We start from the raw sequence: 63127 nt of genomic DNA on the forward strand, positions 1-63127 counted from the left end.
TTAGTGGAGTGGTTACACTACGGGCAAGCCTATGGTACGTCGTACTTTGCGTGTGATATTCTTTGTGAGAGTGAGCGTAATTATTAATTTTATGTCCATTGATTTAAACATATGATTCTTGATAGATATGGACTACTTTCTTTTGGTGAGGGCACATAATTAGCAATAGAGTGGTGAAGTGTTGATTTCTTGATCATAAGGTTGCTTACATGCTTTAAAGTGGTGTCGTTGGGTCAATTGATTTTAAAAGTGAAGTGTTTTTCAAGAAGGTGGTCATTGGTGCTAAAAATGAGGGTTTTAAATATTTGGCATGGCTTTCATAACTTGGCTCATTGTTTTGGTTTTGAAATCCTTCTTTTGGAGATAGCCATACTAGCCAATCCCGTTGCAGACCTGTTTGAATGAGTTGAGCTAGAAGTGTATTTTGGTGTTAGTTTGTGTTTGCTCGAGGGCGAGTAAAGTCTAAGTGGGGGTGGTGATATTTGGCAAAAATATCATGTTTCGTGTCATTTTACATCCTATTCTTATGACTTTTATCGCTTAATCTATGATGAAATCGTCGTATTTGGGCTTATGTTGTTATATTTCATGTGTACAGGCACGATGAAGACAAACGATGAAAAACCGGGCTAAAAGTGGTTGATTTTGGAGTATATGATGATTACACGAGGTGACGAGTCGAAGACCACAAGTGATAAACTGAAAGAGAAAAAATTGAACTGAAGGAAGCATATGTGCCAGACCCGTAGCATGGGGCCAGCACGTGAAGTTCAAGTTGCGGGAAATTGAAGTCCCGCGCTGCACGCGCGTGGTGAACTTGGCACATTCATAATCTAGAAATCACTAAAGGGTCCGTGCTGAGCTCGCGACATGCGACCAGCACAGGATGGGCTCAACCTGTCTGAATTTAATTAGGATTTTGTCTATTCTTGAGTCATTAAATTCCTAGACTATAAATACTTATTTGGAGGGTTGAGAACGGAGTCTTTGAGATACTTTGAGACACTTGAAATCCGTCATTAACCCTTTTCTTCTCCGTATTTACTTTTATCTTCATGAACTCTAGGCTAATCATGAATTCTTTTGTCTATGATCGAATTATGAGTAGCTAATCTCTTAATTCTGGGGTTGTGGCGAAAGACATGATAGTTGGTTTGACGACAATTTCTATCAATTAAATTTCCGTATTTTGGGTTGCTTATTTATTCTTGATCTTAATTGTTTGATTATCTGGCCAATAGTTGAACACTATCTGCGGCGTGTGAATTGAACTAGGGATAGGGAATTTGCATGCGTAATAAGAATAAATAGGGCTTGTTCAATATAATCGTTTCGCTAATGAGGATAGGAATATACCCTTTAGCCTTGCTTAGTTGAATACGGAGAAGTAAATGCGTTCTTATTACCTCTGGCGACCATAGGGATATAGGCGTTATAGTAGCATCTACAGGCTTGTGAGCAACTTGGAAGATACTCATAAAGTTATAATTAACCCGTCAACTAGTAACCCAGGAAATAAGATAGGTAGAATTGTCAGAAGATCAACTGGATTGTCGAAAGCCACGACCCTGGAACTCTCCATCATCTGATAAACCTTACGATCTTTGTCGGAATATTCTCAGTCACAAAAATACCCATCACAAATTGTTTACTTTTTAGTTTTAGTTTAGTTATAACAAACACCTTGATTTTCACTTTCTTGAATAGTTTTATTCGAATTTGAATTAGTTTAACAGTAGAATCTAAGTCTCTGTGGGATCGATATCTGGACTTAAATATCCTATAGTACTTGTACGACCGCGTATACTTGCGTGTGCGTTTGGGAGCAAGAAAGAGCTAAGATTACGGCGTCGTTCACTTTGCTGCCTAAAGACATTCATCCTTACTTTCACACTCTTTCGCAATTTCTTTGTTTTTATGCAGTAAAATTATGCTTTTAAGCCCTGAAACTGGATAATCAACTGTGCTAGTGCTCATGAACATGTCTCCGATACCTCAAATAGTATCATTTAGTGTTAATTTTCTATAATGTATCTGTTATACTAATCTATAAACTGGATGAACCATTTTAGGATTTGAGGTTAATAAACCCATAATTTATTTGTTTCATCTATTCTATAACACTAATTAAAAAAAAAAAAAAAAAAAAAAAAAAAGGAGGCAATCTTAGATCTTTTTTTCTTCTTCTTTTTGAAGCAGGCTATATTGGTTCTTTGAGACAAATAGAAGTGTATTTTCTTTGAACAAAATTATTTTGTTAAGAACTAAAATAATGTTACTTACAGTTTTGGATAAGCAAAATACTTTCTTTTGTTCTTTTATGTAGATTTATGATGGAATACAGAGAAGAAACACACAGTTGTTGCAGTGGGGGAGGTTGGAGAATTGGAAGGACATTTTTTTCCAGAGCTTCAACTACACGATAGTAATGGAGGTGGACGGAAAAAGAGATTTTAGTAGTGGAAAAACAAATAGAGGCGAGGTGTAAAATGGGAGGGGTGGTGAGATAGACATGCCACATGGCATCCACCTCATCAAATGTTAGTGCCATGTAGGATTGGATGTCCACCTTAGACAACTTTAACGGAGGAGGGGTATATTCAAACCAATAGTACAACGAGAGGGTATATTTGGATCAAAAGTATAACGAGGGGGTATATCTAGACCAAAAGTATAACGAGGGGTATATTTGGCCTTTTTCCGTTTTTAATTCAATGAAACAATTTTCTTCTCTCTAGTTTATGCTTCTATTTCCTTTTCTTCAGTTCTCATAGAAATCTGTCAATGGTGATTACTTCTCCATGTTGCTAGCTAGATTTTGTCAGGTTTAGACGAGTCTGGTAACTTTTGCTTAGACACTATGTTTGTATTGGGAATTTCATCAAATATCTATAAATATATAGTTGCGAACCCAGCAACTAAGACAAGTTATGAACACGGTGGCAATTTAGAACCTATAAAGTTTAAATCCTGGCTGAGTCTCTGATTGAAATTATGTTCAAATTGAATCGCATTGTGGAAAGTCAACTATGGAGGGTTTTAGCGGACTAAGCACATTTTCACTTGACATTATGTGTACAAAGTCGAACAAGGCCAATTAGTTCTAGCAATTTGGTGTAAAACTTCCTTGCGCTGATAATAACCATTATTATGGACTTGCACTAATACTAACCATTCATTTGATTACTGGGAAACTAGAAATTGGCTAACACAGCTCACAAATTAATGTTTGTATTTGGAAAATTGAGTTTATAAACTCATTTTTTTGGGATGTCAATCATTTTTTCCTCAAACTTATGAATATTCCTCCTTTATTGGCGGACCCACATAAATTGAAGGGTTGGTTAGTTGAACACCCTTCGTCGAAAATTATATTATGTAGACAATAAATTATATTGTTATTGGACAAAAGTTACTTTTTAAACGCATACAATGAAGGGTGGCCAGTTAAGCACCCTTATTAGAAAATATATTGTGTATCATAGAAACTTATATTGCGTGTATCGGTCAAAATTACTTTTTATACATAATCTTGAACACGCTTATTAGTGAAATTCCGAATCCTTATACTAATGGAATCCAAATAATCTCTAAATTAAATATTTGATGATATATTTTGAATTCAAAAAAAAAATCCTGAAGCGCCACCAATGCTACTGCTTGTCTTCCAGATGTGCACTCTAGTGTGTTAGCTTAGTTATCCTCATCAACCCACTTCATGTCTAGCTTCCCAACTATTCCTCGCTTTGCTACTGTCGTTACTCATTCCCCCTCCTATCGTACACAATATGTATTTTTTTCTCGACATTTTTAATCTCCTCTTCTATGTAGTATTATTTTTTGTATTACGTCTGGTATAACATTCTGGCGTCGTGCAGTAGACTGGGTTTCTGGGATTCCTACTATTCTATACATGTTAAAGTGTCATAATACCAATCCTCCGAGTTGTAATATACCATTGCCTCAGCCGCTATCAACCCCCCACCTTCCCTTCAGACTTCCAAGGTCTGAAGTTTTGAACTGTCAAAGCTAACTTTTACCCGAAGATCTAAAATGTGAATTACATTCAAACATTACCGAGACGGCTCAATTTTGTGAATACTTGATAAATTTTGGCTATGCTTTAAATAGCGGTCCAAAAAGCGGCTATTTATTAACTTTGTCAGTTAATGCATACGCACAATTTTTCAGATTGCAGCTCATGAAAGATGTATACATTATTGTTTGCAGATTGGAGCGTCGTTGCTTGCAAGATAATGAGATATATACATTATGCTCGCTTAGGTGCGGATTATGAACCTCTAATTTGGAGTCCCAGCTGATATTTGATTAGTTCATTGGACATTTCCAGTTGCTAGGAGGTAGATTTGTCTCTTATTACTAGTAATGTTATTAGAACTGAGATAATCTTATAATCAAAGAGACTTAATTTACCCATAAAATTGATACAAAGCTTTGTATTATTCTCAAAGTCTGGTGAAAAATAGCAATCCCGGTGCAGAAAGATCTTAATTCAATAAACTTAAATACATTTTCTGATAGTTGTTCAATTTCAATTTTTCCCAGAACAGAACATAAATGAATCTATGGACGGCGTAATGACAAAGGAATCAGTACCGCACGGTATAGAGAGGATGCTATTAGCGTCTCTACAGTAAAATTAAAAAGCAACTCAGTCAAGATTTCGTTGCCCCCTGGCATCACTTTCCAGGCAGCATAATTTTATTACCAATATCCGACTGAGTCCTTAACTATCACAATCTTTTTAACAATTTAATAACTAATTCTCACTTTATACCTTAGGAAGAAATTAAAGAGAGTCAAAATTATGATGATATGGTCAATAAGGTGGTCAAGAGATTAAGTGGATGGCATGGTAAAGTATTGTCACTAGGGGCCAGACAGTGTTGATCAAAAGTGTGATTCAGGCTCTTCCAACATATTCACTGTCAACAATGTCCTCCGAAGACTACACTACTACTTTTTGAGAAGTATTTTGCAAGATTTGTCTGGAGAGCAACAAGTGACAAAAATAAATATCACTAGAGTGCAAGGCTCAATCTGTGTTATCCAAAAGAAGAAGGGGGCTTAGGCATCAGAAGGATGAAAGATATTTCCAATTCACCGGCAATCAAAAAACGATGGAGGTTCAGGACAAGACCATCACTACTAGCAGATTTTCTTATTCACAAGTATTGTGCTAGAAGTCATCCAGTTGCAAAAATTGGCCAACAAAGACTCTCAATTGCAGAAGCAGATGATCAGTGCAAGAGAAAATGTGGAATGCAGGCTACTGTGAAAAATCAATGAACGACGGAGTAATTTCTGATGAGACAATTGGACAGGTTTGGGAGCTCTAGCCAAAATTATACCAAATGTTGGTAGAAATGCCAAAGAAACAGTGAGCAGCTACATAACTAATGTGGGCTGGAACGTGCCTAAAATTAGTGCAGCTGTCACTGTCCAATTATTCCAATCCATTTGTCAAGTGGGTATTGGTGATCAACAATGTAGGGATGATGCCATCTGGATTGACACTCCAGATGGTAGTTATTCCAAAAGCTCAGCTTGGCAGAAAATCATACAAAATAAGGAGTAGCAACATCATGATCTAAGTAGAATTTGGCACTAAATATTCCAGTCAAATTCTCTCTCTCTCTCTTTTGGGGTCTGCAGATTGTACCTGGGAGAAGTGCCTTTTAATGAAGCAATTTTCAAATTTTGGCATACAAATCACGTCCAAATGCTTGTGCTATCAAATTCCTGTAGATGACTCCCTCAACCATTCTTTCATTGAAGGTGAGGTGACTGATCATTTGTGAAATTTATTTGGGACTCCTCTTGGTATTACTCACAATCATTGAAACATCAGACTAATAACCACTGATGAAATGTGATGCCCAAAAACAGGATGCACCAAATGATCCTTCAAGTCAAGCATATTATTACTCCCTCTGTCCCAAAAAGATTGTTCTCTTTTGACTTGGCACAAAATTAAGAAATAAATGAAGACTTTTGAAATGTGAGGTTCAAAACAAGCCTGAGATATTTGTGTGGCTGTAAACCATTTCATAAAGTTAAATTGTTTCTAAATATAGAAAAGGACAATCTTTTTGGAATAGACTAAAAAGGAAAGGAGGACAATCTTTTTGGGACAGAGGGAGTATTATTTTTTTGGGAGATATGGAGATCTTGGACTTCATACAAATTTGGGATGTAAGAAAATGAATAGGTACAAAATGGAGCACCAGATATTCTGGAATATCAAAGCTTTTATTATTGCTACTTTTCCAAGGATCAACGTAGAGGGTGGCTGGAATAAGATATGTAGCACTAGTGAAAAGTTGAAACCAATTGTAAATTGGAGGCAGGTGGTGTGGTACAAAACTTACTGAACCATTGGTTAAAATAAACTTTGATGGTTAGTTATGACAGCACTACTGGAAAAGCTGAAATTGGGGGAGTAATTAGAAACTAACATGGGGATCTGATTATGTCCTTCTCAGTGACAATAAACTGCGGCAGTAATAATTAAGCTGAGACAGTGACTGCTAATTATGGCCTGAAATGGTGCTTACATTATGGTCTTGACAAGCTTCTGTTGGAGTTGGAATCACTTAAAATCGTGGATATGCTGAAGAACAAAGACACAAGCAATCTCAAACTCAGAAGAATTATCCAAGATACTACACAGGCGATAGAGTGAAAAGATATCACCAAATTACATTGCTTCAGAGAAGCTAATGGTATGGTTGACTTTTTTACTAAACTTGCATCCTCAAGTGGAAATAACACATTCTGCTACTCTAACCAGCAACTACCAAGAGAAGTGACGGGGCTATTTCAACTAAACAAATCTCAACTTTCTAGCATAAAAAAAGATATGACAAGAATAACTATTTTGTTAGTTGATTACTTTTGTATATAGTATATATGGAAGTTGTATAGGTTACCTTCAATATCTTTTGCATATTGTAGATTACAATCCTTATGTACTAGATGTCAGGTCTCTACCCCCACCCACTTGAACACCTTGGATCTTCAGACTAATGCTTGACTCGTTCTAAGAGAGTATAACGAAATTTAGAAGGTTGCATGTTTTCGCAAAAGTGGCCAAGGGGCATATTTCAAGCAACCATAACCCCTTGATTAGTTGAGAATTTGGAAAAGCTTCCTCAATGAAAGTTGTAGTGCGTTGAAATACCTTTCCATCCATATCGCAAACCAGATCTAACAGAGATCGTCACGAGAAGTTATGAGCATTACGAAAACACTGTGCAGACGCAGTGACCCGCGATGGCCACGCGTCGCGCAGCCATCGAGCAAAAAGGGCCTTTCTGACCAAAACTCTGCAGAGCACCACGCGATGGGCGTGCGACGTGGGCCCATCACGGATGGGCCGGGTTTCGGGTCAAATTTTTGAATTTCGTATTTTTAAGCCTATACTAAGATTGAGATTATTTCCCTAACTCCCTAAAGCTCGAAAATCACGCTGGAGACATAGAGAACAAGTCCCAAGCCTCAAGAACCCTCCAAGGTAAGTTTTATGATGATTACATGCTGAATTCAAGTCCCTAATACCTTACTACATGATTAAACCTTTCTAATCCATAGAATTTCGATCGGGGCAATATTGATTGGCGAAGAAAACCCTAGCTTTTGAATTCAAGGAGATAGAACGTCGAAAAGATAGTTCTTTCACCCTTTTATCAATCATAGTTGTGAATTGGTGATTAAACTCTAGGTTCTTGAGAGATAAGTTAATGGGTTTGATAATAAAAAGCGTATGAACTATTGTATGGTTGGGATTCTTTGACTTAGGGTTGTTGTAATCATATGGGTGATAAAGAATGATGTTAATCATGGCTAATCAGATTGTAGAATAACCTAGAGGCAAGAGAATGGGGATTGAGTGAAGAAATACCATTAATAAGGGTTATGGAGCTTTATGCCCACAAGGTGTCTGATAAAATGCCTAAGTGACCAAAATATGAGTAATATTACTAATAATAATTCCCTTTGACTTATATCGCTACAGATTAAAGTTAAAAGGGGTAAAGGATGTTGTATTACGCTTAAAGGCTGGAGTTAAGGTATGTAAGGCTAACTCTCTACGTGTGGAATCCCCATACCACATTCTTTTATGACTATTATGAATTGCTTCAGAAATAGAGTTAAGTCTTAGTTTCATGGAAAGCTTCATAAGTTCTATCCTCTAAACGATATAGTTTCATAATTCGTTCATGATTGTCATTCTGAATGTCTTGAACTCAGTACGTAATCAGTATGGACTCGTGTTTGATATGCCATGAGTCTCAGTCGTGAAAACTCAGTATGTTTATGAACAGTTAATGCTTTAAACTCCATAATCAGTTTATGAATACATGTCTCAGCATAGTAATTTTCAGTATTCTAATGATATGCATTTCAGTATGATTCTCAGTTCCTTAATATAAAGTGTTGAATATTGAATATATGTATCTTTGCCTGAGGGCACAGTCTTATGTATACGTATACTTGGTCGAGGCCATAGACTGACGCACTTACTCGGCCGAGGCCATAGACTGACGCACTTACTTGGCTAAGGTCACTGATTTGTGAACTTATATTGGGTCGAGGCCACATATTATTAACTCAATTAAACATGTGATTTCATATTCAGAACAGGGAGTACCTATTACTTTACTTTTCTTGATCTATTCAGCTCTCTATATGTTCAGTTTCAGTATATTATCTTTTATTGACTTGGGCTGCCCTTTCCCGAGCACCCACAACTATTTATTCTTTCAATTGGTTTTACATACCAGTACAATTCAAATGTACTTACATCCTTTTTGCCCGGAGCTAGCATTTCACGATGCAAATACTGATTTACAGGATAATAGATCTTCTCTCTAGGATTCTCGTATCAGCTACTTGGTGAGCCCCAGTTCCTTCGGGCTTTATCATATTTCCAGTCTTTACAGTATTTCAGTCAGTGAGGTATGCCGGGGGCCTTGTCGGGTAAACAGTCAGTATTTCAGTACTCCTTAAAAGCTTCATAGACTATAGTTGCAGTCAGTCAGAGGCTTTTGTGTTAGCCATATCAGATACTTATTTATACTTACAGACTTATCTCAGTATTTCCGCATTTATGGTTATTTAGTCAGTCTTTTAGTTGAACGGCATTCTTGTGTATTTTATTCCGCATTCAGTACATATACTACACGTTGATTCAGCTAGCCAGTTGGTTCGCTCTGTCACATGCAACCAGGCACCGAGTGTCCAATTACACTCTGGTCATGGTTCAGGACGTGACACCCCCGCCCCCAAATCTTTCAAACTATTTTTTGCATCGAATGAATGGGCAAGACAAGGGTCAAGCCAGGTCCTTAACATCAAACATGAATTAAAATAACTAAAGTGACAAACCAAACTCATAATAGCAAACAAACGTAACCAAGTATTTTATTTATATATTGTATACTAGTTTTTATTACATCAAACAAACCATTGATAATCTCTGTATTTTACTAGTTGCATTACAATTTTTGTATTAGTGATCCCTTAAGAATTTGTTCATCTTTCTTTATCATTATACGCGGCTACCAAGAACCTCATGAACATATGCTTTGAGGTTCACATTAGATGAACCGTCTTCCTTCATAGAATCTTTTGCCAAGTCCCTCCATTTCTTAGCATTATTTCTCAATTCCTTCCCTTCCTTTCCATCCCCCATCACAATGTCTATGCACCTCTTGAACTCGGCCCCGTCAATAATGCCTTCTTCATTCGCATTCACTCTCACGCCAGTCTTCCAAACATCTTGAACAAGCTTTGAATTGCAACCTTGGTCGGTCCAAAGCGGACATGCCACAACAGGAATCTGCAAAGCTAAGCTCTCCAGAGTCGAATTCCATCCACAGTGAGTCAAAAAACAACCCAAACAACGGTGTTGTAAAACCTCCACTTGACAACACCAAGACACTATTTTTCCTTCTTTGTTCAAGTTCTTCTTTGCAACTCAAATTCTCAAATGGTTTTTGCCCATCCCTAATTACCCACAAAAATGGCCTTTTACTCTTTACCAATCCTTTAGCAATCTCTTCAATCATTTGGTTTGGTAATTCAGAGTAGCTACCAAATGCTATATAAACTACAGATACATTAGGCATGGAATCCAACCAGTCCATGTAATCTTTCGAATAATGTTGTAAATCACCTCCACAAGTATCTGAAGGGTCCTTTCCATCAAGAAAATATGAAGGAATTAAAGGACCAATCCCCACCATATTCACGTTCTTTATAGCCCTCAAAGAATCAAGTTCCAAAGTATCAAAAGTGTTCACAAGTACTCTTTCATTAGCTTCACTATTTATTGACTCAACGTGCTCTTTCATTGTCTGAATTAACCAGTCCATAAGGTTACCACTCGAAAGTAAAAATGATGGAATTTCATGAGTACCCACAAGAAAAGGAAGTCCAGGAAGCTCAATTGCTTGATCATCTAATAAACAATTCTTGATATCATTTGTATAGCCAGTGAAGTAATAGTAGTAGATAGCTAAAAGTGTGGCTGGCTGAATCCATAGAAGGGTGGCCGGGGCATTAAGCTTCTTTGCCACTATGCCAACCCAAGAGAGTACGCTCGTGTAGATGATACGCGAGAATGGGCGCCCCTCTTTCGCCCTACCCAAAAAAAAAAAAAAAAGGGACAAAAATTAGCGAGGGACAAATTTCGTCGCTAAGTAGAAAAGAATTTATTCCTAATCGTCTTGAGTGACAGATTAACGATGAAGTATCAAAAATTCTGTTTAGCGTATTGCCAAGGGTGATGCACATTGAATGAAGTTGTGTCATCGGCACCATTTCGCCATAAAATTATAATGTCAAATGTATATATAATATTATGCAAAAATCACATAGGTAATAAAAGAAAAGATGGTTGATTTACGCGAACTTTTCATTTTTAGGTCACCATTTAGATTTTGTCTCTATTTTTAAAAATACGGTGCAAATATAATTTTTGTTGTTGTTGTGCAAATATAACCCTTGAATAATTGCCCTTTTTGACAATGTTACGCTCGGGCCTAGTGTTTGCTCATATATTGTTGAGTCTTATAGACAAAATACTAGACTATCGTCTAATTAACGTTTGGAACAACTTACAAAATTTTAGATCGTAGTCTAACATTTTGTGATTAAATTGCAGCTAGCTCAAAAGTGATTTTCAAACCGTTGGGTAAAAGGTACATAAGTTTCAAAAGAAATAAAATTAAGATCATTTAGTAAAGTAAACAGTTGTCCCAAACAAGGACAACTGGTAGAAGCTTTCGGGTTCATTGGTGAAGCGCGCGCATCATTAGCTTATGGGGATTAAATGGAAAAGAGATTTGATAGAATTAAACTTTTGATCTCTTTTAGCACAAGATTTAACTAGACCAATAAGATTATACCCCTATGTGAATGAGTTAAGCATCATTAAAGTGACCTGCTCTTTAAACATTACCAAGCTTACGAAAAATCTTGTATCTGCCACTAGATACTGCAGTACCTGGCTAAAGAGCTTTTAGCCACAAATTCGGAGCCGAGAGTGATGAAGCCAAGAACTCTCGGTACTTATCGAAACAAATCTTTTAAAATTAAAATTGATAAAATCTAACCTAATATCATTAATATTTTAACAAAGATATATTTAACTGATTGAATATATCGTGAAGTGAAAAGAACGTTAGGATAAATTGATTAAAAATACTTAATAACTTGGAGTCTCAAAAAGTTGGAAAAATAACTTTACATAAAAGTGTGCATGAATTTTGTTAAAAAAGTTAAAGGTCTCTTGTTAAAATTTAGCTTTAGGCCACAAAATTTACTGAGCCGCTCTCAATTATTACGGTACCTGGTTGTAAAGATTTTGGCCACAAACTCGGACCCGCGAGAGATGAAGGAAGCATAGAACTCGCGATACTTATCGAGGGATTTGCTAACGTTGGGGTAACCAGTGTCATAGCCATCAGAAAATGGAGCGAAAGTTAAGCCTTCTGTTGAGGGACAATTAGACATGCAGCTTATTGCGGATAGACTTGTGGAGAAGGTGACATTGACTCCCAACTTGATTAGACGCTTAGCAAATTGAAGAGATGGATTAATTTGGCCTTGGGCTGGGAAAGTTAAAAGAAGAACATCGCAATTATCCTTCATGTTTGCCATTTAATATTGGTGTCTTTGGATATCTAAGCTAAAGAAGTGTATGAAGCACATATATTCCTGTATGTAGAAGAGCCCTAAAGCAGGTGGAGGTCATCATGCCTCTTGCCTACCAAGGTCATTTCCGTTTTTTCAGATGTAGTTAATTATTTTGCTATGAAGTAGGAAGTTATACTCATGCCTTCACAAACTGTACGTGATGCAGATAATAATGAGACTAGCAAACTATGCCCGTGCGATGCACGGGGCCCAGCATGATTAATTTGGTTACTCAATTTTGTTAGTCTTTATATGCAAAGGATACCGCGATTCTCTTTAGTGAGTCTATATATTTTCTTTTCTTTTCGTCTTATTTCCCCCCTTAATTTCTTGTTAAAATTTGTCTTATTTTAGTTATGTCTGCCTCTTTTTATATTTAGTAAGTTGACAATTCAAATATCCTACATGTTAAGTTTATAATCACAAGATTCAAAGGATATTATATTATACACATTTTTAATTTAGAGCCACAAGATAGTCTATCTTTATTTCGTAGAAACTCTGTGTCTAGTCAAACGTAGACACTTAAATTGAGATAGAGGGAGTATATGCCAAATGAAGGAAATGAAAGGACAATTGAGACACTGCGGACACGTGGGAACTTAAAAAGTAAACACACAAGAGGTAGTATTAATGTTAAACTTCTGAAATGTACACATGTTAGTCCTGGCTTAGAGTACAATTTCAGTTGCTTTTTGTACAACTTGTTGTTGCTGTGTTCGTCCACTTGGGCATTTGTTGTTAAAAAAAAAAAAATTGTCTTATTTTGGTTATGTCCGCCTCTTTTTATATTTAGAAAATTGACAATTCAAATATCTTACATGTCAAATTTATAATCACAAGATTCAAAGGATATTTTATTATATTATACACATTTTTAATTTAGAACCACAAGATTTGAAAGTCTATCTTTATTTCTTAAACTTCATGTCTAGTCAAACATAGACACTTAAATTGAGACAGAGGGAGTACATGCCAAATGAAGGAAATGAAAGGATAATTAAGACATTGCGGACCTGCGGGGACTTAAAAAGTAAACACACAAGAGGTAGAATTAATGTTCAACTTCTGAAATGTACACATGTTAGTCACTGCTTAGAGTACAATTTCAGTTTCTTTTTGTACAACTTATTGTTGCTGTGTTCGTCTACCTTGGGAGTTTATATATAAGAAGAAGAAGAAGAAGAAGAAGAAGAAGAAGAAGAAGAAGAATATAGAATAAAAAAATAAACATATATTTTTAGTAATGTGGCCAAGTAATATTGGACGAAGGGAGTACTTCATTTTTATTAATTCTTAAAGAACGTGAAAAAGCGAGTATAGTAATGTGGCCAAGTAATATGGGACGAAGAGAGTACTTCATTTGTTAATTCTTAAAGAACCTGAAAAGTCAAGTAATATAGCCAAGAACTATGGGATGGAGCGAGTACTTTATTTATTAATTCTTAAAGAACGTGAAAAGTCAAAAGTGAACAAGTAAAAGTGCACAAAAGAAATAAATATGTGTCGGATAATTAAAATTGAAGTGCATACATGTATACATGAGAAGAGAATAAATATTCAGCAAGAACGTGAAAAGTCAAAAGTGAACAAGTAAAAGTGCACGGAGGAAATAAATATGTGTGGGAAAATTAAAATTGAAGTGCACATGTGTATACATGAGAAGAAAATAAATATTCAGTACTATGACATGTATCAATGTGGGATTTATTAATTCTTAAAGAACGTGAAAAGTCAAAAGTGAACAAGTAAAAGTGCACGGAGGAAATAAATTTGTGTAGGAGAATTAAAATTGAACTGCATATGTCTATACATGAGAAGAGAATAAATATTCAGCAAGAATGTGAAAAGTCAAAAGTGAAGAAGTAAAGTGCACTGAGGAAATAAATGTGTCGGAGAATTAACATTGAAGTGCATCTGTCTACACATGAGAAGGGAATATAATGTGGCAAAAAAATATGGGACGGAGGGAGTACTTCATTTATTAATTCTTAAATAACGTGAAAAGTCAAAAGTGAACAAGTAAAAGTGCACGGCGAAAATAAATATGTGTCGGATAATTAAAATTGAAGTGCATACATGTATACATGAGAAGAGAATAAATATTCAGTAAGAATTTGAAAAGTCAAAAGTAAACAAGTAAAAGTGCACGGAGGAAATAAATATGTATCGGAGAATTAAAATTGAAGTGCACACGTGTATACATGAGAAGAGAATAAATATTCAGTAATATTACATATATCCACGTGGGATTTGTTAATTCTTAAAGAACGTGAAAAGTTTCTTAAAGAACGTGAAAAGTTAAAAGTGAACAAGTAAAAGTGCACAGAGAAAATAAATTTGTGTACGAGAATTAAAATTGAACTGCACACGTCTATACATGAAAAGAGAATAAGTATTCAATAAGAGCGTGAAAAGTAAAAAATGAACAAGTAAAAGTGCACGAACGAAATAAATGTGTCAGATAATTAAAATTGAAGTGCATACGTCTATATATGAGAAGGAAATAAATATTAAGTACTATGACATATGTCCACGCGGGCTAAAAAAATAATTGGATAAAGTATATAAATTATATAGCTTATGATATAAGCATTCATTGCGTATACAATTTGTAAAGTTGCTGGTACAAGTTAGAGCAGCTGTGTTCGTACCCCCTTAGCCGCTTATATATAATACTAGTGGGGAAGCGCCCATGCCTAGCACAGGCCCAACGACTCATTGCTAAAATGAATAAAATTTTGATAAACTCAAAATATTTTTATCTTAAGAAATATTTTTTCTATCTCAAAAGAAATATGCTCACTCTTTCATATGTAGAAATAATTTATCTTTAAAATTCTTATTTTATTCTTAATGAGATGATTTATAATTGTATAAATTTGTATGACATGTTTCGAATTTTATTTTCCAAATTCTACACAAATCGGTGCAAGTTTTCAAGCATAGCCTAAATTTAATTTTCTTAAAGAAATGAACACGCAAAAATAACAAATGACATTTGATGTGATATGCTATCCTTACAGTTAAGCATATTAGTTAGGTTAGCTTTTTACTAAACTATACACTTAGCTAATATGCAACGAAAAAGAGAAGCCCAGAATTATTCTTCTTTTTATTTCAATATATTTTCCATTACATGGTATATATATATATATATATATATATATATATATATATATATATATATATATATATATATATATATATTGGCTATTAACAAATATAAACCACATTATAAATATAGCAAAACGTGGCAAGCACATACATATGCACTCAAGTAGTGATGTATTGGTGTCCAAATAACTGGGCTGATGATTGAGCCGACAAAGGACAAAAGAGTCTTCACAGCCAAATATAACAAAGCAGGTATTATAATTGCACGTATCAAACCAATCAGAATAACTTGTAAAGTTGATGATAATTTGTTAAAATTTAAAAGATAAACACAAAATGAATTGAAAAGACAATAATACCCTGGGATAACAGGCAGGCATGTTGACCTGCTGCCTGCTTATCCGCCTTTATTAGATAGTGATAATTAGAAAATATTTATGTGCTTTGGCAAAGTCCACAACACCGTTTTGCCAAATGCTTTTCCTGATTTATTGTACAGGGATATTTTGGCAACTTGAGATGAATTTGCTTTTCCTCATTGGTCAGTAGTGCTTGTTACTGTAGTTGCTTGATAGGGGTTCTTATCAGTCGGTTCAGTTCGATTTTGTGTATTATCGGTTCGGTTTATTAATTTTTAATTTTTAAATATGCTAAACCGATAACCAAATCAATAAGATATTTGTTATTGGTTCTGGTTTATCGGTTTTTGGTCCTTAATGGTTCGGTTTTCGGTTTAACCGATAAGAAAATGCCCTTCTAATTTTTTTTCTTTCTATCTCTTGTTTTCATTTGTTCATATATACACTACCTTCATATATAAAAGATTAAAATTCAACACAAATCACAAACAGAAGCACATTCAAATACGTTATTCTTTTCTTTCACGTTTAAGTGGCAAACTTGGATGTTGTAGAAGCAAATTCAAATATGTTATTGTTATTTGCTAAAACAAACTTCTTTTCTTTCACATCAAGTAGCAAACTTGGATGTTGTAGAAGCAAATTCAAATACGTTATTGCTCAAACTTGTTTTAAATAATTAGAATTTAAAGTCACTATTATATAATTAGAGATAAAAAAATAATTTTAATATAAGCTTATTGGGTTATTGGTTTAGCCATTAACTAAATCCTTAAAATTGGAAACCGAACCGATAACCTGATAAAAGAATTACAAAACCATTTACAAACTATTAACCTAATAACCCGATAATGATAAACCAATAGCATTTTTATTAGTTCGATTTATCGGTTAAATCAGTTTTTACACACCCCTAGTTGCTTCTTTATTTTTGGATTGTGAAGATGCTAGCCTTTAAGTAGTGGGCCCAGGTGAATCCTGATCTCCATTGCAGATTTATACACTTGGTATTGTGTCTTTGACAGTCGGTTGCTAATGCTTATCCTACTGATCAGATAAATGTACATTGCTGCAATATTTTAATTACTGAAATTTTGTTTAGCTTAATGTTAATTTATTATATTTTTATAATTAACCGGAAAATAGTACAACCTAGAGTATGCTACAGTGAAAAATTCCCTAACTTTTATTGAATATAGGTTATAATGCAATTACATAACATATTTTATGTTAAGTTATAAAATCATAGTAATATAGTTCTGATAGTATCAGTTTGTTGGTAAATGGCAATTTGTTTTGATGAATTGACAATATTATGTCAACGTATCAGTAGAATAAATTTAATAGTAATATGTTTAAATTCAGCTAAATGGGTTCTTCCTAAGATTATTCTTAATCTGAATAAATATTCAATTAAAAAAAATATGTTTCCTAACCATAAGAATCTCCAATGTAAAATTGTTGAATAGCAGAAAGGAAAGATTCCTACGCAATATAAATAGGAACAGTAAAAGTAAAGAGGACAATCTCATGATAGTTGTTGGGTTGTCTCATACAACTTATGTAGTTTATACCCCTCTATCTCAATCCATGTGATGGTATTTAGATTTTTTTACTTACAATCTATAAAATATGTTATAGCATTTTATGATTATGAATCTTGTCAGTGAAGATAAAATAAAAAAAATTAAAGTTAAACTATTTAAAAATATTAGAAGGTGTTATTCTTTTGGGATAATTAATTAAAATGAAAAATGCATCACACAAAGTGAAACCAAGCGGATAATTGTTAAGTGAACGTTGATTGACCCATTATCAAATTTCCTTATAAAACTTGATAAATTAGATCATAAAACATCCTAAGTATAAACTTGACTTTCAAAATAAGTTATAATTGGAACTTATTGCATAAAATACATACTAAGCAGAGTTCGGAACCAAAATGACTCAATAAAAATCCAAGTGAACCAAAATACCATCAAAAAAAATTTTGGTATAAAAGTACCTTTAGCGCAGTAAAGCACTTAACCGTGACGGAGCCGTTAAGTGCTTTAGCGTAGTATTTTACTGCGCTAAACAATATTTTGTCTCCCCTATAGCGCAGTATTTTACTGCGTTATATCACCCAATTATTTTCCCAAAACACCCTCTTATTACATTTTTACACTTTTTTACGTACTTTAGCCGCATATCAATCATGCTTTGAGACTGCGGAATTTCAATATTTTATATAGAACCCTACTTATTTTTGTCCGATTAATAAGGTAGGCTCAATACATCAAGGATACGTAAAAGTTTAGATTATCGTTTTAGTGGTTGAAAAGTGCTCGAAGTCCATTTTTATTTGAAGACTTGTAGTCATTAGCTTTACGTTATTTATGTTTAGGGTTTCGTGTTATTTTTAAATTAATGCTTAACTTTATTTCGAATGTGTCACGTTTTTTTTTAATTATCAATTTGGGATGTGACACTACAAACAATAATAAAGACTAAGATAATATTCATAAATATAAATAGAAACGCTTTAAATATATAATATTTACTTAAACTGTACAAGATTATTGTATGTACTACTGGGTCCCACATGTAGTATGCCGGAGACTATCCTTAGGCCTAAGGCTCATACCATCCCCACCGCCCTCACCATCGTCTCCATCACTCTTTTTTCTCTTAATAACCGGGTGCTCCAAGTCATGATCATCTCCTCTCCCCCTAGCCTTTGCGCCCTTAACTAGAACGTGCTTCTTCTTGGGATCTAGTCCCGCTAGCACGCTCAGAATCTCAGGCTGAGTTGGGTCTGGAAACTTGACCTCTTCCTCGTCGGGAGTTGCCACCGCGGGCGCCGAAGGATGAACCTGAAAAATATAAAATAATTAGTACCATTTCTTATTTACATTGAATACATTAACGTTTGTTGAAAAATCAAATCTATGTATCAACGGGTGCCTGAGTAGGCTCCTGAGATGGGTCTGTAGGCTCCTGAGATGGGTCTGTAGGCTCCTGAGATGGGTCTAGTGCAGAATATGAGGTAGTCTCTTGGATGAGATGTTGTTCGAAGTCCAAATAAAGGTTATAAAAATTAAATAAATATTCACCTTCTATTGAATAAAATTGATTTTAAGTAAAAAGCTTACCTGTGGCTCAATAGTCTCATGAGAAGACACCTCTGGCTCGACAGACTCATGAGTAGGCTCCTGAATGGGTCGCTCTTGTGTACCCACTGGCGCCGAATCCTAAAATATGAAAAAAATGAAATAATAAGTAACATATATATTTAAAATAAGTACTTTAAATAATCAAATATGTATTTTAAATATTGACCTTAAATATTGACCTTATATTGAACAAAATTAATTTTAATAAAAAGCTTACCTGTGGCTCGACAGTCACATGGGAAGACACCAGCTCAAGTGAGCCTATGAGAAAAAACGCCCGAGTGGGTCGCTACGGTGCCCCGCTGGCGTTGAATCCTAAAATATAAAATATTACTAAATAATGAGTAACATATATATTTAAAATAAGTAATTTAAATGAACAAATAAGTATTTTAAATATTAACCGGGATTAATATCTAGATTAAAAAAAGAAATATCATATATAATATAAAAATGTATTACATAAATGGAGGATTAAAAAAATCAAGGGTGAAATAGTCATTGCATAGGATAAAGGGGAGAATATATATATATATATATATATATATATATATGATTTTAAATATATATATATATATATATATATATATATATATATATATATATATATATATATATAACTTGTAGAGGCCGATATTGTCCTGGATTTGGAAACGAATGGTGAAATATGCATGAAAACAACATATGACTCAACAAAGACCATAAGTTATGCTAATTGACTATGTAATGTACGAGAATAATCTTAGTATTCTATCTACCACTAAAAAAGATGGTATCCAGGGTCCCGTAGTGTCGATGTGTTTTTCATGGTCCAGGACTTAATTTCCATGTGAAAATTGCCCTAGCCGTGGTTACTCGGATGTTTTTAGCCTTTCAATAATATTGTTTCTTCCTTCCATTTATTGCATCTACGCCAACAGATTAAGTTGGAAGTTGGTAAATGTTTAATTGGAGATTTATAATATATGTGTTGGGTGTGCGAACAAAATACGATATTAGTAGTTGAAAAATAATTATGAAAGTTGATAAATTGTAGGAACGCCTGAGTGGGTAGCTCTGGTGGATCCGCTGGCGCCGAATCCTAAAATATAAAATATTACTAAATAATGAGTAACATATATATATTTAAAATAAGTAATTTAAATGAACAAATAAGTATTTTAAATATTAACCGGGATTAATACCTAGATTAAAAAAAGAAATATCATATATAATATAAAAATATATTACATAAATGGAGGATTGAAAAAAACAAGGGTGAAATAGTCATTGCATAGGATAAAGGGGGGGAATGTCTGTTGTTCAAAATTGAGGGAGGAGTTTGATTTTTAAAGCAAAGTTAGGGGTTGAAAATGATATATATATATATATATATATATTGAGCAAAAGATATCTAAACTTGTAGAGGCTGATATTATCCAGGATTTGGAAACGAATGGTGAAATATGCATGAAAACAACATATGACTCAACAAAGACCATAAGTTATGCTAATTGACTATGTAATGTACGAGAATAATCTTAGTATTCTATCTACCACTAAAAAAGATGGTATCCAGGGTCCCGTAGGGTCGATATGTTTTTCATGGTCCAAGACTTAATTTCCATGTGAAAATTTCCCTAGCCGCGGTTACTTGGATGTTTTTAGCCTTTCAATAATATTGTTTTTTCCTTCCATTTATTGCTTCTACGCCAACAGATTAAGTTGGAAGTTGGTAAATGTTTAATTGGAGATTTATAATATATCTGTTGGGTGTGCGAACAAAATACGATATTAGTAGTTGAAAAATAATTATGAAAGCTGATAAAGTGTATGTTTTGCCTAAAACGGACGATATTAGATCATGTCAAGAGTATCTTTAGGTTGTTTTAGACCAATCATATGAGTTTTACTAAACATTGTCGGTTCCATACGAAGATAAAAATGCAAAGTTGCAAACTTGTGATAGATTGACAACCAACATAATTCTCAAATCACACTGAATCCTCTAAATACTCTGAAAATATAGAATAGAACTGACACAAAGGATTAATAAGCAGTAGTATTCCAAAATGTTGATTGGCAAATTATTAGTCCAAATGTCATGTTTGCAATGTTGTCAATTACTCATGAAATAAATGGATGAATTTCCATTTACAAAGCAAGTTTTGGACATATAGATACACACTTATTCATGATTAAGCCATTCATTTTGCCTATAATAGAAGCTCTCCGTTGCTTTGAGATAATCAACACATGTCTGATAACGTCCAAATTCACTACTCAAGTGAGAAAGTGTACATGGTCATATGCAATATAATTTATCCAACTATGAGTTGGGGTCGATCCCACATGGAACCATATAATAGGCGATTTAAACAAGTAAGGAATTATCATTTTTTACGCTAAGCCAAACACTTGATAATATTTTAGTTTTGAAGAAAATTATAACTAATGCGAAAATACAAACTAATCTAGAAAGCATGTAAAATGATCAATGGCCACAAGCATGAATAGAAGGAACTCTCAAGTGACGATCCAACATATTTTACGACTTTACAACTAAGAGCGAGTCTATGTTAATAGATAATGATTTCTTAAATCTCATTGAAAGTCTTCCAACCAAATCAATGAATTTCAGTCTCAGATTTTTCAAGCCTTAGAGTGTGATATTAAGCACAACCAATTGAATCTTAAGTTAACTTTACTTTTTTCTAGCTCAAGTTATTAGATGAGGTTTAAAGCTCAAAATTCTTGTTAATTAATCTTTTTCAACCTCAATTTTCCTCTTCCGAGCTCAAATCGAAGTTAATGGGCGGGTCCTAGGATTAGCTAATTCCTTAAGAAACATTAATTCACAAGATTAATTAAAGAAACAAAGACCCACTTCATTAGAAACAAAAATCATTCAATACATAAGCAAAACAAGAGATTTAATTCAACACTTGATGATGAATATTCTCATAAAAAAGATTCAAGTGAAAGAATAAAATACCACACACTTAAATATTCAATACATAACAAGGAATTGAAGAAAGGATTAAGAGTTTGCTCATTAAAGTGCTCCAATCTTCTCTTTCAAAGTGTTGGTTGATGAACCCTAGCTCCTCAAGCTTGAAAATATGGCCAAAGATGAGAGTAATTGCTCCCAAGTCATGCTTTTGTAGCTCCCCAATTTCTCTCCATCAAAATATGACCAAAATAGCCCCAAATATTCAGTTTTGCAGATCTGACCCGTTTTTGCACTTTTAGCCTCTTTTTTCATTTTCCTCAATTTGATCTCTTTTGACTTGTTTTTTTCACTTGGTTTCTTCCCGATCACTTCTAAATCACCCAAAACCTATAAAATGAAAGTAAATGACATTAAATGCACTACTTTCTCAATCAAACATAGCAGAAATTTAAGATTAAAGAAGAGATAAGTTGGTGAAATATCAACTTATCAAACCCCCAAACTTAAACCTTTGCTTGTCCTCAAGTAAATCAAAACTTACAATTCTCTTCAAAGGAATCAAATCAATCGTGTACCAATAGTATACCAAGTCAAAAAGGTCCATGATATGCCCAAATTACACCTTTAATATTATGAGTAAGAGGTAGTTGTCAAATATACAACCCGGTCGAATTCCACAGAGAATACAATGAAGAAATATACTTGCTAAGTGTAATGCTCAATTATTAGTATATATTTCAAGGGAGAGGAGAATATAATAATGATTGATTTGAAGTTTTAGCATTAATTTCTAAGCGTTGTTGTTATAAAATGTAAATTGTTCGTAAAAGAGACTAAGGTTGTGGTTCCAATGGCAAGTAATGGGCTTGGTATCAAATCAACTTATTTATATGCATAGATGTAATAGACTATAGGTTACTAGATTCTTACTAAAAGTCTTCCAACCAAATTAGCAAATTTTATCACTAAGCTTTTCCAAGCCTTAGAATGTTGCACATGAGAACACCCATTTAGTCTCAATAGCTTTCTTATTCCTAGCTCAAGCTATTAGATGAGTGTAAAACCTCAAATTATTGCTATTAAATCTTTTCCTAACTTACACTCTCTTTTCCAAGCAAGTGTAAGTAAATAGGCATAAATAATGTTTGCAACCATTAAAAGATATTAAAGCTTGAAGAGTTAATAGAAAATATCTTTAACAAATAAAATATAGTATGAATATGAAACCTAATCATATAACTAACACATTTGGTCCTACAACCTTAGCTAAATGTTTTAGCTACTCATCTTCAATAAATACAAAACAAGAGTAAAGAGAATATTCATAAACCTTGCAATGATTAATGGAAGAGATGACAAAAAGTGAAAGAACCTTTCTTTTTAACCCCAACAACCAATATTCAATGGTTTCTATGCTAAAAAGACACAATAAAGTTTGTGTAAGAAATATTCTGTAATGACACCCTTGGTCGTTATAGTCTTTCAAGCACTTTTAGCCCTTCCCCGAGATTTTTTAGCTCATATTTGAGTCGAGGGGACCGTTGACACGCTTCTCGAGGTGTTTTGACTTGATCCGGGTGATTTTTTGTGAAATTTGGGCTATAAGCGAAAGAGTCGATTCAAATTTGACTTTTGGGTAAACGGACCTTTTTCATAAATCCGTTGATTCCGAGAGGTCCGGATGGTATTTTAGAACATGTGTGTATATCTGGTTTGGTTTCCAATGCACTCAGATGTATTTTGGGACTTGGGTTGGAATGTTGAAATTGAGGTATCGGGGGTTGACTCAGTTAACGAGACCTCCGTTGGGAATTTCGAGGCCATGAGTGCGTTCGTAGCGTATTTGTATGTGTGTCTGTGCATATGGTTTGTGAGCAGATAGCCTCGGGAGTTAGTCGAAAATTTGGGTTGAGTTGTGAAAATGGGAATAGTTTTCTAGTGTCTGGTGCCCGTTTTGGCCGCACCAGCACCGCGACAGCAGTACCGCTATAGCGGTCACCCTACCACTAAAGCGGTCTATGCCTTTTGGGCATGACTGCTATAGCGGTCATGGGACCACTGGGGTGGCGCCGTTGGAGCGACAATCTTGTCGCGGAAGCGGGTGACGGGCAGTTAGTTCATTAAATAAAGTTTATGCCTTAAGTCCCTTATTTATTACCATTTCGAAAATTGAGCTCTTAGGAGAAATTCTAGAGGATTCTTAGTGGTAAGTCCTTCTAAATCTCCTTGCTATTTCATTAATCCTAATCATCTTAGAATCCCTTCTCTTGTTAGTTAATCAAGTATTGGAAGATTAAAGTGGGTTTAATGAATATTCTATCTAGGCTTCTAAATTATGATTTGTTGGTTGGGTTGGCTTCTATAAGCATTGAATTGATGATTAGAACCCTTATTTCATAACTTCTTCCTAATTAGAGGCTAATTTGTGGATTTAAAAGTTAGAGTTTATACCCAAATTTTGGGAGTTTTGCCTAGAATCTGAATTAGAGTAAATTGTTGATTATCCTAGCTTGCTAATGATGGGAATTGATCATCTAGAGGTTTAATTTCATGTTGGGACCTTTAAATCCCTAATTTCACCCTTCTAGTTCATAAACCTATTCCATAGGTTGGGGATTTGGGTCTTGATAGAAGTAGGGTTGGTTTTGATGTTCTTCTTGGTTGTAATTCTATTATTCGAATATGCTTAGACTTTCTTGATATTGAGGATCAGCAGAAAGGGAAGGCGAAGGAGTGATTGTTGGTGTTATTGCTGTTCGGCCTGCCAGGTAGGTTACGGCTTACCCTATGTTGAGACTTCATTTAGCGAAGCATATATTTAGATAATATTGTCGGAGAAAGCATGTAAACCTTCGGGTATGAAGTTGGGTTGGACATTGTCTTAGGTTGGGCCTTGTTATGTTACGACCCATTTTACTAGGACGTGCCGGCACCCATCGTTCCTACCGCGATAGGCGAACCCTTATTCCAATATAACTAATTTAAGTAAAGGCAGAAGAATTAAATATAGAATAAGTCTCAAATCATCCATATAAGATAAAGTGCGAAAATACTAAATACAACCCCATAGATTTGGTCTGGTCATACAAGAGCACTAACTACATACTACGAGTCTGAAAGATGATAAATTCTCAAAATACAACTGTCTCGAAATAAGAGTAAGACAAGTAAGTAAATGAGAGAACATCCGGGCAGCAGCCGCCATCGTGCTCACCCTGGAATGATTCTACAGCAACCTCGTCAATCATTCCCGAGGGAAAAGAGTGGAACCTGTCTAATACTCTGCATCTATAAAAGAATGCAGCAAGTGCAGGTCAGTACAAACAATAGTACCGGTAGGCACCATCGGCCGACTAAGAATAGTTAACACAATTTAGAAAATAAAGCAGATAAGCAAATAAACTAACCAAGCATGAGACAATATAATCGCAACCGAGTATCTGCCATCAACTATGTAAGCATCTAAACCCAAACATGCCAATTCCGAGTATATCCAATCCAATCACCATAATAGAATCATCATAACATCTCAATCAAGTCATAATGCAATGCAGTGCAATAATGGTATGAATGTGATGCCATGCCATGCAAATGAGGTGTACACATGTACTCTGGACGAAAATATCGACGTCTCGGTAGCACAACCCAGCATGACTCACGAAGTCTAAGTGCCACCCCTCCCGGATCTTTGCCCAATAGCCGGACGGGACCCTGGCTAATTGCTCACAAGGGGAGTCTCACCGGCACCACCCTGTGGGACCCGTGGAGTCTATGCACTAACAACGATTTCGGGATAACATCGGAATCGGCCATGCAACAACGATGCCCGAAATAGCTCATCGGACATCGGCCACCTCACAGTCACTCAAGTAAAAGAGGCTGTCAAATATCAGTTTCACACAATCAACGATTCCGGAATTGAACCTCGAACATCGGCCTTCTCACAATCACTCAAGTAAAAGAATTCATCAAAATATCAGTTTCACGTAATCAACGATTCCGGAATGAATCTTCGGACATCGGCCTTTTCACAATCACTTAAGTAAAAGAGTTTATCAAAATATCAGTTTCGCTCAATCAACGATACCGGATCATCACCGGGTATCGGCCATGCATGATGAATATAAGAGAATGCGTGCAATGCATATGTAAATTGATCAAGTTCAATATCACAATTACCACAACGGGGTACGCCAACAACGCATCACATCACAACACCAACAGTGGGTATGCCAACATTTATCAAGTCAAGTACCAACAGTGGGTACGCCAACATATATCAAGTCAAGTACCAACAGTAGGTACGCCAACATATATCAATAACTCAAGTACCAATAGTGGGTACGCCAACATATATCGAGCACAAATACCAACAAGAGGTATGTCAATTCTATCCAAATCAAGACGACAAAACAGAATTCGATATCTACCAACTACACATGGCATCAAGCCAACACAATTGAATAATCAAGCACACATAACGGGGTGGCTAGTCCCAACTAGGGCTAGGCATTCGGTTGGTTCGGTTCGGTTTCACAAATTCGGTTCGATTTTTCAGTTTTCGATTTGTAAAAAATGAGAACCGAAATAACTTCGGTTCAATTCGATTTTTGCAATTTCGGTTCAGTTTATTCGGTTTGGTTTATTCGGTTTAGATATGGAAACTTTCCCACAGCCACAAGTAGCCGTTTGGACAATTTCAAGCAATTTTTAACAAACATAAGCTAAAATTAGAGCAATGTTTTCTAAGCTCAAAGGAAACAGGAAACAGTAACAGTATTAGTACATTAGTGTGTATATATATATATAACACAGTCACAACACGGACCATATACATTAGCTAAAAGGGCTACTAATTGGGTTGGATATTTTATTTTGGGATTGGGATTTAAGCCTCTTTAGTTTATTATTTATGGGCAGAAGCCCAACATATTATATATATATATATATATATATATATATATATATATATATATATATATATATATATGTATGTATGTATGTATGTATGTTTGTTTCAAGAAAAATGTGACTTGTTAAAATTCGATTTTTCGGTTTAACCGAATTAATTTGCATAAACCGAAAACCGAACGAAAAAATTGAAAAACGAAATTAACTTTGGTTCGGTTGTATGTTTCAAGAAAAAGTGACTTGTTAAAATTCGATTTTTCGGTTTAACCGAATTAATTTGCATAAACCGAAAACCGAACCGAATTGTTGAAATCTTATAAATTTAAACCGAACCGAACCGAAAAAATTGAAAAACAGAAATTGAAATTAACTTTGGTTCGGTTCGATTCGGTCGGTTTTTTCGGTTTGAACCGAAATATGCCCAGCCCTAGTCCCAACACACATCAGGGCCCAACATAAGGCAATATCCATCCCAACTTCATACTCGAAGGTTCACATGTTGATCTAAATATGTGATTCTCTATATGAATTCTCACCAAAGGTAAGCCATAACCTACTTGGATTGCCGAACCGCAACACCAACAACTCACTCCTTTGCCTTGCCCTTTCGCTGAACCTCAGAACCAAAATAGTCTAAGCATAATCAAATTCTATATTAGAAATCATGAAGAATGATACTAATATTGGTACTATTTCAATTCAGTCAATTCTAACTCTAGAAATTGGGAAAACGAGCCCACAAGGGCAAAATGGGAATTTCACGGGAAAAATACCAAATTAAGTACTAGGTGATCATAACTCAACCACTAATTGCTAACTTAACTCATAAATTTACCCAATTTTGAATTTGAAATAAAACCCCCAATTTGGGTATAAATCCTAACCCTTTGATTCAAGAATTTAACACTAATACTGGGAGATATATGATTAACAATCTTAGATACATCATAATATAGCATAAACCCAATCAATTTCATCATCAATAAGCCTAGATAGAAAATCCATCAAAACCCAATTTCATGAAAAACCTCAATTTCTTACTTTAGAAATCATGGATTAGAGCTTAAACTAAGGGAATGAATTAAAAGAAAATACTTAGATTATGGTTGGAACTTACCCCATGGAATAAACTTGAAGAACATCCTTGAATTATCTCATACCCAAGCTTTCAAGATGAGAGAAACCAAAACAACATTAAATAGCAAAAATGTACAGCTGTTCTGCCTCGTTTCTGATGGCAAATGATCTTAAAACTTGGTTTTGAGGCCTCCAATGGATTCCTTATGAAATTTCAGTCAAGTTAGGCTTTTGAATTACCTCATTTGGCCTTAAAATGAGTGAGATATGGTTGTTTCAAGTTTTGGAAGAACTCAAAAACTTAAAGGACGGTCTCAGTGGCAATTTCGTAATTTTCAGCAAAACACACCCGAAAAATCTGCACATCAAATTTTTAGTAAAATGCCCATATCTCCCTCATATGATGGCAAAACACGATAATTCTTGTTGCTACAGTTTTGAAATTACGATATGGATCTAACGGTTCAATCGAAACACAAATCAAAGCTCATTTGCTCATTATAATGGTACCTTTTTTGCTCAAAACGGCGTCCAAACCAAAAACGAACACCATACAATCCAAACACATCCGAAACTCATCGGAATCTAACCAACATTTGTGGACACGTCCAAAATCATCATACGAACCTGCTCGAACACTCAAAATATCCAAACGGGATTGTCTTGACCAGATGTTGACCGTGGTCAACTCCAAATCATACCAAAAGCTAGTTTCTCAACCAACCACCCAAATCACACCCGAACCTCTCGAGAATTGAACCAAAAACTCAACTAAGTGATAAATGACATTCTAGACCTGATGGAATTGTCGGAATTTGATTACGGGCACGTTTACCCAAAAGTCAACTTTTGGTCAAACTTCTCAGACTTAAGCCTTCAAAATTCCAAAACTTAGATTTTCTTCTTCGATCTTCATCCGATCACCTCGGGAATGGAGTCACCCATCCCTACAAGTCATAAACATCACAACAAAGCTAACAGAAACAAAAAATCTTGGATCTAGGTCTAATTTCTTCCCATGACCATCTTTCCACCATAAATAGGCATATTAAACATTAACCAACTTAACTGCCAAGAACCAACCAGACGAACTCTAAAATTAGCCCTGTCAATTTCCACAGATCATAACTAATATGTCTAATGTAACGGAATCTTCAGATTGACAATCAAAGCACGTTTTCCCAAAGTAAAGAATTTATCCAAATAATTGAATACTGAAATTTTCAAAGTGAAACCTTCTCTCGAAGTGAACCAAATGATATTCGTTTGGCTTCAAATTTGGCTAGCAAGTCAAAATAATTATAACAGAGCTTTTGGAATAGACGACACGCAAACTAGAGTACCGATTCTCAAAACGACTGACCGTATCGTTACACGTTGTGTGATTGAGGCTAGCCAACCCGTTGTGTTGTGACTTGATTTGTTCCATTGTTGTTGGCTTTATGCCACGTAATGATAGTAAACATTGGATATTATTGATATATCTTGTTCGTGATATTGTGGTATCTTACTTGTTGATGTTTGATACGAGGATAGTATTCTATATGGCTTATGTAGCCTTTTTCATGATATTGTTGGTGTACCTATGCTTGGTACTTGTGATATTGATCTGATTATTGATATTGAATGCATACATTGCACGCATTCTCATCCTTCATAATATAATGTTGATACATTGATGATACTTGAGGAAACACTGTGATGAGCTGGGCTCAGTTTGGATGAGAGTGACGTGAGGTCCGATATCCGATAGTTGTCTCGGAATCGTGGTTGAGTGGTGGCGGTTACCGAGGTTTATGCCAGAGCCATGAAGTACATGGACTCCGCTGGTCCCTCATGGGATATGCCGATGGAAATCCTCCGTGAGCAAAGATCAGGAGTCTTGTTCGTCTGTTGGGCAAAGATCCGGAACGAGTGGTACATTGGACTTCGCGAGTCCCCATAGGTTGTGCTACCGAGACGTTGATACTTCCATCCTGAGTACATGTGTAAACAGCATTGCATAGCATTTGCATTCATACATTATTGCATTATGGCTTATATTGTGATGATCTAGTGATTTACTGTGTTATTTGGATTCGGATTGGATATATTGAGACTCGGTACACTTGGGTTTAGATGCTGCCATTTAGGTGATGACGTGTATTGGTTCTGACTCGTGCTTGACTTATACTTGTTGATTTATCTACTTATCTTGCTTTATTGTTTGGATTATGTTAACTATACTCTCGGCCCATGATACCTACCGATCGTGGTTTTGTCTTGCTTTCGCACTTGTTGCGTTCTTTTTATGAATGCAGAATTTCAAGTTGGATCTACTTCTGTCTCCCATGGCTGATAGTCGCTATCAGGGTTGCTTAGAGTCTACAGGGTGAGCACGAGATGTCCGCTGCCTTGAAGATTCTTCTTATTTATGTCTTATTTTTCATTGTGAGACATATTTAGACTTAATGTATTTTTGATATTCTAGACTTGTATATTTCTAGCTAGATGCTCTTGTATGGATTAGACCAGACTCTGGGGTGTATCTTCTTATTTCTGCACTTTTCTATATTATTATTGTCAGACTTACGTGATTTATTCTCTTCTGCTTATATAATTATTTATTTACGTTTTTACTATCGTTGGGTTGAAGGTTCGCTTATCGAGGTGGGAAAGGTAAGTGCCAGCACGACTTAGCTAAATTGGGTCATGACAAGTTGGTATTAGAGCCCTAGGTTGCCATGTCTATAATACAAGAGCGTGTCTAGTAGATTTTGGTGGATCGGTACGATGAGCTCCGTACTTATCTGCGAGAGGCTATAGGACATTTAGGAAATCTCACTTTCTTTCATTTTTTCATGCTACTTTATTCTAATTGGTATCTGGAACAATCAAATTGGTATTTGACTCTTATCTCTTCTCTCACATTTGGTGAGGACTCGAGCTACTATAGCCCGAGATTAGGTGCCAGAGCCCGTAATTGTGGCTGGCACCAGAGGGCAAGTGACAACCAGAGGACGCGACAAAGACAAAGGCAGCGAGGCTGCCCAAGCCAGGGGCAAGGCTCCTGCGGTAAGACAGCGGCGTGAGAGATTTTCTTCTGCAGAGCCTGAGGTTCAGCAGGACAGAGACCAGGCCACCAAGGAGGGAGTGGGCCTAGCACGAACACAACCTGAGGTTACTTCTGATCAGACTATACAGGATACTATGGCCCGTGTTTTACTCCATCTAGATGCCCAGCAGGCTGCCGCTAATGTTACTACTCCTAGTAGAGGTTCACAGACCAGAGTTGGGGCGCAGACCCTTAAGCAAAGACCTACTCTGGTAGCACACCCCGCTGCAGCTATGACTCACCGTATTGATGCAGTGCCAGCCTTGGGTGATGATCTTAGGCCCGTGGAGGGAATTGTTATGACCGTGATTGATCAGGATCTTGTTGGTAGGTTTAGGAAGTTAGAGCCGCCGAGGATTTTGGGTACTTCTTCTGAGGACGTGTATAAGTTCATCTTGGATATACATGAGTTGCTACATAGAATGGGGATCCTAGAGTCCCATGGAGTTGACTATGTGTCCTACCAGTTTTGCGGCGACGCGAAGACTTGGTGGAGGTATTTTGTTGCTTGCAGACCTGAGGGTTGTCCTCCCTTGACTTGGACTCAGTTCTACCGGGACTTCCTTGAGAAGTATGTGCCCCGATCTTTGAGAGAGACACTTAGGGAGGAGTTTCTACATCTACAGTAGAGGGGTTTGTCTGTGGATGCCTATGTGACTCGTTATCTATATCTAGCCCGTTATTCCACTCCCTTGATTCCTACTGAGCTTGACAGAATTAGGCGTTTTCTTAGTGGGTTAGTCGATTCTCTCAGATTCCTTGCCTTCAGATGGAGGCTATGGGGGTTTCTTTCCAGTCCATCGTCGAGCATGCTTTTTTGGTTGAGGCCGCTAAGGCCCATGCATTTGGAGGTGGTAGCAAGAAGAGGTAGTGTCAGATCGGGAGTTATGGTGGTTCTAGTTCGAGGGGCGCCGATCAGTCTTCTAGGCCGTATCAACCATATTTTGGTTGCCTTATGCATTCAGCTTTGCAGGTTTCCTCCAGTGAGCCACCCAGGTAGAGGGCTCCTGAGAGTTCATTTTCTCGACCGGTAGACAGGGTTGTTTCATCAGGGTCCTCAGCTTCAGTTTATCAGTCTTCGCCTTCTCCGTCCTACTTTGCATATGGAGAGATTGGGCATATTTCTAGGAGATTTCCCTAACCTAGGTGGGATTTTCAGCCATCGAGGACTCCGACATCATCTAGTGGTCGAGGTGATGCTTTTCAGAGGGGCGGTGCTCAGTCAAGCCGCGATAGTTTTCAAAGTTCTAGAGGTGGATCCCAGGCAGTTAGAGGTGGGTCCCAGAGTACGAGAGGGGGATCTTAGGCTGGACGTGGTGGGGACCATTGTTACTCATTTCCGGGTAGGCCCGAGGTAGAGGCCTCAGATGCTGTTATTTCAGGCACCATTTTTGTCCGTCATAGAGCAACATCTGTGTTATTTGATCCTGAATCCACTTATTCTATGTGTCTGCATATCATGCCGTTGATTGGGAATTGCCTTGTGATAGCATAGCTATGTCTGTTCATGTGTCTATTCCAGTTGGAGATTATATGGTCGTTGATCGAGTTTATCGGTCTTGTTTGGTTACTTTTATGGGGTATTACACTTGGGTAGATTTGATGATTCTTGATATGGTGGACTTTGATATTATCTTGGGTATGTCTTAGCTTTCTCCTTATCATGCGATCTTGGACTGTTACGCCAAGTCAGTTACTTTAGCCATCATAGGACATTCCTAGACTTGAGTGGAGGGGTGCTCCTAGTCCCGCTCCAAAGAAGATCATTTCCTTTCTTCAGGCGATGAAATTAGTTAATAAGGGGTGTTTAGCTTATCTGGCTCATGGGCGTGACATTACTATTATATCTCTACCCCTTGAGTCCATTCCTACTATGAGCGAGTTCACAAAGGTATTCCCGACCCATATGCCAGGTATGCCACCCGATCGCTGCATTCACTTCTGTATTGATTTGGATCCGGGCACTCACCCTATTTCTATTCCGCCATATCGAATGGCACCTGCTGAGTTGAGAGAGCTTAAGGAGCAGTTACAGAATTTATTTGAGCAAGGGGTTCACTAGGCTGAGTGTCTCCCCTTGGGTTGCTCCTGTGTTATTTGTGTAAAAGAAAGATGGAACCATGAGGATGTGCATTGATTATCACTTGCTGAACATCCGGAACAAATGTCCTATACTTCGTATTGATTATTTATTTGACCAGCTTCAGGGTGCTTCAGTGTTTTCGAAGATTGACTTGCGTTCAGGCTACCACCTGTTGAGGATCAAGGCTGAGGATATTCCGAAGACAGCCTTTCAGACGAGATATGGACACTATGAGTTTCTGGTGATGTCCTTTGGGCTTACCAATGCCCTGGCTACATTTATGACTTTGATAAATGGCATCTTTAGGCCATTCCTTGACTCCTTCTTGATTGTGTTTATGTGACACCTCGAAATCTTTCCGTACTTGAGTGACGAGTAGAACGATGAAGAGCTTGAGTATATGATGTGTTGTTAAGTCGGGAATGGCCAATCATGAATTTTGTGGAAATAATAAAGTTGCGAAAATTCCCCGGCCCGCCGGTCGTATAAGGTGCACAATAATAAAGTGATTTACGGACCGTATAATTCCTCAAACGATCCAAAAAATCTCAAGTTTCGTTAAGTGTGAAAGGTTAAATACGGTCCACTATACGTCCCGTAAACTAGTATACGTCCGATTTACGGACCGTATAGTGCGATCGTTCATTAAAAATCGCCTTTTGTGATTTATATAAGGGATCTCATTTTCATTTTCATTTCATCTCCCACCTCCTCCATTCAAGAAACCTCTAGAGTGTTCTAAACACTTCATCCATGAGAAAACAAGAGAAATCAAAGATCATCAACTAGAAATAGAGTGGAAACAAGTGGAAGAAACTTCATCGGCCGTAAAATTCAGGTTTTGGTGGAAGGGTGAATTGTTATCCAAGGCTTGTTCCTCCATCATCCAAGGTATGTTTTATGGTATTTTCATGATGTTAAGAGTATTATAAAGTAGAAACACTTGAATTACAAAAGAATACATGTGAATGGTTAGATATGGAAGAATAATGTCATCTTGAAATAGTAGTTGGATTGAATCATGGAAATGGACGTGTCAATGTTATGAATGAGTTATAAATGACATTTGGAACATGAAATAAGCATTGGATATGAAAGAATACGACGATGGATTTTTAGTCATAATTATGGAGAATTGGTATGAAATTATGGAAATGCGAATAAGGCCGAATGACGAATGTTACTAGTGATATTGTGACTGTTGGTAGGAATGGTTGAGGGTTGATATGGAATATGGCGGAAAAGTAGTATAAACAAAGGAAATGCTGCCCAATTTTCTATATCTTTAATAAGTACGCTCTCATGATTGTTTAACTAATGTTGGTGCGAATCCTCTTGAAGGTAAAGACGCGAGCATTAAAGAAGAACGAGCAATCATCGAATAGTTAAACGACAAAGGTATGTAAGGTTCAACCTTTCTTTCTAAGGCATGACACTATGGTATGGATCCTCCTACCTTTCTATAATTTCTCTCTCTATGTATGTATTGGAAACGATAAAGGTCTATGTCAAAAGGAAAGAGAGAGAAAGTATGTTATGGGTTTGGTGGAAGAGTGGGAATCCTAGAGTTACGATCCTATAAAGCTAATGACTCCTTGCTATTGCCTTTGGTTGATAAATCTATCATATGATGTATCTTCCTTCGTTATGGTAAGATGTTCATGATGTTAAAGGTATTACGTATAAGATAGAAAGGCTTGGGCTCACTTGAATTACAAAAGAATACATGAAATGGGTTAGATATGGAAGAATAATGTCATCTTGAAATAGTAGTTGGATTGAATCATGGAAATGAACTATAGATCAATGTTATGAATGAGATATATTATATGTGTAAATGACACTAAATCGTGATAGAGTCATGACAATAAGACATTAATACTTGAAATCTATGACATGTATGTTGATTTTTAGTCATAAAATTATGGTGGTGAGTATATGAAATTATATATATGATGGCGTTAAATTAAGATAAAACCACGACATGTCGAATGTAATAACGATAAACATATGTTACGTACTAGCATAGTATGTATGATAATGAGATTATGATATGACCACCAACGGTGGGCTGCGTGGACCAATGGTTGATGGCTGATATGGAATTTGGCGGAAAAGTAGTATAAACAAAGGATCACCAACGGTGGGCCGGCACACGATGGTTTCTATAGCTTTGACATGGTAACGCGTGTATCTATCATGATTGTATTAACTAATGCATGTATTGATACGATAGTTTTATGTGATATGCTATTGAATGTATGTAATAAATAATCTAGTCGAAGGTTACATACTCCTCGTCTGTGAATGTTTATGTTACGACCTTACATACTCGCAATATTCGTGCGCGTCCCTTTTGGAATAGATTAACGGTGCGGATTCGCGGGGTATATGAGTTCAAACTTTCTTTCTAAGGTGCTATGAGACACTATGGCATATGGATCCTACATCTTTCTAGTAATTTCTCTACATCTATGGGTAGTATGGTCCCATAGTCTTCATGTTTATGCAAGCATGTATTATTTTGATAGCCTAAAGAGCCTATGTTTATACAAGTACATATGTTCTAAAGAAATTATTTTCTATGATTGTATGATGATGATAAGCAATAGGAGGGGTGGTGCTCGGTGGTCAGGCTCGGGTACCCGTCATGACCCTAGTCGGGTCGTGACGATCATGTTAAGACTTTTATACATTCGGGTAATTCGAAGGTCGTGGCAAGTTAAGGACTGTTATTTTAATGTACGAGGGGTTATGAATATTATTTATGAATATTGGTTTCCTTTCAAGGGTGATCTTCAAAATGGTTTCTCCACATAATCTCCCCTAAATTCTGGTACTATCGAGAAAAGTCGAGGGCAAAATGGTAATTTTAGTGCCATACGAGAAAGATAAGAGATATACAAAAAATAAGTCATCTTCCTAAATTTCTAGAGAGGGATGGTAATGATGAAGACTACATATATATATAGAAGGAGGTCATCTTTTAATTATGAGTATAAGAAAAGAAAAGAAGGAGAACAACAACCAGGCTTGGCCTTAATAATTGACCTTCATGATTTGTAAATCTAAAGTATTCCTACTAATTCAAGGGCCGTGAAGTAAATGATTCTAAGATAAGATTCATTGTTTTCTTTTGAGCCAAGTGAAGAAGATAAGAAGAAAAAGGTAAGATTTCACTTTTTTGTCTTGGAATATATATATATAGGTGTTGTGGAATGTGGAAAGGAATGTGGAGTATGAAAATTTTGATATGGACATATATATACGTATGGCCGAAAATGGTATGCATGGAAAGGGATGAAAATTTTATTTGTTATATTAATTGTGTTGTTGAACCCTTGTGATGGAGATGGAAGCATCATATATGAAAATTAGTTTGTAAGTTGTTGTAGGAAAATTATGTATTTATCATAGTTTTATGAAATTATATGGAGTAGTAAGGTGTAAATGTTGTTTGGTTTGTGAAATTGAAAAGAAGAAAACGTGTCGTGAATATTTATGTTGAAAATTGGAGGTTTGGAGTGAATTATGGTTTTGGGTGGAAACTTGTATATTTTGTATATCTTGTGAATATTTCGTAAATGATATGAAACGTTTCCGGATTGTATTGGAGTGATGTTGATCGGTAAATGAATATGAGAATGTTGGTATTGAATTGAAAATGTGAAGTTAGAATGAAAGCTTATGCACTATGTTGGAAAGACTAGTTATGCTATATTGTGTTTCATAATGATTGTTTGTATTTCAAGGTTGTTGTTGTTGATATACAAGCCGAGCTAAGTCTCGAGATGCTATATAAGGAAATGCTGCCGAAATTTCGGTAGACAAACATGAATTTAAGTTGAACACTTGAAGCTACAACTCACATTTGGTAAATGTGACCATTTGTAGATTTTGGCGGATTTGGAACTTGAATTTGGAGTTGCCGAAGCGGAAAAGGTATGTAAGGCATTCACCTTCCTTCTTTGGCATGTCTTAGACGTATTAGGTTTGGATATGGACCTCGGGGACGATGGGTACCCTAGAAATCTAAGATTGATGTGACCCTTTTTCATTGATATGATAATTAAATGTTCTATGAACAAGTTGGAAAATTATATAAACATTTAGAACTTGCACATATAGGACCCGACTTCATCTATGAGTGACGTCATAAAATGTAACGTGATAATGTATGTATGATACGACAAGTTCATCAGATAATACGAGGTGGGCCATTGCCATGATTTTCTTTATTGTTCGTTTATCAAACGATAATGAATCCATTCTAATGTGTAATCATGATAACAATGGTAACGATGATGTTAAGAAAGAGAATATGTCTATGATGAGTATGACAAGAATGATGTCCATGATTTCAGTCCCTGTTTTCTTTTAATGTTATTCTTCGTTGGCAGTCTCGCCTCATAATACTAGTTCCTTCAAGGTGAGACATGATGACTATGATTATTCCATAATGCAATCGGAGGTTACCGACCTTACGTCACTAACGGGCTCTCATGCATTCTTTATAATTAAGTATGTTTTTATAATGCCGTGCCTAAGACACGGCAAGATGAATAATCAAGGAGTCTCAACGGGCGAAAGTGCATTCATAGGGACTAACGCGGGAGGTTGACGCTGGCTCATTCCTATTATTACACACCGATCCTGCAGGTGGAAGCGGTTCTTTTGAGATATTTACGTATTTCTTTTTTTTTTTAAAAAAAAAAAAAAAAAAAAAGTTATGCATGGCATCCGCCCCGAGGGCACTTGGGATGACAGATTACTTTATCCCATGGTACGCACTGTAAAGCGTCATCCGTACCTATATGGTCGGGTAGTCCACCGCACCTATATGGTGTTATACACGCACACGGTCGGGCGGTTGCGTAGATACGTACTGTGTGGCAGCTTTTGCACAATATCTATCCCGGTAGATAAACGAGAAACCATAGTCACTTCATGTTGTGTTTTATGTTCTCTATTATGATTTCGTGATATTATATGCCTTACATACTTTGACCGGCCTTTGTGAGGCCGCGCCACGCTCGCGCAGTACAAGGCAGCCTATTATTATATAAGTGGCGAAATATGTTTTAAGTCGAAAAACGTTTTATGCTACAAATTGATTGACGTTAGGAATATGAATAAGCGGGGTGTGATGTGAATGGGTGGTGCTCGGTATTATGTTTCGTCACGGCCCCATATGACCCGATTTTACTTATGAAAAAAAAAACGTAATATATATTTTATTCTTAATTGGTTCAAGAGTTTATATGTGTAATCGAGTTGCTTTCTGGCTCCCGCATAGGGTCGGTTCATCACACCCCAAGAAGGTCGGGGGCGTGACATATCGGATTCGGTCCCTAGGAAGTGTCTACGAGCCGTGCCTAGTAGAGTCTTGTTTATGGTGTGTTGCGCGCCACGCTAATAAACAAGAGGCTACAGGGCATTTAGGAAAAATGACCATCTTTCTTCTTATGAAATCGTGCGGTAGAGCTATGTTATAAGATTTTCCCCTCTCTAATGGTGCGTTTATAATTTCAGCCAAGGCGATGAAAGGAAAAGCTACTGCCGCCCAGAAGGGCAAAGCAGCGATTTCAGAAGGGCTAGAACAAGGGCCATCTATGAATGTTGGGGAGAGTGAACCCCAAAACAAGGCCCTACCCTGGATCCCGCGTGCCATGCCCACTTCGAGGGATCAAAGGGAAGCTCCAATTTTAGCTCCCGCATCTCCGGTCCCTCTTCCGATGCTTCGGGCCAAGAGATGAGACGAGCCGTCCTTCTATTGACTCGGTTGGTAGCCGCTCAAGCTCGGCGGGGCAGGATGTGGGCCACGGTAACGTGGGTCGTGTGCTTGATCATGAGTTTAGGTGCTCCGAGACGCCAATTCTCCGTGCACTCGGTCCGCTCATCGACTAGCGCTCCTCCACGATTTCTGAACCCGGAGGTGATAGATGCGATTCTAGGCCCCGTCCCCGAGTCTCGAGCTTCCAATTCTCGGGTTGGGGGTGTTTCGGGCGAATGAGATCACCGTACCGCGATGTAGTCAATGCAGAGGTTACATTGGGGACCGTGCCGCTTGGGTTCGGGTGTTTGTTATGTTCGTGGCAAGCCGGGCCATGTTTGAGGGAGTGCCGATTTCGAGGCGGTAGGCGTGCGGTTCCGCCACCAGGATCCGCGGTTGATTCTTCGTCATCCATGCGCCCTTCGGGGCAAGACTCGTAGACACCAGCAGGTCAGGGTAGGGGCAGGAGGAGAGCCCTTAGTTCAAGTGGGTCCCAGCGTCATACTTATGCGTTAGCCGGGCGGCAGGATCCCGAGTATCCCTCCGATATTGACCGTGTATATTTTCATTAATCCTTTATGGTATGTATGTACCGATTGATTCGGGTTCTACGTTGTCATATATTACTCCTGGTGGGATGATTGTGTTGAGGTCGAACCAACCTAACAATTTGAAATGGCAATAATTGCTAGTAACCTAGTAATAGTTAGAATCGTGATTTGCAATTAAGTCGATTGGAGGTGTGTGCCGTATAATAAAATGTGTCGGGACAGATATATATTGAAATCCTAGACCTAGTGTGCAGGCATAACTTATGAGACGAGCTACATTATTTAGATCCTTTAATGGTAAGTAATCTTATGTTGCGGAGTTGCGTATTATGTGTGTGAATATGTGCCCTATTAAGGCATGGGACGCGTTTTTATTGGAATATGTATAGGTGCGGAATTGTGGTGTTTACAAAGAGAAATCCTATCGAAATTTTCCTTAGAAAGGAGAGAAGAAGAAAGGAGAGTAATTTGTGAAATCGTAGATAGAATTGCCGTGAAGAGGAGAGAGGATCAGCAAATGAGTGATTGAGAACGGAGTGTACAAGGGTGATGTGCTTTAAGAGACAAAGCGGTATTGAGTGAAGGGTAGAATCCCATGTGAGAGGAATAAAGGGTTGATTATGCGAAAAGGAGATAATATGGTAAATTGAAGAGGAAAGAATGTAGAGAATTGAGTACGACATTGGAAGGAAGAGGAAATCCACGAGGTACGTGTGCTTAAAGGATAAGTTGTATTATGAGGAAAGGAAAAAGCATCTCCTACGAACCTCCTCCACTAAGATAGAATGAGTAAAGTATATAAGAGAATAAGTTGGAAAGAGAAATGTGACCATGAAATGCGAGTTACCATACGACGATAAGGTGAGGAAGTAAGGCCTTTAGCAACGATGATGAGATACGACATGAGTATGATTGGGTTCGGAACCAATGTTGAGCGTAACACAAAAGTAAAAGAGTGTGAGGCGATAAAAGGTGTTAGTAGTGCAGGAGACTTAGATCCGTGAAAACAAGAATGGCGGGTTTTAGGAAAAGTGCATTTGCGGTTGCTATAAGCCGAGTACAGGGAAAGAGGAATAATGTGAAATGGTAGAAAGAGGGAAAGATGATGCTATAAGCGAATTTTGGGTATAGAGAAAAGGCAGGTGACAGAAGTGGTGTAACTAGACGTAATACCATTGTGAACGTATCCATGGGGCGAAGGTTGTTAATTGGAGTGAATCTAGACATCGACTTATGATTGCCAGATGAACTAAGTGAAATACATCCTTGTTCGGATTGCTACGTCGGGTGTGGTACTTGATTACGAAACTATAGGGAAGAGTATGTTAAGACTCCACGCACGAATTATCGTAGTTATGAATTATGGAAACGACCTGGTTAAGATGCGGATAGAAAAAAGGGTATGTAAATACGAAATCAAAATCTAAAGGCGAAGCAACGGATTGGAAAATGGTACAGGGAAAACCCAAAAAGGAGGGAAGCGAGTAAAGAGAACACAAGTATGGAGATTGAACGGTAAATCCTAAGACGTGATAGATAGGTATAATCAAAGGCGATCGTAACAATGCCAAGGATGCCTACGACCTTATATGAATATGTGCCTATGTTCGATACTGAACCTTCGTGTTCGGGTATGCTATAGAAATGCTATGTATATGAAATCGATAGGAGTACAAAGATGTTAAGCAAATGTAATATATGTGATATGTATATAATACAAATGCGAGTATGAATGAAATACAGCTACAAACCCGAATGTGAATACGGATAGGGATACAAGTATATGTATGGGTGTATGCACACGAATCACTCGAGAACGATTATGTAACTTGCTAGTATTTATACTTGGCCAATGAAACCAAGTGAGATAGGTCTGCAACCCTGGTAAGACTTAATGTCATTATTGAGCAAGAAAAAGGATCGACGAGACGAAGAATTTCAAGTGACAGAATCCTAGTGGGTCGTGTGTGGCCAATTTATAATACTATTGTGTTGTGGCCCCGGGAGGCAATGATATTATGGGTTGTTGTGACAGGATGGTAACGCCATATTACAAGGAAACTCTGGCAAAATTTTTCTAGAATCCCCGAGTGTCGAACATTCGGGCTAATGTTCCAAAAGGAGAATGTGACACCTCGAAATCTTTCTGTACTTGAGTGACGAGTAGAACGATGAAGAGCTTGAGTATATGATGTGTTGTTAAGTCGGGAATGGCCAATCATGAATTTTGTGGAAATAATAAAGTTGCGAAAATTCCCCAGCCAGTGGTCGTATAGTGCAACCGACGAAAGTGATTTACGGACCGTATAGTGCATCGTCCCTCCAGCGAGCCAAAAATCTCAAGTTTCGTTAAGTGTGAAAAAGGTTAAATACGGTCCACTATACGTCCCGTAAACTAGTATACGGTCCGTAAAACCGTAGTTTCAGCAAACCCTTTTTCTTAAGCTTAAATACGTGCATGGAGGACGGACGTAAACTAGTATCATTAAAAATCGAGCCTTTTCAGTGATTTTATATAAGTGGACCTATTCATTTCTTTTGTGATTTTATCATCATTTCATTTTCATCTCCCACCTCCCCATTCAAGAAACCTCTAGAGTGTTCTAAACACTTCATCCATGAGAAAACAAGAGAAATCAAAGATCATCAACTAGAAACTAGAGTGAAACAAGTGGAAGAAACTTCATCAAAGTTATTCGACCCAAGAAATTCCAAAGAGAGAAAGTAGGGTTTTGGTGGAAGAGTGAATTGTTATCCAAGGCTTGTTCCTCCATCATCCAAGGTATGTTTTATGGTATTTTCATGATGTTAAGAGTATTATAAAGTAGAAACACTTGAATTACAAAAGAATACATGAAATGGGTTAGATATGGAAGAATAATGTCATCTTGAAATAGTAGTTGGATTGAATCATGGAAATGGACGTGTCAATGTTATGAATGAGTTATAAATGACATTTGGAACATGAAATAAGCATTGGATATGAAAGAATACGACGATGGATTTTTAGTCATAATTATGGAGAATTGGTATGAAATTATGAAATGCGAATAAGGCAAATGAATGACGAATGTTACTAGTGATATTGTGGTATTTGTTGGTAGGAATGGTTGAGGGTTGATATGGAATATGGCGGAAAAGTAGTATAAACAAAGGAAACGCTGTCTGATTTTCTATAGCTTTAATAAGTACGCTCTCATGATTGTTTAACTAATGTTGATGCGAATCCTCTTGAAGGTAAAGACGCGAGCATTAAAGAAGAACGAGCAAGCAATCGAATAGTTAAACGACAAAGGTATGTAAGGTTCAACCTTTCTTTCTAAGGCATGACACTATGGTATGGATCCTCCTACCTTTCTATAATTTCTCTACATCTATGAATGTACTGGAAACGATGAGTCTATGTCAAAAGGAGCCCGTATGAGATGAAGTATATTATGAGTATGATGATGAGCCAAGTCTAGAGATCCTAGAGTTACGATACAAGGTTGCTATAAAGCTAATGACCTTCCCATGACTCCTTGCTATTGCCTTTGGTTGATAAATCTATCATATGATGATTAGTCTCTTTCCTTTCAAGACATGATCTTCCTTCGTCTCCACAATCTCCTAAATTCCGAAGGACTAAGAGCCTATGTTATGAATAGCCATACGAGAGAAAGATAAGAGATATACATCAGAAGTACGATGGTAATGATGATGAGCCTACGACTATAAGGAGTTATACGCGTATAAGATAAGAAAGAGAGATAAGGCTTGGGCTCAATAATTGACGATGATGAGTCAAATCTAAAGAATCCTAGAGTAAGAAATGGCCTACAGAAGTAAATGATCTTAAGTGAGATTCCATTGGTTCTTTTCTTGTGAACGCTCACCTTAAAATTCTAGTCCCTTCAAGGTGAGATATGATGATCTGACTACTCCATAACGCAATCGGGGTTCCACGACCTTACGTCACCCCGACATGACTATAGATGCTTATGAGTTCCAATATATAATATGATGATATATGCATGTATATGTGTATATAATGACACTAAATCATGATAGAGCCATGACATGCTTATAAGACATTAATACTTGCAAATCTATGACATGTATGCGTTATGCTAGCCTACAATGTACCTATAAAATGTATGGGTGGCGAGTATATGTATATATGACGTTAAATTAAGATAAAACCACACGTATCTATGAAATGTATAGTAACGATAAACATATGTTACGTATGATGACAACCGCATAGTATGTATGATAATGAGATTATGATATGACCACCACCAGTGGGCTGCGTGTGACCACACCGTACCGAGAAAAGGGCGGATGTATACTCTTCCCGTGCACCGAGAAAGGGCGGTTGGCACGATATAATTCCACCAGACCGAGAAAGGCGGACATGATCACCACGGGTGGGCGGCACACGATGGGTACCCGGACATGAATTAATGATGATGTGTGTATGTATGACATGGTAACGTACGTAGTGATGATATGTAAACGCGTGATATGGAAATGCATGTATGATATTACGATGCTTATACGGTACGATAGTTTATGTGATATGCTATGTGAAATGTATGTAATAAATGCATCTAGTCGAAGGTTATGTCCTCGTCCTGTGCCACTAGGACTTCCCTACTATGTTTATGTTATTCATGCCTTACATACTACAATTACAATATTCGTGCGCGTACGTCCTTTGGACGGCCATGGTCGTAGCCCCACGGGGCAGACGAGAGACCGGTGCGGATTCATGGGGACTCGCGTGAGGAGTTGGTAGCTTCCTCCTTTATTCGTGAGGTGCTATTTGAGATGTCATTTTGTACGTATATGTTTTGGGCATGACGGGGTCTGTCCGTCACGTGTTGCATTATGTTCTTAGTAGGGCCGTGATTACGTATGTGTGGGTAGTATGGTCCCATAGTCTTCATGTTTATACAAGCATATGTATATATTATTTTGATAGCCTAAAAGGCCTATGTTTATACAAGTACATATGTTCTAAATGAAAATTATTTTCTATGATTGTAAATGATGAGAAATGTGAATAAAGGCAAGATAAGCAATAGGAGAATTGGTGCTCTGTGGTCACTGGTACTCACATGACCTCTAGTCGGGTCGTGACAGTTTATTAATGATACCTTGGTGTATTCAAAGAGTATAGAGGAGCATGAGAGTTATCTTTGTACTGTTCTTGAGCTGTTGAAGAAGTGTAGCTTGTTTGCTAAGTTTTCGAAGTGTGAGTTTTGGTTGGAATCTATGGCACTCTTAGGCCATGTTGTGTCTAAGGATGGGATTATGGCTGACCCACAGAAGATTGAGGCGGCGAGGCCTACTACTGTTACTGAGGTTCGTAGTTTTGTGGGTTTAGCCACCTACTACCGCCGCTTTGTGAAGGATTTTGCTGGTATTGCTTCATCCTTGACCAGATTGACTTAGAAGGATGTTTCCTTCCAGTGGTCCGATAATTGTGAGGAGAGCTTTCAAAAGCTCAAGATTCTTTTGACTTCAACCCTGATCTTAGCATTACCCGTGGAGGGTAATGATTTCGCAGTCTATTGTGATGCATCCCATATGGGTTTGGGTGTTGTGTTAATGCAGGAGGGTAGAGTGGTAGCTTATGCTTCCCGTCAGTTGAAGATTCATGAGAAAAATTACCCTACCTATGATTTGGATTTGTTGGCCGTGCTCTTTGCTTAGAAGATTTGGAGGCATTATTTGTATGGTGTCCATTGTGAGGTTTTCACCAATCACCATAGCTTTCAGCTTGCGTTTACCCAGAGAGATCTTAATTCCAGGCAGTGCCGATTGATGGAGCTCTTGAAGGACTATGACATCTCTATTCTTTATCATCCCGAAAAAGCCAACTTACGCGACCATTCCATTCTCTGAGGATCACCCCGACATTCTTGATCTTTTGCCCTGTGTACTCAATGATGAACTGCTCAGGATTTCCTACCTGAGGTATCACTTGCCTCCTACCAAATTGGCTCAGAATCCGAGATGGATAGCAAGGATGGATTCCTCGGACCCCTGCTAATGGCACAAAAGGACAATTCTAATGGCACAAAAGGACAATTCTTACCCTGAACCACCACATTATTTGATATGAAGTCGGAAACATCCACTGGATTCTATCCTCAGTCGGTGCCTCCAAGCGTCTCACGCCCCCTTGGACATGTAACAAAGGTTCGGACAATAATTTGTCGGACGATCCTATCATTGTGGTTGCTCGCATACTTGGACTTAGCCCTGTTGATGTGTTTGATAATCTACCATTGTAACAACATATTACATCTTTAGAAGTATCGGAAGCCATTCTGGCATTTGTCTAAAGCTCGAAAAATGTCTGCTAGGATGATGGGTGCTAGGTCAAAATACCTCGTTTCCTGGTCCTTGGTTATACCATAGAAAATAGCATGGGCTAAGTAGATCACTCGGGTGTTTATGGCCAACGATTCTCCCTGTGGAAACACCATAATGCCTAGCAAGGCTATGGTGAATGCCAAGGGTCTAACGACTTCCCACTCTTCCCTACTCTTGAACTCCCTTTGATACAGGGTATACCCAGTGACATCTCCCAATCTCTGATACAGGTCTCTAAAAGGTACATTGGGTCCTCGTGCCGTGGCGCCTCGGTCAGTGCGAGAAACTTCATGATTTGGCAGACTGTGAGCCTCTGTGGAAACAACAGGTGGTGATATGGTTTGTGTCATCTCCTTAAACAGGTTCCATTCTTTGTCTATGGCATCCCTAATCTCCTCCTAGGTCGGAGTCATCTCAATTTCGCCGTAGCAGAACAACATTTCTTTATCGTCCCAATGTCCGGCTAACACCTCTATTAGTTCTAGACGACCCTTAATTGTCATGATAGCCGACAGGTGACCTAAAGTGCAGCTAATTGTCTTTTTGTGAGCATCACCTAACCATGCATACCAAACCCTCAGTAAATTCGGAGCCTCGACAACTATGTCAAAATGGATGCGGCTTTCTATTTACAAAACAGAACACAATTAGGATTCCCCCATCCCCACACGGTCAATGGTTCACAACTACAATTGATTATAAGGGGAAAGGATTACTTTTCTGATGTTCTATCCCTTTGAATTCGGAACAATCGAGTTAGTAAGGGATTAGGGACTTGAATTCAATCTAGAATCATTGAAAAACTTACTTTGGAGAGTTCTTGAGGCTTGGGACTTGTTCTCTGACTTAAGGGCAATATTTTGTGATTAGGGAGTTAGGGAAATAAACCCTATGCTTAAATATAAGTAAAAATACAAAAATTAGAAGCTGACCCGAAACCCGACCTATTCGTGTTGGCCCACGATGCCAGGACATCGCGGGACCTCTGCAGGTCAAAAGTTCAAAGAGGTACTTTTTGTGCACTGGGCCCACGATGCGGGCCTATCGCACGCTCCCCCACACACGTCGCGTGGCCATTGCGCATTGCCCGTTTCGGCTTCTACACAATGTTCGATAAATTGGGCATAACTTATTGTACAGAGCTCCGTTCGGCCTTCACCATATATCGTTAGAAGGTATTTCAAAGATCTACAACTTTCATGAAGGAAGTTTTCCAAATTATTTATATGTTTTCCCGAATACTCGCTTGAAGTGAGACCCTGTGCAAACTTACTTGAAAACAGGTTCTGTAGAGTAGTTTCCGACTTTATTTTGTCCTAAGACTCTTCTTATGCCTTGATTAGGTTTCAAACCCTTTATACACACATCATATTAGTTCCCTTATACCCTCATCTTACGGGTTAAGCTTAGCTTGAAGGAATAGGGTGTTACATTATCTCCTTCTTGGGATCATTCATCCTTGAATGATAGCCGTAGCTAGAAGTGGGACTAACTCTAGAATTCTACAGAAATTTTGGCAGAGTTTCCTTTAGAGATAGGACTATCCTAATATTTCTCAAACACCTACCAGCTAACCAGAGCACAACAAGACCTCACAGGGCATCATAATACGCATGGCATGACTTAACAGGGTAACTAAACTATGAACGTGACTAACATGAACATTGAACTGACATGAATACATGAATACTAATTGTCATGAATCCCGGCTTGACATGAACACATAGATATTTAAAATGAATGAATACATGAATACTATTCATGGGATTTGAGAAAGAATTCTTATGCACGAATGACATGAGTGCTGGAACACGAGCATGAACATGACACGATTGCATGGACATAAGGAGCAGGACAAGGAACATTAATACATGAATACTGGCCAACCTGGATACATGAGTGTTGAACTGACATAAGATTTGAATATGTGAAAACATGGATATCATAACATGAAATATGAATGCTGAAAACATGAGTGTTACAACAGGAGACCTGAATGCTGAGCAGAGATGGGACCTAAACACTTATAGACTTAATCATAGATGTTCGTGTATCACGATGACAGCCATATGAGATTAGAGTACGATTTAGGCTTTGAATGTAACCGCAACTCGGTGCGAATGAGACAAACATGAGTCATAGAATAGGAGTATATTCCTAGCATAATGCTCTAGCATAGGCATGACATGAATACGTTAAATTTGAGTAGAATACTTCTGAAATAAGTACCACAAGGTACATGAAAGGATCGCCCTTTGAAATTGGAACGTACCTTGTTCGCTCTGAAACATATATACGAATACCTTGGCTCATCTTGATTATTCTTGTGAGCGAATTATAAAGGGTTAAGAGGAAAGGAATCATAGGTACGATCATATGAGACACTTCATTTTAGAACATAGACGTGACATGGGTACGTCGAACATAAAGGATGTAACATGGCACATGCGTTCATGGAAACGTGATTAATATAGCATAAAACGTGAATACGTGAATAGCATGACATGGGACATGGGGACATGAGCAACATGACATTTACATAAGTACTTTGAAGCTACATACCATGACGTACGGACATGAGTATTGAAGTAACAATAAGGCATAAGTGTGACTTGCATGGAGTACAATTGTAGGCTTCACTCTTGGGTACTCAGGGACATAGGGTTTAAATAAAGCATTTCCTTTAGAACTTAGATATACTGAAAGAATGGGAAATGGTTCAACATAGCTTACTCTTATCACTGTAAGTCGACACCTTCATTATAAAATAAGACTCATGAAGGAAGGGATCATAGGCATGAATACTTCATTCATCAAGCACCTAAGACATAAGTAGAAAGTGACTTTGAACATAAACAGGGCATAGGTACTTAGGAAAAAAAAATCATCCTTTGTGCCAAGTTATGAGATGGTTTCAAAAATTCATTTGGGAAAGAAACTCAGCATTAGCCCAACATCTCCTTTACTCATAACCATACCTCATAATTCCTTATTGTGATCATGATCATAAAACATTATCCAGAGGAACAAAAGCACAAATTACATAGAATCGTGGGTAGGACATCCGATCCATCTTGATTTACTTTCATCATTACCTATCAACATCATTGTTATGATATCGCTATAAGTGGGATACATGAAGACCAGATTGGGGTATGAGTAAATGGCAATGTGGGTAGCATAATCATTGGGGTCAAAATAAGTCATTTACCTTTGGCATTCTCCTCTTTTTTCAAGGCATAAGTGCAAATCGCATAGGACTTTTTGTCTTTAAATGTTACCTTCTCCTTGATCCTTATCAAAATTATCATCATATTCGAAAAGCACTTAGAAGCTATAACATGGACATGGGTATAAAAGCATGATAAATTTTTGAGACATGACTACGGCTTTAACTTTAGACATGAGCACAACCTGATGTGCAAAACATGAAAAAACATTTCTTTTGCATAGATTACTATCATTATGGAGTCTTCATTTCTGAATCATAAACATGAAGTGTAAAGCGCTAACATGGGCATGATATCATTTGTAAGTTATGAGTAGAGTACGTCTAGGCATAAGTACCACCTAGTACGTGAATTACTCCAGAATTGGAAACGTGACATCACTTCAAACTTTTCTTTCTCGACACTTATCGATATACGGAACACATAATATAGCTTGGTACCTTGTCATACCATCTCCCCCTTAGTTCAAAAGCTGATGTTTTAAGCCTATGGATCCCTTAAGTCTAGCAATAAGTCGCCATCTGATCATTCTTCTAGTTCTGCCTCTAAGACTATCGCCATGAGACTTATCTTTTCATTTACTTACCTACCTTCTCTATTACCCATCAAAATAATCCTCTTAAGTCAACTTACTAACATCACACCCTCTAATGCTGCCAAAAATACTTAAATAAGTTAGGACTATGTCAAGAGACTCAACATCATCTAATCGTATCTTCTAGTCGAACACTAACTTCTTTTAGCCATATACATAGTCACACTGAAGTATGTCAACATCCTTGAAGAGAAAGATTAAAATACTCTACTCTGAACTTTCAATCACGAGATAACCACTAAAAACCTAGTAGATCAAGGGGCAATACCAGCTCATACATATCAAGAAGGAAAAACTGCTTGCATACCTACAAAAATGTTTGGCGATGCCTTTGAATCTTAACGACCTACATACTATGATAAAGGACCTGACCATCCCCCCCCCCTCCCTGTCCTAACACTTCACCCCTACCGGTGCCTCGGCCTGCTTGTGCCTGAGTGCTACCGGTTGGGAAGGGTGTTGTTGATACTGCTGCGACTGTCCTGGTGGGTTAAAACTTCACCACCACCACTGTTGGCACTGCCATCCCTGGCCAAAGGGAAATCTCTCTGCATGCGGCCTTGGAGACCACACTTATAAAACATCCATAGTCATATGGCACTCTTCTGCATTCCTTTTGCTACATTTGCTACAAGGAAGATGCCGCTAAAATTTTAAACCCATACTATTATGAAACTGGGGGCATTCCCTTTGGTAATGTCCAAATCTTCTGCAGACGAAACATTCAAGGGTGTCCTTGTGATAGGGAGCTGAGGGGAAATTTCCATGGCCTAACTTGGGGCACTTGGTCTTCTTGTGGCCCCTCTTGCCACAATGTTAGCATATTTGGAGTCTTATGTAGCATTCTCCCAAGGGGCGCTTCCCCCATGTAGGGCAATTTGGTATGTTGGAAAAGCAACCCTCTTTTGTATTTTTGTTGTACGAGCGATTCTATTTGAAGTCGGGGTCAGAGTTACATTATCGGGAGGGGGAGTAAGAGCATATCCCTTTGAATAAGAGCTTCAAATGCACCAGGGGCTCCGTCCATTCTCCCCGCACATTCTTGTGCAACTTGATCCATTCTTGACAGCTCCATCTGAAAGAAACACATCGATAATGATTAGCTTTACATCTCTTTCTCTTTTTAGAGACGAGGCATATTCGGTAGAAGGACAGAAGTTTGAAAAATTTCTTACCACATAGCTCGATGGCACAATCTAGAGTAGAGAGAATGGTAACTTTTCCTAAATGCCCTGTAGCCTCCCAATTATAAGTGTGGTGCGCTTTACACCCATAAAAAGGACTCTACTAGACATGGTTTCATATACTCCCTAAGACACTTGAACCTAGGTTCTGATACCAAGCTTTGTCATGCCCCGAACTATGGCCTGGGCGTAACATAGCACTCGGTGTCTTGCTGCATGTGACCGAGCGAATCACAAGGCTTGCTGAATCAACATGAGACATGTACTGGTGCCGAATATAAGTTAAATCATGAAAGTCTGAATAAGCATGAGATTTTGTAATCATAAGTCTGAAAATAGCGTTTTAAACATAAGTACGGAAATCGTAATAATGTAGCCGACAAGGTTAAACACAACTGAGTATCTGACATGACATGCTAGACTAGTCTATGAAACCTCTGAACATGAATCTGAATGCTAAACTATTTACCAGGACAAGGCCCCCAGCATTACCTCTACTATATGACATGGCATGGACATAAAATAATAATAACACCCCGAATGAACTGGGCTCACCAAAAATCCTCGTGAGTAGATCCGTCATCCTGTAAATCAATGCCTGCATCATGAGATGCAGACCCCAGGCAAAAGGAATGTAAGTACATTTGAATTTCACTTGTATGTAAAGCAATTGAATGAAAGAACTATAAGTGGGGTGCTCGGGGAATGGACAACCTAAATTAATAACATGGATACATTAAAAAATACGAAAATGAAGTAGGGATCTAATAGCTCAGTTGGTTGGCTACCTGAACTCTCACCTTATTGGTGAGGGTTCAAATCCCCACGTTGTAATCCCCTTCCCTTTTCCTTCCCCCCAATGTAATATTTTTTTTTTTAAAATACGAAACTGAAACTACAAGCTGAGCATGAACATGAATAACATCTAACATGAATATAATATAACATAAGTAAACATTTTTAAGTGGGAGAGCCATAGTATAACCGATAACATGAAATCACCACGTGAGTACATAGAGTCTGGTACCTGGCCCGAGCAGCGGAGCAATCCCATACCTTGCCAGGGTATGAGACATAAACATGACATGAAAGGATCCAATCAATAGTCTGAAGGTATCGTTCTAACTGGGCGAAGCGATCCTTGCCCTATGTTGGCATACGTAGTTTCAGGTGGTCTGCACCTTCTCGGTAAACCTATGCTACTCCCAAAACATGAACATAAATATAGGTGGCATCTGAGCCCATGGTTTTTATAACATGACTTTTAAGCATGATTTGTAATCATGGCTTGTAAACATGACTTGTAAGTATAATATTACATGTATATAGATATATAACTTGTGTAAAGCATGGAAACATGTAAAAATGCATGGAGTAAAGTAATCTTGATTCATGACTTGTAACTGAGAACCCATGGAATTCAAAACATGAGTATTCTTGGATTACGGACAATTCATGGTAATCAAATTAATATTCATGAATACAAATAACGGAAACATGATTGAGCAAGGTAATATAGAATTTTTAACATGAATCTAGGATGTTCATGAACTGAGACATAATTCTCTAACTCTGAGGATAAAACACGTTTCATGAATTAAACGTGGCGTGGGGAAGAAAAATGATGTTCCCACATGTTGATAGAAGCCCTACATACCTTAATTCCTGCCTTGAAGTGCACTAAAACGTTCATCTCCTCCTTTCGACTTTAATCTATATCAATATATGTCAAAGGAATCAACATTAGCAACAATACTCATGTTTTGGCCATCTAGGCATTTTATCAAACACTTGGTGGGCATAAGGCTCCACAACCTTCATTAATGGTGTTTTCTTCACCCAATTCCAATTCTATTACTTCTAGGTGATTCTACAATCTCATTTAGATGTAATTAACACCATTCTTCATCACCCGTAAGATGATAACAATCCTAAGTCAACAAATCTAAAACCTTACCATAGTTCACATCATTCTCTTTATCAAACCCATTAACTTATCTCCCAAGAACTCATCGATTGAACTCATCGATTTACAACTACTATTGATTATAAGGGGAAAGGATTACCTTTTTGAGGTAATCTAGGGTTCCTTGTCCAACAATGACATTTAAATCGCAATTCTATGGATTAGAATGGGTTTAATTGAGTTAGTAAGAGATTAGGGATTTGAATTCAATCTAGAATCATTGAAGAACTTACCTTGAGGCTTCTTGAGGCTTGGGACTTGTTCTCTTTGACTTAAGGGTGATATTTCGTGATTAGGGAGTTAGGCAAATAAACCCCAAGCTTAAATACAAGTAAAAATATGAGAATATGAAGTTTTGACCCGAAACCCGACCCATTTGTGTTGGGCCGGCAATGACAAGCCATCGCGGGACCCTATACAGGTCAAAAGTTAACTTTTTCTGCACTGATCCAACGTCACGGGGCCATTGCAAGCACCCCCATGCGCAGCGCGTGGCCATCGCGCGCGGCCCGTGTCGACTTCTGCATAGTGTTGGTAAAATGGGCATAAATTCTTGTAAATATCTCCGTTTGGCTTCCACGACATATAGTTGAAAAGGTATTTCAAAGATCTACAACTTTCATGAAGTAAAATTTCCCAAATTCATGATAGATTTTCCCGGATACTCGCTTGAATTGAGACCCTGTGAAAACTCACTTGAAAAGAGGCTCTGTAGAGTAGCTTCCGACTTTATTTTTTCCCAAGACTTTGCTTATGCCTTGATTAGGTTTCAAAACCCTTTATACACACCTCATATTGGTTATCTTATACCCTCATCTTTCAGGTCAATCTTAGCCTGAAGGTACGGGGTGTTACACACCCGCAGTATGTTTCTTGACATTCTTGCTATTGTTGGTCTAGAGTGCTTCTTTTTCATTCTTCACCGAAGCTCCTGCCATTTGCTTCGCCATGGCTTATTGACCAGGGAGCAAATTTTCAAATTCAACAAGTGGTGGTTGATTTGTCCATCCCCGTATTGCAGTAATAAATCCTTTATATTCATTCCTCAAATCATGGTTAATAATTATTTTTATCCTGGTTTCCCCAATTGGAGCTGTTGAATCTAAATATAAAATTTCTCAGCATATATTCTTAACTTTTTGGAAGTATTGGGAAATTGTCATATCGTGTTGAGCTGTTGATAATAGCTCATTCTCCAAAAGCTGCAGCCTTGCATCATTTTTCTTTGAGAAATGTGCAGCAAGTGTATCCCACGCTTCTTTCGATGTTTTAACATCACAAACATGCTCCAACACATCTTCATCAATTGTTGTTTTGATAACAAACATTATTTTTCCTGCTTTGATCTTCCACTTCCGCAACGTTCCATTTGCATCCTCTGCCTCTGGTTGTGTAACTTCACTTCCGTTGACAACTTTCCAAAGATCTTGACCTTGCATAAAGGACATTATACACGTTGCCCATGTATTGTAATTCTTGCTATTGAGCTTTTTGATTCCGCCAATTGCTTGAAGATCATTCATTGTGCTAGCTCTGATGCCAAATGATGAACTCGACACAATAGATAGCTCAATAATTAGAAAAGAAGAACAGGAAGAAAGGAAGAAATAGAAAAATATGTTTGCAGAGAAAAGTGGCTGATAATTTATTCAATACCGTTGTAGGACTTATATAGGCTTACAGATTTTATTGGACTCATAATCTCATTACAAGATTTCACTAAACAAACTCCCCTAAACTTTAGGAAGAGATATCTGCAACTACAAAATAACAATCTAAAGCTAAAAAATAGCTACACTAGAGACTTAATAAACGTCAAATTGGGACTGATTGTTGTACGGCTTCAATATGATTCCCTACGTCAACTTGTCTGCTATATTTTACATAGCAGGTGCATATTTTAGGTGCTTTTAAGGTTTTGTCCGATGTGCATGTATATATTTAGCTGGTTTTAAGTACAGTCAAACCTCTCTATAATGGCATTCATGTATAGCAGCATCTCTCTATAACAGCTAAGATTTTTCGGAACCAATTTTTTATGTTAGATTTTACTTTTCTAAAACTACATTTTACCTATAACACCAATAACCAACTTTATAACATTACACCCTTTGTAAAATCACCCCCCATATAGCAGCTATCTGCTTTTTTTTTTTTTTGTAATGTAATTATTAACCATCTTTATAAAAAATAGGATATCTATGATTACCAATAATAAGTAGTATAGATTTTGACCAAATATTTAATTTGATACATTAATATATTATATTTATGACAGCATATTTCATATGTGGAGTTTGATGAAACACCTCCTAGCATTGAAACTTTCACTGATGAAGAGATTATTGCCCATGTCATTAGAGTGGAAGAACAAGAGAATATGGAAGTCGAAGATGATAATGAAAGTGCTGACGAGGAACCTCAATCTATTGTTACTTGGATTGGGTTAGAAGATTCAACAGTTCAACTCTTAAATTCCCTTCAAGGGAAAGCAATTGGATACCTGTTTGATGAAAGTTTAGATGCAAATCTTCATAAATTCAAGCGTTCTATTAAAATTTTATTAACTTTCCTTAATGTTTAGTTAGTGAAGCATTCATATCTTTGGGATTTAAAATTTAAATAATTTGTTATTTTTTACAACATTAAAAAAAAAAATTAGATTTTACGCATCTTTTTTGCTTATAACAACCAACTATTATTTAAATAGCAAATGTTGTTATAGGTGTATAATAATAATTCTCTATAACAGCCAAAAAAATTCGGACCCAACGATGTCGTTATAGAGAGGTTTGGCTGTAGCCGACACTTTGACAAATCATTTATCTTGTTTGAACCAAAAGTGAGAATTTTGTGATGTTTTGCATCAAAACTTCCTGCCGTAAGCTACATCACTACGCACTAGAGAATGTACTTGCTTACTACATTAGGGGTCGTTTGGTTTCTGGTTAGAGAAGAGTTATTCGTGTATTAAAATCAACATAACTTTACAATTGTTTGACTATAAAAATAGGAAAAAATAAACTGCACATAAAATCCAGCATAAGTTATATCACATTAATGTTTGGTTGGTCTTTTCTTTTTTCCACATAAAACATAATATTCTTTGACACAATATTTGATTCATGTTTTTCTTTTCCTCATAACTAATACATGAACAATTAAATATATGTATGAAAGAGAATGGAGTTTATTGAATAAATTGCAAAGTTGATCCCCGCACAGTTGATCCGCGCATGTGTGTACAACTGTACACACACACACATTATAGGCAGTGTTTCATAAATTATTATGCTCATTAGCATATATTTTAGACAAGAACTGCGTCTTTCGACTAACCTACCGCCACTGGTGAAAAGTGGTTTGGCTGGTTTGATAAGGAGATTTATTCTCCATTTAAAGTCTGGCATTATGAAAACAATGGTTAATTGTTATATTGTTTTTAAAGTTAAGTAGAAATTTATATATTATAATTTTTTGCATTATAGGTTATGCAATAAAAATGTTAATATTAGTGACATATGAATTAAAATAGATAAGTGACAAATAATTCATAACGTAAGCACAAACTTTATATATACACGGTATACAATTTTTTTTATAAGATTCCACTTGTGGGATTGCACTGAGTATGTTATTGGTATACTAATTTTTAATACATCAATTATCAACTATTGATAATCCTTGTATTGAAGTAGTCAGCTTAGTAATCTTTGAATAACTTATTTCTAAATCGGACGACCCGTAAGGGTTTGTGCATCTTTCTTAATCCATGGCTACCAAGAACCTCATGAACATAAGCTTTGAGATTCACATCAGATGAACCATCTTCCTTCATAGCATCTTTAGCCAAGTCCCTCCATTTCTTAGCATTATTTCTCAATTCCTCTCCTCCCTTTCCATCCCTCATTACAATTTCTATGCACCTGTTGAACTCCTCCCCTTCAATGATGCCTTCTTCATTCGCATTCACTCGGACGCCAATCTTCCATACATCTTGAACAAGCTTAGAATTGCAACCTTGGTCCGTCCAAAGCGGACATGCCACAATAGGAATACCAGAAACTAAGCTCTCAAGAGTCGAATTCCATCCACAGTGACTTAAGAAACAACCCAAAGGAGGGTGTTGTAAAACCTCCACTTGACAACACCAAGACACTATTTTTCCTTGCTTTTCAAGTTCCTCTTTGCAACTCAAATTTTCAAATGGTTTTCCCCCATCCCTAGTTACCCACAAAAATGGCCTTTTACTCTTTACCAATCCTTTAGCTATCTCTTCCATCATTTGGTTTGGTAATTCAGAGTAGCTACCAAATGCTACATAAACTACAGATGCATTCGGCTTGGAATCCAACCAGTCCATGTAATCTTTCGAACACAGTTGTAAATCGCCTCTATAAGAAGTATCTAAAGGGTCCTCTCCATCGAGAAAATATGAAGGAATTAAAGGGCCAATCCCCACCATATTCACATGCTTTATAGCCCTCAAAGCATCAAGTTCTAAATCATCAAAAGTATTCACAAGTACTATATCATTAATTTCAATATTTATTGACTGAACGTGCTCTTTCATCGTCTGAATTAACCAGTCCATAAGGTTACCACTCGAAAGTAAAAATGATGGAATTTCACGAGTACCCACAAAAAAAGGAAGTCCAGGAAGCTCAATTGGTTGATCATCTAATAAACAATTCTTGAAATCATTTCTATAGCCATTGAAGTAATAGCTGTAGATATCTAAAAGTGTGGCTGGCTGAATCCATAGAAGTGTGGCCGGGGCATTGAGCTTCTTAGCCACAATGCCAACCCAAGAGAGCAATGGCGGAGCCACATGTGCTTAAGGGGTGTCAACCGACACCCCTTCGTCGGAAAATTGCATGGTGTAGTTAGGTAAATATATTTTTTATGTACATATATTACATATTGACACCTCTTGACTTCTTCGTGGATTTACTTTTTTATATTTTGACATCCCTTAATAAAAATTCTGGCTCTACCACTGCAAGAGAGTACGCTCGTGTAGATGATACGCGAGAATGGGTGCCCCTCCTTCGCCCTACCAAAAAAAAAAAAAAAAAAAAAAAAATGATAAAAATTAGTGAGGGACAAATTTCGTCGCTAAATAGAAAAGAATTCGCTTCTAATCTTATTTCTCGACAGATTAACGACGAATATCAAAATTTCTATTTAGCGTATTGTCAGGGGCTATGCAGATTGAATGAAGTTATGTCATCCAACACCAATTCTCCGTAAATATATATAATATTATGCGAAATCAGATAGACAATAAAAGAAATGACAGCTGATTTACGCAAATTTCTCATTTTTAAATCACCATTTAGATTTTGTCCCTGTTTTTAACGTATTGTGCAAATATAAGTTTTGATGTTGTTGTTGTGCAAATTTAACACTTGAATAATTGTCCTTTCAGACAATGTTAGACTCGGGTCTGGTGTTTGCTCCTATTTTGCTCAACCTTATAGACAAAACACTAACTGCAGTCTAATGTTTGCAACAAGTTACAAAATTTTAGATCATGATCTAACAATTTATAATAAAATTTTCAGTTTTCTCAAAAGTGATCTTTAAACTATTGGGTAAAAGGTACATAAGTTTCAAAAGAAATAAAACTAGGGTCATTTAGTAAAGTAAGCAATTGTCCCAAACAAGGACAACCAGACAAAAATTTCACAGAAATGATACCCCATGGTCGAAGCTTCCGGGTTCATTGGTGGCTTATGGGGATTAAAAGGAAAAGAGACAAGATAGAATTGAATCTTGACCTCTTTTAGCACAAGATTTCTTCACTAAAACAATAAGATTATATCCTATGTGTATTAGTTAAGCTCATAATATATTGTAATAATCATTAAAGTGATTTGCTATTTAAATATTACCATCGCTTACGGAAAAATCCTGAATATTCCGGCCATTAGTTACTGTAGTACCTGGCTACAGAGATTCTAGCCACAAACTAGGATCCAAGAGTGATGAAGGAAACATAGAACTTTCGGTAGTAATCAAAATAAATCTTTTAAAATTAAAATTGATAAAATTTAACCTAATATCAATAATATTTCAACAAAGATGTTTTAAACTAATTGAATATATCGTCAATTGAAAAGAACATTAGAATAAATTGATAAAAAATAATAATAATATTTCAACAAAGATGTTTTAAACTAATTGAATATATCGTCAATTGAAAAGAACATTAGAATAAATTGATAAAAAATAATTAATAATTTTGTATCTCAAAAAGTTAGGAAAACAACTTAAAATAAGAGTATGCATGAATTTTGCTAAATAAGTTAGTCTCTTGTTAAAATTTAGCTATAGAACACAAAAAAAATTCTGAGCTGCCCTCGATTATTACAATACCTGGCTATAAAGATTTTGGCCACAAACTCGGACCCACGAGCGATGAATGAAGCATAGAACTCGCGGTACTTATCGAGGGATTTGCTAACGTTGGGATAACCACTGTCATAGCCATCAGAAAATGGAGCAAAAGTTAAGCCTTCGATTGAGGGACAATTAGACATGCAGTTTATTGCTGATAGACTTGTGGAGAAGGTGACCGTTACACCCCACTTGATTAAACGCTTGGCAAATTGAAGAGATGGATTAATCTGGCCTTGGGCTGGGAAATTTACAAGAAGAACATGGCAATTATCCTTCATGTTTGCTATTTATTATTGTTGTCTTTGGACATTTAAGCTACATAAGTGTATGAACAGTGGCGGACCCAGGATTCAAGAGTCGTGGGTGCCTCATTTTAATGTTATCATTAACCAAAATGGTAAAATTAAAGGAAGGGGTTCGAACACAAGTCCCAACGCTTTAAACCTTTATGGTTCGGCACGGAAACTAAAGCACCTAACTATGTTATTGGTTTCCAGGGTGCTTTTTTAATATTTACACCCAAATTTCATATATTTCTTATATAACTATACCTAATCTACGTCGGATTTAGTGGGTGCTGGAGCACCACCAAAATGCACATAGGTCCGCCCTGGTATGAAGCATGCATATATATAAATTTGGGTGATTTGCGAATGTGGCCTTGGTGGTGGGTGATCTTGAAGTTTTGACCCGAGTTGTCTTATGGGAAACACTTCAACTTTAACATGTTTTGGCTTTTAATCCTGAAGGTCTGTCCATGGGGCAAGTGAGGGGTCAAAAGTTCAAGAACACCCATATTCAAGGTCGACATTGGATGTAATTTGATTTCATGCTCAGTTATTGGTGATTCCAATTTTGGTCCTTGTGATATATGACTCAACATTTTTAACTTTCATTTAATTAAAATGTATGTTTTTGGTCCTTTTATATAGGAGATATGTTATGTTTGGACTATTGTTAGAAGTATACTATCCTCAAATACAGAGTATTAGTAAAAATGTAATGTAATACGTGGGTAATTAAATGATAAACTATTAATAATTATGAAAACTTGTGAGTATTCACAAGCAAACGGGTCCAACATGCACATTTTAAATAATTAACAGCTAAACGTGATTAATCAAATATCATAAAGACTAAAATTTACCGATAACTAAATGACCAAAAGTGCTATGACTCTCTTTATATATACTTAAGAGTTCAATCCCAATCTTTAGAAGTGAAGGTTTGAAGTTATCACACGTATAATAATGACAATGTGATTTTGCAACTTTAAGTAAGGATAATATGTATTTAGCAACTCATACAACCTATTTAACAATCCTATTTTGGTATACAAACTTAAAAAATCAGCTAGGGTGGCCTATGGAATCATGATCATGAATATAGGCAGGTGAAAATCATTTAGGCCTCATTTGTATTAATTAAGACTAAAATGTCTGAATCTGAATATACATTTGAATGATTAAGACTGTTTATTTTTCGACATCTGAATGTCCATACTTTATTTATTTGGAACCATAATTTTTTTTGTATTTACTACTTCTAGAAATGCATTCAAAGCTTTTTCTATTTTCTTTAGCTCTCATCTACGTTCCATATCTCTATATAAATACAAGTAATTAATAGCTATTTGTCTCGTAAATGATGTCTCTTCATATTGATATTTAATATGGCTTAAAGCGTTTTGCTACTTGCTTCTGAGAGGATCTTCTAGATTTTATGTATCCTAATAATGTATATTCTAATCCTGATATGATATCTATTAACTTTGTAGCCTTTGTTGGTCAGTTTTAGAGTTATTTAATCTAATATATTCTGGGTATAACCTATTTAGTTCGTTTTTTTACTTTTAGATAGTGTTCTTGCATGTATTATCCTAATGGAATAAAACTCATTTTCCTTTTTATAAATCTAATATATTCTTCTCCTCGAAATATCTCAAATACATTTGTAAAATGTATCTCCCAAACAAGGTTATTTTTAAAATTCAAAATGTCTATATTATTGTCTAACTCTTCACGATAGGTTGTTTCTAAATATTTGACGTACTCAGTAAGCAATTTTCCAGCTTTTCTAGTGTTGTTGAGCCTTCGACGGGTAAGATGTATCATACGATAATGGAAGCTTATATATTTAGTAAAACTATGTTGTCTATTTAGTTCGTTTTTTACTTCTAGATTGTGATCTTGCATGTATTATCCTAATGGAGTAAAACTCACTTTCGATTTGGTAGTGGTGGTTGCGATGGTAGATTGAGTTGATGTTGGTTGTTGGTGGTGTTGATGGTGATGACTGAAGAATGTGTGGTGGTTGACGATGTGCTAGTGGTAGTTGGCGGCGGTGCTAGTTATGATGGTGGAGTGATTGATGGTAGGGATTGGTTGCAATAGTGGTAGTGGTTGATAGTGGCGTCGACAACGCGGTGACAGTGGTGGTGGTGATAATAGTGGCAGTGGATATAATTATAATGATGGAGGTGGTGGGTGTGCTAACAACTGACAGCAGTGATTGGCAGCGGTGGATGGTAGTGATGGCTAGTGGTTGGTGACGATAGTGGTGGTTGACAATAATGGTGGTGGTTGCGAGGGGAGATGTTACACCCCTTGTGTTCGTAGTGGTAGAACCTATAGTTTCCTAGCCGGGTATGCCCTTGGAATAGAGACCCGAGCCCGAGTTTGGAGGTAGAAAATGTCTTACCCCGTGTACAAGGGTACCAGTAGATATTCCTGGCAATTTTTAGAGTTAAAAGTTGAGTGAATCGAATCGAAGCGATCCGGGAATCGAGAAAAATGCACGGAACGCCGGTCATCGATCAGCGGGTCGTCGACATGCTCGACGGACCGTCGATGTGTGGCGTCGACGGGGATCCGCAGCCTTGCATCTGCGGGCGCGGTCGGCCCGGGCAAGTCGACGGACCATCGACATGTCGACGGGCCGTCGACCCGCTCGTCGGCCGGACGGCGCAGCAACTTTTTGGCTTCCAAGTATAAATAGGTGGTCCACGACCCTATTTCATATTTTCCTCCTTCCAAAATCAGGAAAAAAAAACCCTAAGATATTCTCTCCCAATATTTTTTATCATATTAGTGAAGATTTGACAAGACCCGGACACCGTAAACCCGAGATGGTGAAGAAGAAGGTTGCTTCTAGGGTTTCTTCAAGTTGTGGAGTTTAGAGGGTTAAAGTTGAAGTGATTCTTGGGATTCTCGACCCCTCAAGGTATGTACATGATTTCTACCTTTGTATTTAAGTTGGTTATCAAGAGTTTTAGTGATTCTAGGTAAAGAGGGGATAGTTGTGGAAGTGGTAAGTGGATGAAAGACAAGATAGTGACTTAGGGTTATTTTAAGAGATGATTGGGAATGGATTTGAATATATTTTGATATATATATATGTGTTGTCATGGTTGATATGAGTATTGTAGTTGATGTGGTATCGAATGAGGAGTTGGAGAGTTGTAAGCTCACAAAGGAAATTATTGTCTATAGTTCGTTGAGCTTTATATGTATTTGAGGAGGGTTAGTAAGCAAAGTAAATGTCACGACCCAAATCATGGATCATGCGAACAGCACTAACCCTCCCACAGTGGGCGAACCCTTAGAGATAACTACCTTAATTTGATACAACATGGGAATAAATACTTTTTATAAGAAATTCCCAAAATCTGGTCTAGATTCATGCAAAAGAGCTCTAAGAGTTTACAATTTGAATGAATAACGGACTCGATACCGGATCTGAAACACTTTTGAAGGATAGAAAACGAAAATCTAAGGAGAGACTCGGGTTGCATTATCTCAAATAGCTCACTTAAACGCCTTTGACGAATGCCTCGAAACGGTCGTGAGACTCGAACATCACTTTGAAAATAACTCTACCTCCCGGAAGGAGTGTGGCAAGAATAATATGAGCACAACACTAGACTCGTGGTATCATGGGCGGGACAATGGTTAGTTCACGCATATAAACAAGAAGCAACTAACAAGTGGCAGATAAGTAATCAAACACGGTCACACATCCCGTAGAGAAAGTCTTGCATTAACGATAGTCTGGGGATCTCAATATCTCTCGGATTATAAGCCTAGGGGGAATTCTTTAAAACCC

General features: G+C 37.1%; 1 pseudogene; it reads right to left on the reverse strand.

Moving 5' to 3' along the window:
* Positions 1-9424: 9424 nt before the first annotated feature.
* Positions 9425-59301, reverse strand: LOC132043479 (UDP-glycosyltransferase 75C1-like; annotated as a pseudogene).
* Between the last annotated feature and the right edge of the window lie 3826 nt (positions 59302-63127).

Source organism: Lycium ferocissimum, unplaced genomic scaffold (assembly GCF_029784015.1).
Source record: "Lycium ferocissimum isolate CSIRO_LF1 unplaced genomic scaffold, AGI_CSIRO_Lferr_CH_V1 ctg2529, whole genome shotgun sequence".
Taxonomy (NCBI): Eukaryota; Viridiplantae; Streptophyta; class Magnoliopsida; order Solanales; family Solanaceae; genus Lycium; species Lycium ferocissimum.